The following is a 72,089-nucleotide window of genomic DNA, read 5'->3' on the forward strand; positions in this document are numbered from 1 at the left end:
AACAATCTGGACTGCCATTTTCGCAATCATCAGCCACAACATGCTGATCGTTGATTTGATCATTATTCTGATTTGGGTTACTGCTGCGGCGATTGTGGTACGAGTAAAGGGATCTCTGGCGAGCCATCCTCTTTTTCCTAGCTTCTTTAGTCGCCAATGATCCTAATTTCACCAATCTCTCCCCATTTTTATCAAAAAAAAGATACGGGTTCCCATATAAATTATGGGGTTGAGGAAAAAGGTTACCATTACCAGGGAAAGGACTAAACTGAGACGGTGGAGGCATGGTGAATGGCGCCATTGGAGCCCAGGATCGAGCATGTTCCATGGACGAGTATTCTGCTGAAGCTGGATATGGAATGCCATTTGCTAGTTGATAATTTAAAGGAGCGGCATGAATATAGTTTGTATAAGGATCACCTGCACTATACCCCTCCATAGGCGGAGGAAAAGCTAACGGATGCGCCACCATGGTGGCAGCCCCGGCGAATTGAGGCGGCAACCATGGCATGGTAGGAAAGCAGGTTGTAGGATGAAGATACGCAGGATTGTAGTTCATATTTGAATGAGAGCAAGAGTTTGGAATGAATTCCGGGTTTTGAGCGGTTTCTTGGGAGGGAAATGTAGATTGTCGGGCCCTTTCCCTTGTCCCATTTTTCTGAAGATGAAACTGCTCGACCCACTCGAGAATCAGTTTCAAAAGCTGCTTTTTTCCTTCTTTTGTGCTGCCTAAACGCTTAGAAGCACTTTCAATGGTAGAACGCTTGAGCTTTATGTTCCTCATATCCTCAGCGGAAATGTAATCCTTGTTTTGCTTCAACCACTGGAAAAATATCATAGCAAGCTCGCTATTCCCTTGTATAAAACTGAATCCATCATCATTTTCTTCCTCACTCAGCATTTTTTGGTCCTGCTGCGGCGGCGGTTCCGCTTCCATGGCTGCAGCCTGTTGATCTTCCGTGAATTCTTGAGGGATCTCACTCTGGAATACCGAAGATGGATCCCAAATGTCATTACTGTCTAGTAAATCCATGTAACCCAAGGTTTCCATCACATCAATGCAGTCAACATTGCCCACACCAACATATTCAGGCGGCGGCGTGATCTCCATGGAGGCTGTCGCGGACAAAGCCGAGGGCTCTGCTTTCACCTGATCACCCCCTTTAATCTGCTGAAAATTTCTCTGTCCCGTATCTTCCTCGGAGGTCGGAGAGGAAGATGCATGGGAGGAGGAGGAAGAAGTGGCGCCAATGGGATTCACCCCGGGCGGTGCAGTGGAGGAAGATGACGAGGATGACATGCAAGGGAAATCAGGTAGAGGTGGAAAGTCGCTATAGAAAACGGAAGCTTCATTGACATCAAGAAAATTTTCTTCATCTCTATCAAGCCATAAATCTTTCTCACCAACAGTACTCTCCATCACTACTCCTTGATGGTGATCTTCTTCCATGGCTTCGAAACCACAGCTAGGGTTTGCAATATCCAGATTACCCGCCTCCATTATTTCTATTTTCACGTCAACATTTCCTGCACTTGCATGAAAATCTTGTTCACCAGTAGGATCATACTCATTTTTAAGCATACTAGCCAGCTGCGATTCGGATAAATTTTGAGAGAGAAGATGGACAGGAAAATATACTTGGTACGGATAAGGGAGCTCGGAAGAGTGCTTCTGTAACTGAATAAGGAAACAAGATACAAAGGGCCCGCTTCAAATTAATTCTTCAAGCAACATAAAGCATCTGGGACTCCTCCAAACCAAACATGAACACCCACAGATACTGCAACTAGCTAATATAAAATTAAAGGAAAACGGCCCATTTCACTTAAAATAAAGTTCTACCAGTGATTTTTTTCCTACTGAAGCCCATAAAAACTCAAGAGAAGCTCAATATGATGCTTTTGAAAACATAATTCACGATCGCGATGGGTTTGAGAGAAAGAAAGGGCACTTCCGACGAAGACAAAGGAAATAGACAAGTATGAAGTGAAGAGAAGCAGCACCAAACTTAAACCCGCTGAGACAAAACACCCACCATGATGTTCTGTTCAGTTCTCGGGAGTTTCACACTCCTTTAATTCATTTCTCTCCTTTTCGTTTGTCGTTTGCAGATGAGCTCAAATCGAAATTTGTTTGGTGGAGTTAATTAATGAAAATGGAGTTTGAAATTTTTAGAAAGATAGAGAAGGAGAAAATTCAGAAAACAACAAAGAAATAAAACCTCGTGCCCGCTGCTTTTTTACCGCTCAATCCCCGGAAGCATCCATACGTACCCACCTGAATGGTGAACTCAAGCGGTGCCCCAATCTTTTAAAAACCACAGCAAATTTGTCGATTCTCAAGGTATAAAAGTCCATCACATATTGCTGTATATTTAAAATAATACACACAACAAAAACACATACAAGTATTACGTATATATATATACACACAAACACAAACAAGAAACGTACACTCAGACAGAAATACGTATATATATATACACACAAACACAAACAAGAAACGTACACTCAGACAGAACAGAAGGAGAGCCGTGCGTATAAATAACTACATGTGCTAAATTTGACATGATCAGTATACCAGACATGCAAAGTGTATACACACACATATATATGCACACATACCTGTATGTATAGATAGAGAAGGAGAGAGATTGGACCGATTTTGAGGGCCATGGCTCTTCGCTTGTACCCACCCATTCGTGGCTCCAACGGCGAGGCGGGGTGAGTACTGGTACGTGTCCATTGATTTCTATGTTAAATCCAAAACCCAATCAGCTAGCATGACATTCACAGTTTCGTGCGAGAAAATTCTACTGGTGGTTTGCAAATTTTTGTTGTTAGGCATGGAATTTCTTGACGGGGTCACGCGTTCACGTGAACCAGGAGAGGTGGAGGGACCTGAGTTATGGAATTCAATAACACGTTTGCTGTAAACAATTAACACATGATTTTAGTTACTAAAAAATAGTTGATTTGATTATGTAACAAATAATATTTTATTTTTATTTTTTTTAGTGAACTTAATTCATCCATAAATATCAATCTATTTTTATTTAAAAATCGTATTAAAACACAAAATCCTCTCATCTACAATCACAATAAAAATCGTACCAAAACACAAACACCTCCCATCTACAATCACAAGTACAGAAGTGAAATATAAAATTTAATGTGAGAGTTCTTTGTGAGAATTTTATCCTTGGAAAGAATATTATTAATAGAGAGAAAGTGATTGTTAAAATCAAAGTTTCTGAGTGAAATACTTTATAGTCTCAATTCTCTTGTTTTTTTCTTTGTTATTAATAAATAAGTGATTTTCTGATATGTTTAGAGTGGACGTAACCTAATTTTTGAAGTGAACCACTATAAATATCTGTGTCAATCTTATTCGGACTTGTCCAGGAGCGATACAAAAAAAAGAACTCTGGTCATAGATCATCTGAACGAGATTTAAGGATTCGTGTATCGGTTATCAAGTATGAGCATAAAACTTGATGACGAGGTGATAGTTCTGATTTTGCTTGCTTAATTACTAGAGTCTTGGGAGATACTGAAAGTTTCACTCACGAGCACAACACCAGGAGGAATCGTGAGTATGAACTTCGTCAAAAGTGACATCTTGAATGAAGAAATGAGACGTAGATCTCAAGGAGTCTCTACCTTACAGTCAGTTGTTTTGGCTGCTGAGTCAATGGAGAGAAACAAGATTAAGAAAACACAAATCAGAAGCCAAGAAAAATCAAGTCATCGCGGAGATATGCCAAAGTAAAGTGTTATATATGTAGATAAAATATTAGATATATTTAAAAATATTTTCGGCAACCGAAAGACAAACATGGAACCGATTATGAGCAAACAAACGCCATCGACGAATTCAATATTGTTCACGAGCTAGAGTTGGAGTCCGTGAATTTGGCAAACATATAAAAAAATGATGTCGGCAACCGAAACACAAACATGAAACCAATGATGAGCAAACAAATTCCATTGACGAATTCAATATTGTTCACGAGCTAGAGTAGGAGTCCGTGAATTTGGCAACTCAAGTAACTACTTGGGTGATCGATAGTGGAGCAATATTCAATGTCACATCTTGAAGAGAATCCTTTACACCCTACACACAAGGGGACTTTTGTATGGTCAGGATGAGAAATAACGACTTATCTAGAGTCGTGGGAAAATGAGATATAAGCTTAACTAACGTGGATGTCTCTAAATTAAATTGATCATCAAAGATGTCAAGCGTGTGTCAGATATGCACCTGAGTCTTATACCAGTCGAAAGACTCGATGACAAAAGTTTATGCACAAGCTTCCGAGACGGGGTATGTAAGATTTTAAGAAGATCACTTGTGGTGGCAAAAGGATTAAGGATGTTGAAGCTATATATAGTTCAGGAAAATTATTCTGAAGGTGTGAACTACGCAGGAGAAGAAAACTCAACAGAATTGTGACACTGACGTCTTGGCCACACAAGTGGAAAGAATCTTATACGCCTTGTGAGCAAACAAGTTCTGCCCTATACAAAGCAGATTCATATGAAATAATGCATGAACTGCTTAGCCGGAAAACAAAATAGGATATCATTCAAAAGTTCACCTCTTAGCAGAGCCGATAAAATTCTTGATCCGGTGCACTCAGATCTACGTGGTCCGATGCCATTTTTGATATGATAAGCGAGTAGCTGGGTAATTTTATTGATGATCATTCTCAAAAAATTGTGTATGGAAACTTAAATCCAAGGACCAAGTACCAGAAACATTCAACAATTTCTAAACTTGGTTGAACGAAAAACATGCATGAAACTCAAATGTATTCTCACAGATAATGGAAGAGAATACATTAGAACCTTTGATAAGATATGTAAAAAGAATGGAATCAGACATCAAACGACACCACCAAAGACACCACAACTCAACGGATTAGTTGAGATGATGAATAGAACTTTGGCAGAAAGTGTCAGAGGCATGCTCTCACATACAAAGCTTGCTAAGGAATTTTGGGGTGAGCCTGTGGTTGCTACTGCATATATATTGAATCGCTCACATTGTTTTCCTCTAAATTAAGATGTCCCAAAGCAGGTGTGGCAAGACAAAAAAGTTTCCTATAATCATTTTTGAGTATTTGGTTGTGCTGCTTATGTTCATACACCAAATAAAGAAAGACATAATTTGGATGCCAAACAAATGAGAAGTGTACCATATGCTTCAAAAGTTGGAAGTATGATGTATGTCATGATATGTACTCGGCCAGATTTAGCTCATTATGTAAATGTAGTGAATATATTATTTTCAATACCGGGAAAAGAACATTGGGCTGCAGTAAAATAGATATTTAGATATCTACGAAGCACCTCTAAACATAAATTGAATTTTGGATGATCTAGACTTGAGCTTGTAGCGTACACAGATGCAGACATAGCAGGAGATGTTAACTCACAAAAGTCAACATCATGATACCTGATTACATTTGCAGGGGGATCTAAGTCATGGCAGTCAAAGTTGCAAAAATGTGCAACATTGTCAACCACTGAAGCGGAGTCCAATGCAGCAACTGAGGGATGCGAGGAGTTGTTATGGACGAATGGGTTTTGGAGGAATTAATTTTGTGCAAGATTAATACAAGTTGTTATGTGACAGTCAGAGTTCATTCATCATGGAAAGAATCCTTCAATGCATTCAAGATCGAAGCATATTGATGTTCAGTATCATTGGATACGTCCTGCGTTTGAGAAGTTGTTGTTAAAGCTTGAGAAGATTCATATAGATTAAAACAAATTTGATATGATGACGAATGCATTGTAGAAATGGAAGTTGGGATGCTGCAAAGCTGTTGCAGGTCTGATCAAATTCACAAAATGTGCTTGAGAGGGAGAATCGTCAATATTCAAGCCACTATCACTACAAGAAATTCTGCATACAACAACGTACGTACGACATCAGTTTTTGTGAAAAACCGTTGTCGTATGTTTTTAACAACGGTTTTAGCGAAAACCGTTGTCTTTTTGGGGTCAAAGACAACGGTTTTTATGGTCAATAACAACAGTTCTATAAAATTGTTGTCTTTGAGCATTTGTTTAGGGTCAATGACAACAGTTCATAGAACCGTTGTCTATTAGCGTGTTTTTTTGGACAATCGACAACGGTTTTATTAGTGTGGTTTTTTGACAAACGACAACAATTTTGGATAACGTTGCCATATTTAGCGACGGATTTTCTCAAACCGTCGTTAATTTAAAATTAGCGACGGATTTGTAAACCGTCGCTAATTTTAGCAACGATTTTAAGTAAGACCGTCGCATGTTTAAAATTAGCGACGATTTTACAAAACCCGTCGCTAAATTTAGCGACGGTTTTGTTGCAACTGTCGTTAACTTTAGCGACGATTTAAGGCCAAACTGTCGCAAAATTTAAACATGCGACGGTTTTTCAAATTACCGTTGCCAATAGCGACAGTTTAACCAAAAATCGTCGTAAATCGTCAATAAATTACACCATTTTCGGTCCATTTTCCTCCACAACACTTCACAACATTTAAAATTTTTCTCTCTTACACGATTTTATCACTTCACACAACACTTAAAATTTTTCTCACCACTTCATAACTCTTAAAATTTTTCTCTCTTTCACGATTTTACTACTTCACAACACTTAAAATTTTTCTCTCTTACACGATTTTAGTTTCGATTGACAGTTTCTTTTAGATTTATTAATTTATTAAAATTTTTTTTTTTCAAAACAACTTAGCGATGGAAATCTTGATAATAGACTGTCGCTTGGAAAACCGTCGCAAATTCTACCTACCACAACGGATAAAAATCATTGTCGTTGAACGAATTTTCAAGAACACCCTCAGTTACAACAGTTTTAAAAAGGCTATAAAAAGGCTACGATGTAGTGTATTATGAAATTCAACGGCACACTTTGACCAATAATTAACACATGGTTTGAGTTGGTCAAAATGATTGGTTTTTTTATGTAAATAATAATGTTTTATTTTTTGTTTTCTTTTCTAAACTTCACTTATAAATACCCATCAACTATTTATTTCAAAATCATACTAAAACACAAAATCCTCTCATCTACAATCATAAGTGTAGAAGTGAAATAGATGATTTAGTGTTAGAGTTCTTAAGGAGTGTTTTATCTCGGAAAGAATATGACTAATAGAGATAAAGTGAGTGTTAAAATCAAAGTGTTCTGAGTGAAATATATTATATTCTCAATTCTCTTGTCTTTTTTGTTACAAAAAAATAAGTGATCTGCTTGAGAGGTTTAGAGTGGACGTAATCCAATTTTGGGGTAAACCACTATAAATTTTGGTTTTTATCTTATTCAATTGTTAATACTATTTGTGATATTTTGCTGCGACGTTGTCTCATTTATTTCCTGGATATCTCAACAGTGAGAACAAATGAGCTCCTTCCACTAGCTTTGAATTGCGAGTGGCATCTCATCTGGCTGGTCCTTCAAAACCTAAAAAGATTATGTATTTGAATTTCACTTTATTCCAATCTATTGTCCAAGTTTACATATATAACTCTCAAAGACTTCATATAATCGATATGAGATATCAAATATTCTGTCGCGTTCAGGAATAAAAAACCGGAACCTGAAGTATACAAGATATTATCGGGTGCCCTTTGATAGAACTGTCCAACACATGTGGTTGACATGAGCTCTGATACCATTTAAGATTATGAAATTTGTTCAAACTTCATTTCGAAAACTAATTTAAGTGGATGATTGTCTATATCTATATGAGACATTAACATAAAATAAAAACAAAATGTTTATATATATATATATATATACACTCACGTATCTGTCAATTTAAAATCTGTTTTTTTCCTCAAAAAATTCACTAAATAAAATTATTTCTTCGACCACCACTCTAGCTTTCATCAACAGAATAAATACCAAAGGACAACCCATGATATCCTAGATTGGTCATACAAAAATTATCGTGAAACGTCGCAATTGATTATTGTAAGTGACTGCATTTATGCACCACCGAGCCTCTTGTCATTTTCTTAATTGAATCATTAAGCACAGCAGCTCGACGTCACGTCGCATTTGGCCAAACTTTGGTATCCACCACACAACAAACAATGACTTTATTAGATATGGTATATTATGACACAAACAATTTTACTTATAATTATTTGATTTTTTTAATTATCTGAGCAAGTTTTGCATAAACCATTTTATTTTTTAAAAAAAAATTAAACCAATTGAAATTTTTAATTAATAAATTTTCTGAACCAGTATGTATATATATTTTTAAAAAAATATAATTGTTAAATTTTCTTAACCAGTTTTATACAGTAACAGGTTTATACAAAACTTCCTTCAAAGAAAATACTAATAATAATAAAGAAAATACTAATAATAATATATTGTCAGATTATTGAGTTTTCAACATAATTATTTCAATCAAAATTTAACGCAAGGATACATCGAACAATTACATTCCCGATTCTTGTGCATCAATATCTGAAGTAAGAAATTAAGAATCCGCAAATTATTCACTAAATTTCAAAAAGCATTAAACGTCTAATTTCTATATTCATTTCAAACGACAAAAAAATTATGGAATTAATTATTTAGTTCCTGGTGCTTCGCTCAATTTTTGCGGCTTCTTCTCTGACGGTACCTTTAGCAGATTCGACGGTTGCCTCAGCCTTGGCAGCCACCGTGTCTTTGATTTTTTGGGTGGTGTCTTTCACTGTGCCCCACGCGTCCTGCGCAGTCTGCTTCACTTTCCCGGCTGCGTCTTGCGCGGTTTGCTTCACTTTTCCGGCCGCTTCTTGGGCGGTTTCCGACACTTTCCCAGCGATGTCCTTCGTCTTCTCGGTCGCCTGTTTAGTTTTGTCACCATTTCACTTGTTAGAATCCAAACGTTCTTTTTAAAAATAGATTACATGACATTTTAGGTGGCACTGTTTTGACGTTTTCTATGATAAATATTTTAAAATATTACAAACAATCAACGAATTAGAAAAATATGCACACACACACATATATATATACACACACATATACACACACAAGACCATTTTTTTTTATTACGTTTTGACCGGACCTCGGATACTTGCAATATACTTCATTTCTTTTGTATTTTTAACTTTTACAGATATCTTGTGAAACGATCTCATGAATTTTGAGATATAATGATATGATATATAATTAGAGTGAAAAATAATAATTTTTAATATAAAAATTAATTTTTTTTTGCATATGTTATGTTGAATAAGAGATTTGTCTCACAAAATTGACTCGTGAAACAGTCTCATATGAAGATTTATTCTTTTAACTTTGAATTGTTTTTTACGCTGTATTAATCACGATAAAAACCACTAAAAAAAGTAACGTAAACCTTGCTGTAAATTATTAGAGGAAGTTACATTTTTTTCTTATATATTAGTTATTTTGATAATCGATATACTCGAATTTCAATTTTAATTTGTTATCTTCATTTTTTATAATTTTAATCTTTTTCTGAACACTTACCGTGTCGACGGCGGAGACGGTCTGATTTTTAGCTTGCTGACCACCTTTCTTGGCCGCATCAACACCCTTCTTCGCAGCGTCACGGGCTTGTTTTGCCGCCTCAGCAGCCTCATCGTACGTAGCCATCGCAAACCTACGCCTTCCCTGCAGAATATGTCGTCATGATTTATTACAAATTCATTTCTATACAATTATTAAAATTATTTCTTCTCATGATGTCATATATATTTTGTCATCTTGTTGAAGATTATATATTTAGAATCTAGCTAGATAAACTCAATTCTGAAAATAATAAAGAATCCAACAATATTTGTCCTATACTATTATATAAATTTATTTATTTTAAAAAATAAACGCTCTCACGAATCATTATCTGTGAGATGGGTCAACCTATCGATATTTACAATAAAAAGTAATACTCTTGGCATAAAAAATAATACTTTTCATGGATGATCCAAATAATATACCTGTCTCACAAAATACGACCCGTGAGACTGTCTCACACAAGTTTTTGTCTTTATTATATAACAAAAATTGTTCTTTTCATCTCTATTTAATTGTGAAATTTCAGAGTGTGTCAATTACTTTAATTTTCAGATAATTTTTTTTTCACATCAACATTTTCGACGAAGAAAGATTAAATTATCAAAGATCGAGATATGTACGCTCAAAACTCGAATTCAATAACTTAGAAAACCAAAATCTGAAAGAAGATGTAAGTGTTACAAAAGAACTCGAAACTAACGGATGAATATTTTACCTGGAGATTAAGTTTAGGAGACTTGGCAACAAACATCCCAGTGCGTACATGGAGCTTTGAAAGGGTGGAGGTAACAATCATGCTCGCCATTTTTGCTATTTTCGTTAATTTTATTTGAATTTGAATCTGAATTTTACTTTAGAAAATGTGAGAGTGAGGCCATGTATTTATAGTCGGGATTAAAAGTGAAATACTTAGTCTAATTTTACGAGTATATGGCGGAACGTGGCGATTTCTTCGTAGTATGTATGAATTAATTACTGGTTGAAAGAACTCAGCAGCGTTGCTGATTCTTCGGTGTGTGACCCAATCTCTGTGGTTGGGCTTTTCTCTACTTTCCGAGTTTCATGAGGGATGCTGTCTGCCCCCATTTTCAATTATTTATCTGATTATTAATATAAACTTGAAATCCTCTTTATAAAACACTAGTCATCCTGACTAAATTCATCGAGTCATTATGAATTTTTATGGTTAAATCTTTATATACAGGCAAATCAGTTTGAAAAATAAAATATCTACTCCGTTTTTTTGGTAAAATTGAAAAAAATAATAATATTCAAATGAGGATAACAAATAATTATGTCATTGCATTCGATATATTGATTTTGGAGTAGGTCTTTTGTGAGACAGTCTCATGAATCTTTATCTCTGAGACGGGTCAATCCTACCGATATTCACACAAAAAATAATATTTTTAACATAAAAAATAATATTTTTTCATGGATGACCCAAATAAGAAATCTGTCTCACAAAATACGGTCCGTGAAACCGTCTCACACAAGTTTTTGCCATGATTTTATGGAACTGTGATTAAAAAGAAAATAAAAAACATTTAAAATCATATATTATTTTGTCTCTCAAGATTTATAAAAAATGAAAAAATATTTTTTTTTAAAAAATCTCGTTTATTAGATGAATAAATTATGACTAAAATTTTTAATTACTTATGAGAACATATTAAAATTATTTATACTAATATTTTAATTAAAACACATAATGATAATAATATTAATTCAAGATGACACAGTTCACTGAAATTAATTTTGATTAAAAAATTTAATTATTTTTAAAAAACTTTTAAAAATATATATACTGAAATTCTAATTAATAATAATAATAATAGTTTACAAACCATCAATATACCAAAAATTCAATATGACACCGTTTACTAAAAAGTTCAAAAACGTAATATTATGTAAAAAAAAAAATTATATTTTCGAAATTCTATATATTATTTTAGGAAATGACATATAATACACTATATATTTGGGAAAAAAAGTTCTAATGGTTTTGTTAGAATATTTCTAGTACCATAAGTTTTGATGCTTGACAAATAAACATCACCAAGCTATTTCAGGATTCGACCGCTTTTTAATTGGAAATTCAGGTTTTCGAACTGTTGAACTTTTTCAAGCTATTTAGACAGATTATCAAGAGCTCAAGCAGGTCACGCAAGGAAGTCAGGAGGCAATACTTCTGAACTCTAGCTACAAGAGATCGTCTGTCAATCTGACCGGATCAAAGTTTTTTATGCAATAAAGGTGTTCAAATCTTTAATTCCAACCGTACTTAAAAGGTCACAACTGAGTAAATTCAAAAGATACTACAAGTCAAATCGAAGGTGAGTAACCATGGAAACTTTTTAAACCATGTATATTGAAATCGACGATGTTGTTTTCCTGATTCAGACAGTGGATATTCGGACAATTTATGTTGATGTGACCCGATTTTGATATAAGCTCGTTTAATTTCATCACGATGATTAACAAGATGTCGCCACATCGAAATACGCAATCCAGGATCTCGTCCAAGGGAAGTTTCATCAAATTCAACTCTTTGAGATTTAGAAGGAGGTTAAATCTTCTCAATAAGAATGAATGCATGAGTCTCAGTCCTCTCGGGTGATAAAAGATTATCAACTACTGGCTTAAATAATGATATAACATTGATTCTCCTATTTTTCTCTTGAATTGACATTAAAATAATCTAATATAAACAAAAATATTAAATTGAGATTAGAACCAAAACATTGTGTGCAAAATAGAGACCAAAACAAACTGATATATAATGAAACTACATAGTTTATTGGCTTAATTAAAAATTTAAAACTAAACGTATAATAAAATTTGGTATTGAATGTAATAAAATTAATTAAAAATTCGAAGCAATAGAAATATACAAAGTAAATATCAATAAATTCTTTTCTTCTATATGAACGAACATATACACAGATGTTTAAAGTGCATCAAATAAATCACACTAAAATATCAATAAATCATTTCTTCTATAATGTTTAAATTTCCTCGTACTAAAATGTATCAAAAGAATCACACTATATTTTTTAAACAACTATGATTGAGTTTCAAATAAATTCATTGTCATTATTTTAAACAAATCATACGTCTCACAATAAAAAAAATAAATCATATGCCCACAATTTATATTAACCTAAGACTATATCTCTTTCACTCATTTCATCAAATATTTTCCATGCGCAATAACATGACCTCTAAAAATCGAATCACGGAAATGGAATCACGAAAATCAATCGAAAAATAGCTGAGAAACATAAAAAAATTAGTGTTAAAAATACCTGAACACAATGGTGGAGCACAAGAATCCGCAGGATCTAACCAAAAGAAGAACTCGTTTTTCCAGCAGAAGAGTTAACTGTTAAAACTCTTCAAACTTTTTAAGTTCACTTTCTTAATGGGTTGAGAATATATTTATTATTTTTGTAAATTGATCTACTGAGCTAAATCACATATGAGATCAAAATTAATACATTAAAATAATTAATTTTTTCGGGCCACTCGGACTATAGCCCAGGTGACCTCACCCCACTGGGTAGCGGTGCGGGTGGTGCGCTGCAGAATCCTTGAAGCTATGGCCGGGGTGTTTGGGTTTTAGGAGGTTTATTTGTAATATGGTGTGATTTGTGCGTTATATTTTGCATGGCTTTGTTTGGAGTTTTTTTTTTCTAAATATATTTAAATTAAATTGTTCTGTGAAGCCTTTGCTTGGCTATCAATCTTTTTTCAAAGCCCTTGATTTCGACTTGAGTTATGAACACTTCTGAAACACACACACACACACCCATGTACATATATACATGCATACATATATGATACCCTGGGATATCCCGGGTCATGGATAGGTCCTGGGATTACCCGGGCCATGGAGCATACCCATGGATGGTGCCCGGGCCAGGATGGAATGCTCTCGGGCCGGCAGCATGACAATCTGGATTAACGCCCCGAGTCATAGAACTGCCCGGGACGAGAAGAATACAACTTAGAGAAATCATGAAGTGGACAGTCAGTCAATAGGCCGGGCCATTGGATCACCCAGGACATGACTTCCCCGAGACGTGGAATGCCCGAGCTCTTATATAATTATCCGAGAAACATTATACTCGGCCACCTCGATATGAGGGACGCATTTAATGCCGCCGATAAACAGAATGTATGTAGTCGACCTATCTCTGACATCAATGCAAGTGGTTGGACGTGACTACTATGCGATTTAACATGTCAGAACAATAGGGTATAATCAGCCATCCTACTATAATTAATATTCACACACGAAGAATGACGTCATCATTACATCCTCTACTATAAATACTAGGTTCTTTACTTGCATTTATATTCTATTCAGATATTGAATACTCTCATTTATTGCTCATTTACTTCCACTCTCCACACCAATTTCACAGCCATCACTTGGCTACATTGGTTTTATTGCTTTAGTACCCTGCTGACTTAAGCATCGGAGTGGTCACGCCGGACACCCCTCCGACGCCCATTCACGTGGTTACTTTCTTGTTCGCAGATCTCTCGGATCTCTCAGGGAGGAAGTTCAATCCAGACGTCCAACTCATATTTCCTTTTAATAACTTGATTGCAAATCCGGCTGAGTACCCGACCCGACTCATCCATTTCGTCCGGGTTGCATCATTGGCGCCGTCTGTGGGAAATCTGAGTTCTAAGGCGTTGATATGGCTCCTACTAGAAGAACAAACCAAGACACTTCTCGAGTCCAGGAGGAGAACAATACTCGTCTTTCTGGTGCAGGTGGCCCTGCCCCTAATGGTCCTCAGCCCACCATTCATTTAACTCCCGAGGAGTTAAACAAGATTATAACTGATGCTGTTAAGATGGCCATGGCAAAGAAGGCTACCACTCATCATTCCAGTCATCCCGAGCAGCAACATGAGCAGCCCCAGGAGGAAGAGAGAAGGGAGGAGAAGAGGGAGTCGAGTGCAGGTTCTAAATCTCCCACTGTCGCGGAAGAATTAGAGGAGTTAAGGAAGAAAGTAAAGGTATTGGAGGGACAGGTTGGTTCTAAGGACAATGTTCATGTTGTAAAAGGTTGCCCGTTCTCAGATATCATTGTCCGAGAACCATTACCCGGGCATTTCAAGTCAGCCAAAATCAAGGACTATGACAGGAGTTCTGATCCCGAAGAGCACCTTGCTCGTTTTGAAAACATGGCCATGTTGCATTGTTATGGGGACTAGATTAAGTGCAAAGTGTTCCTAACCACCCTGGTCGACTCTGCACAAAGATGGTTTGAAGGATTGGCGCCACAAAGCATTCATTGCTTTGAAGACTTCCAAAAAGTATTCTTGCATCAATTTAGTAGCAGCAAGAAGTATAAGAAAACTGTTTTCAGCTTGTTCGAAGTGAAGCAAGAACAAGATGAAACTCTGAGGGCATATATCAAAAGATTCAACCGGGTGGCCCTGGATGTGCCAGCCTGTGCACCCGAGACGAAGACTACTGCGTTCATGAAAGGACTGTGGGAAGGGGATTTTTTCTGATCCTTAACTAAGAAACTGCCCGGGAACTTCGAAGATCTCTTATCCCGAGCAGAGAAGTACATCAATATGGAAGATGCGCAGAACCAGAAGAGAGAGGCTTTGAAGAGATCGAGAGGAGACCGGGTTGTGAAGCCCGAGGAGAGAACTCATAAGAAAAGCGGTCCGGGACATTTTTCTCATGTCTCTTTGAGGATCGCCCGGGATCGAGAAATCCAGGAGTGTAGTTCAGATATAGCCTCGCTTCCCAGCCCGGTGGGAAGAGCATTAAGACCCGAGAAGAAAGGGTTCTGTACCCTTCATAAAGAGTGTTCTCACAGTACGCATGAGTGCCGAACTCTAAGGAAGGGGTCTAGCCAGCGTCCCATGCCAGTCTCTCATCCTCCCCGGGATAAGTCTAGACAGCCACCTTGGTTGTCTCGATGTCCCGGATAGGACACTCCTCATAAATCATCAGATATCCCGAGTGGAAGCGGAAGAGCAGAAGGGAGTTCCCGGGAGGAAAGGAATAGACAAACAGAAAAGAAGGACCCTTCCCCGAGCCGGGGAGTAATAAGAATGATTTCGGGAGGGTCCACAGATGGTGATTCCAACCGGGCCCGGAAAGCGAGGAGTAGGAGGGAATGCTTGGAGGTTGATGGAAATAGGAGGGACGAGCCGGTTATTAGCTTTGGCCCAGAAGACCTCAGGGGAGTTAGTCCACCCCACAATGACGCTCTTGTCATCCAGGCCCGAGTGGCTAATTATGACGTGTTGAGGGTATTTGTTGACAATGGCAGTTCTGTCAATGTCATATTCAAAGAAGCATTGGTCCAGAAGGATTTACATGAGTATCAATTAGAGGCGGTTGAGACTGCCTTGTTTGGCTTTGCTGGTCATGCTGTGTACCCCGATGGGGAAATCACCCTGCCCCTGACCCTGGGCACTGGAGACTTGAGGAAGACTGTGATGACTGTTTTTACCGTGGTGGATGCCCCGTCCTCATATAATAACATATTGGGGAGGCCAGCTATGAATGAGATGAGAGCTGTGGCCTCCACTTATCACCAGAAAATTAAATTTCCAGTTCGAGGACAGGTCGGGGAAGTCAAGGGAGATCAACCCTCTTCTCGGAGGTGTTATGGGGAGATCGTCCGGGTAGACCAGAAGAAGGCAAGGAGGGAAGGAAAGGAGAAGGAATGTCTAGAGGAAGAGGCCAAGGAGAGAGAGGTGCATTTTGTCGCTGAAGAAGAGCAGGAAGTGGTGAAAATTGAGCCAGGAAAGCACGTCCGGGTGGCCCGAGAGATCAGCACGTCCACCTGGGTAAATCTCTTGCAATGTTTAAAAACTAACATTAGTGTCTTCGCCTTGTCTCAACAGGAACTAGCCGGGATCTCGCCCCAAGTGGCCGAACATAAATTGAATATCCTCCCAGGATCCCGGCCCGTGAAGCAAAAGAAAAGGCATTTCGGCCCTGAAAAAGATAAAGTAATTGAAGAGCAGGTGGGAGAGTTGCTAAGGGCCGGACATATCAGGGAAGTCCAATTCCCTACCTGGCTATCAAATGTGGTCCTCGTCCCAAAATCCACTGGGAAGTGGAGAATGTGTGTTGATTTCAGGGACCTGAATAAAGCCAGCCCCAAAGACTGCTATCCACTCCCTCGGATCGATCAGCTGGTAGATTCCACTTCTGGATACGAGTTATTAAGCTTTCTGGATGCATATCAGGGGTATCACCAAATCCCCTTAGCTCTGGAAGATCAAGATAAAGCCAGTTTTATTACCTCCGGGGCACCTTCTGCTACGTTGTTATGCCTTTTGGATTGAAGAATGCAGGGGCTACATACCAACGCCTGATGAATCTTGTCTTCAAAAAGCAAATAGGTCGGAATATTGAGGTGTATGTGGATGACATTCTAATCAAGACCTGGGAAGTCTCCCACTTTATTGATGATCTAGCTGAAACTTTCACCACTTTGAAACAGTACGGAATAAAGCTCAACCCGGGCAAATGTGTGTTCGGGGTCAGAAGTGGTAAATTTTTGGGTTTTTTGGTAACTGACAGGGGAATCGAAGTCAACCCCGAAAAAATCAAAGCAATAATGGACATGCCTTCTCCCCAATCTATGCGAGATGTGCAAAAATTAACCGGGAGAATTGCTGCCCTGTCACGCTTCATTTCCCGATCTGCTCACCGAAGTTATCCATTCTTTCAAGTATTGAGAAAAGTGCAAAAATTTGGCTAGGACGACAAATGTGAACAGGCTTTTCAAGACTTAAAGAAAAATCTGGCTGAATTGCCTATTCTGGCCAAGCTCGAGCCCGGGAAAAAATTATGGGTCTACCTCTCCGCCACTGAATTTGCTGTTAGCTCTGTACTTGTGCGGGAAGAAGGAGCCGATCAGAAACCGATATATTATGTCAGTCACGCCCTTCGAGGAGCAGAATTAAAATACAGTGAGTTGGAAAAAATAGCATTGGCCCTGGTAATGACTGCTCGGAAGTTGAGGCCATATTTTATCTCACATCCCATTGTGCTCCTCACTAATTCCCCACTCGGGAGGATCATGACCCATGCCGAGGTCTCCGGAAGAATGGTTAAATGGACTGTGGAATTCGGGGAGTATGACATTGAATACAAACCCCGAGCTGCTATAAAAGCCCAGGCATTGACAGATTTTTTAAAAGAAATGATTCAACCAGTAGAAGAAGAGGTCTGGAGGGTGTTTGTTGATGGTGCATCAAATTTATCAGGATGTGGTGTGGGAGTGGTCCTGATTTCCCCGTCAGAAGAGAGAATCAAGCTGGCTTTGAGAATTGATTCCAGGGTCACCAATAATGAAGCAGAGTATCAGTAGGGATGTAATCGAGTCGATCCGAGCCGAGCTCTTGAATGTTTGAGCTTGGTTCGTTTATAATCGAGCCGAGCTCGAGCTTTATTTAACGAATATATGCATGGTTCACGAGCTTATTCAAGCCTTTATTGTAAGGTCCAAAATTAAGACGACGTAATCCAACTGCATGCGAATCTAGGAAATTATGAAAAATTGAGTAATTAATTGATTTTAGTTGCTAATTAATTATGTGACGTACTTGTTTATATGCTAAATGAGATTTATTTGTCATCATGCATAAAAAATGTATTTTTAGGAATATTCAAGTGACGATCGAGGAACGGGGACCGAGGGCTGAAGAAAACGTAAAATATTTTTATTAAATAATTATTTTTAATTATTTAAAAGATGGTCGATGCTTTTAAGTATTTTTGAAAATAAAGGGTTTTGAAGTAATTTTATACGCCGGGACGAAAATTTTATCGGTGTTGGTTTTTCAACTAAAATACGAACTTTTTGGCAACCCGGCTAATAAATTCACATATTTAATTAATCAAAACTTTGGTTAATATTTTATTAAATCCTAATTTAACTAATGGGCTTGAATTTTGGGGCTTATTAGGCCTAAAGCCTACTTAGTGGTTAGATTAGTATTTAAAGTGCAAAAAAATCACAAAACCCTTCACTTTTGCATCAAAGAACTCACGCCTCCCCACTCCCAAAATTCTGAAAAACCCTCTCCCAACTACAACACACACAGCACTTCACTTTAAGCTTTTTGGAAGAGATAATTCGAAGGGTTCAAAGGAAACAAGTCAAAGGTTTCGACCCGTTCTTCGTCGTCAACGATTATTCGAGCGTATAATACGCAAAGGCACGCCTATATCTTCCTTTTCTCATCCATTACATCATAGTATCGATTTAATTAACATATGCATGAAGAACTTGAAGTTTTTTTTTAGAATTCTCGGATTTCTTATGTACATGCTATGAACTAATGATTTTTATGTGCCAATTCATGCCTTGAATGTGTTTAGGGACTGCCATGATGCCATATGGTGTTTAGGTAAAGTTTTCAAGGAAAAACAAAGCCACACTCACACACCCACAATCGGCAGAAACCTAAAGAAGCAAGGGAACCGAAGTCTGTAGGTTGCTGTCATGGGTTATGGGATCGGGTTCTATGAGGGATAGCTGGACTTGGCCTGGGCTGGGGCCAGGGCTCGGCCAGGGACTGTTAAGGGTCTAGGGAGAGTCCTAGCCAAGCTAGGACTCATGAACGAAGGCAGGGAGGAGTCCATGCACGCAAGGACTCCTACCCGAGAAGTGACACAAAAAGGGTGCAGGCTTCGGGTGGCTTGCAGGGTTTAAGGTGTCGTTCCAGGGCTCGTGGGTTAGGCTAGGGTGACTCATTAGGGTCCTAGGAAGGTGCACAAGGGGTTGGCTTGGGAGCTAGGCTGACGGCTAGGTCACTAAGTGCTCAAAACATAGAGTCCATGCAAGTTGAAAGTCTCGGCCAGCATAGGGTCACTTAGGAGGTTCTCGTTTTTATGGTTTGGGTTAGTGTCTTGGTGAAATAACGGTCCAGTAGGTTAACTTAGGATGTTGGGCAAGTTTTGGACCAACATGGTGCGGGGGTAACTTGAGAAAATCAAAAGTTGGCTCGGGGTCGAAGTTTAGGATGTCAAATATGGTGTTTTAAATAATGAAAAATTGGAAAACGGCTCACGGGGGTCGAGTCGTGGTCCATAAGGGCTAAAATAATATAAAAAGACTAAATTTAGAATTTAGGAATTTTATATTAAAGTTTGGTATTTTTCGGGATTAAAACACCGTTAAAACAATTAAGAAAAGATAATTGAAAACGTCTAACATTTAAGCCAAATAAAATTATGGAAAAATTCACGTAAGCTTAAATAATTATTTGGGACATGTTAGAGTCATGAAATCAAGAAAAAAGTCGAAAAGGTAAAATGTTTAGTCCAGGGGTAAAACGGTCTTTTTACACCGGGAAATTAGTAAAGGTCATGGCAGTGCCCTAAATACTGTTTTTATGATATTATGATTATTTTTAAATGTTTATGAAATGCTTATGATTAAATTATGATTTTAAAATGTCTATTTGATTTTTATGATTTAAGGAAGATATTTAAAAGACATGTTGCATGCTTGGTTTCAAAAATAAAATGTTATGTTATGCATGATTTTTATAAAGTGGTGAGAATATAAATGTTGAAGGAAGTGAAGTGATTGTGACTAATTCGTTAATGATGGCGACGTCGTGAGGGTTATGATCCCAGTGGGAGCCCGACGATCGTGTTTCCATTATTACGAATATGAGGTTATGAGGTTTGAGGTAAGAATGAGAATATCGTGAGGGGAGAAGGCCCCAGAGGGAGCCCATTCATGGGAGAAGGCCCCAGAGGGAGCCCCGACGATCGTATTCCTATTCGATCATGTTAGGCCAGGGCCCAATTGACCGGTGAGAGTGTTGCCGGTGTCCCCGCCACCCAGTACTGAGGTTTCACGTAGATGGATCCATCGTCATGTCATGTCATGTTGAGGAAAGTCACAATTAACGATCTGAATTCATCAAAGGAAAAGGAAAAGGAAAATGTTTATGATCATGTTAAAGGTTTTATGTCATGTTGAGGAAAAAGGAAAAAGATTAAGCTTTATTTATGCATGTCATGAAAATGTTTATGTTTAAAGTTGATGCATCATTATAAAGATATTTTTATTTAAAGTTTTATGCATCATGAAAATGTTTACAAAAATGTTTATGTTTATGCATCTTCATGAAAACGATATTTTAAGTACAAGTATTTTTCACCGTTATATGTTGACTGTATTACGTATTACTCAGTTATAAAGATTATGGTGTGTTGAGTCTTTAGACTCACTAGGTGTGATGGATGCAGGTGGTATTGAGGGAGGACTTGATGAGTGATTTGACTGGGCTGAAGGCGCACACAACCCGAGGACCAGCGCTTCTACTTTTTCCGCATTATGACTTTTGACTCATGCTTTATGATTAAAGATTTTTAAGATTATTTATTTATGCTTTTGAGAGATTTTTGAGAGGTTTAGTATGAGGCTTTACTTTTCAAATTATTGTTTTTAGGTTTGGTAAAATGTTTGACGATTTTATGCTTTAAAATATTTTCCTTTGGATTTTTTAGATAGCAGTTGGATGGTTATTTTTAAAATGATGTCAAGATATTTTATGGTTCGGCCGATGTTAAGTGAGGTTTAAAAAAAAAAATTCTAGTACTTTTAAAGCAATAAAAAGGGCAGGACGTTTCAGTTGGTATCAGAGCAAAGGTCCTGTAAAGGGCAGGACGTTTCAAAATCATATCATAATTCAATTTCGACTTCGAATATAAGTTTCTTGTCGGTTATTCTACTACATATAGGAAATTCAACTTCAAATACATGCTATTCCAGCACTTTGATATTTAGAGCTGCTGGAACTAGAAGAAAATTACCTCAGTCAGAAGCCCTCGACGCGAAGATCACAAATATATAATTTTTTTCGCGTTTAGACAGCGTTTCGAAGTCGATTTGGACGAAAGAAAATGAAGATCTCTCGTTTTTTCGAAGTTGCTAAAAGATAGAATGAAGAAATCGAATAGCAAAATCATTCTTATCCTTCCACCGTTTCGGCGCTCGGGCGGCAGACTTCTCGCGCCCGAGCGCGAGAGGTTCTGCCCCCGAGTCAAATATATACCGCGCTCGAGCGGTCACAAATTACCGCTCGGGCGCGGCATGTTCTGTCCGAGAACACACCATATTCCACACTGGCGCTCGGGCGGTCATTTTCTACCGCCCGGGCGCCACATGTACTGTACCAAATGTTGGTTTTGGTATTATATTGGCGTCCGGCCTCTCCAATCGAGCTCTTACAACGTCAATTCATATTCAATATTCATTTCTCAATTTCATTGTCATAATATACATCAAATGTATAATCACATATCAAATTCATGAATTATCGATAATCATATAGGATTTACGATAATACGATACACGGTCCTTACAAAATCAATGTTGATTCGGGATTGCACAACTCGAGTAGATTTGACTTGAGTTTCCAAAATCACATACTGAATGATTATTGCATTGATACTTGCAATTCTTGATATTGATATGCTTAGTCTATTGATCTATAGGAAAGCATGAGTAGAGTTGGGCAGATCCGCCTAGTCTTTGGCAGAATCGCCATGGCAGAACCGCCAAGTCACTGGACTTTTGGATATATATCGATATACTGAGGAGAAGACCGACTCCTATTGCAGATCTTCGATATAGACAGCCAAAGTCTGGGACTAAGAACGTACCACCATCTAGCTGGGGTAAAGTAGATGGGAGAACGTTGCGTTCTTATTCATATCGGGATCCCTAGATTAGAAATGAGTCGAGTCTGAGATGATGAGTCTAGAGTTTGAGTTACAGTTTTATATCGATTCATGTCTTTCAGATTTGATACATGTCATTGATATCTGTTTCATGCTTTTATATATGTTTTAGATGATTGCATGTTTACATTATTTATACTGGGATGTATTTCTCACCGGACTTATCCGGTTGTTGTCTTGTTTGTATGTGTGCATTACAACAGGTGAGACAGGATCAGGGTCACGAAGAGAATGAGAGATTCAAGATTAGGGTGGAGATCCGGACTTAGAGTAGAGTGATTTTCAGTACTTGATGTAGTGGTTGAACTCTAGTTGCGATAAACATATGTTGTACATGATTTATACTTTATGTTGATATTTATATCAGAGTGATTACTTTACGTTTTCGCATTTGTATTTAAAAAAAAATTTAGACCCAGATTAATTAAATCATCCTAATAATGATTTAGAAGATGGATTAGGTTCGGGTCCCCACATCATCATTGCCCGGGCAGCGTCTCTAACCGACTGGAGTATCGAGCAAATTCCTAGGGAGGAAAATGCGGAAGCTGATACCTTAGCCAAATTGGCTGCTTCCATGTCAGATATAAGCACCCGGGAAGTTCTCTGCTCTACCCGGCTGGTGCTCTCTATTGATGAAGAAATACCCCCGGTCCAGAAAAGCTCATGGATGACTCATATCGTTGAATACATAGTCCATAACAAGCTCCCAGAAGATCGAGTTCAGGCAGCAAAAATAAAAAACAAGCGCCCAGGTTCGTCTTTTTGAATAATGTTTTGTACAGGTGATCATATCAAGGCTCATTACTCAAGTGTTTATCAGAAGATGACATAGAGTATGTCCTCCTGAAAATACACGAAGGATGCTGTGGTGAACACCTCGGTGGGACTGCTCTATCTCGGAAGGTTATATTGGCCGGGTTCTGGTGGCCCCAAATGAATCAAGATGCTGTCCGACTTGTTCAAAAATGTCAAGGTTACCAACACCATTCTAATTTCCACCATCGCCCAGCTGCTAGTATGCAACCAATCTCCGCATCATGCCCTTTTGACCAATGGGGTTTGGATATTGTAGGTCCCTTCCCCATAGCCCGGGCACAGAAAAAGTTCCTTCTTGTGGGTGTGGATTATTTTTTCAAGTGGGTAGAGGCCGAGCCATTAGCCAAGATTACTGAGGATGAAGTCATGAAATTTCTTTGGAAAAACATCGTTTGCAGATATGGCATCCCGAGAAAATTAATTTCAGATAATGGAAGGCAATTCCAGGGAAAGAAAATCATCTCCTGGTGTCAAGAAATGAAGATTCTTCAGTCCTTCACCTCTGTAGCATACCCTCAAGCTAATGGCCAGACTGAGGTGACTAATAGGATCATTGTGCAAGCATTAAAAGCTCGGCTCCATGGAAAGGGTAAAGATTGGGTTGAAGAACTACCGAGTGTATTATGGGCATATCGGACTACACCACGATCGTCTACTCGGGAAACTCCCTACAACCTAGTTTATGGTTCAGAAGCAGTCTTACCTGTGGAGATTGGGCAACCTTCTACCCAGATAGAATCATATCCAAGCAACAATGATCAGTCCCGGGCCATTGAACTTGATTTAGTTGAAGAAAGAAGAGACCGGGCAGCCATTCAAATGGAAGCTTATCGCAGCCGGGTGATGAAATCTTACAACAAGCATGTTCGATCACGAGATTTTCAAGTACGGGACCTGGTCATGAAGAAGGTCAAACCAGTGGGTGATGTAGGGAAATTGGAAGCAAAGTGTGAAGGACCCTTCAAAATAGCTCGAAGAGTCAGATCGGGTGCAGCTTATTATCTCGAAAATTCTCAAGGACATGTTATTAAGAGGCCATGGAATGCTTTTCATTTAAAGAAATATTATATTTAAAAGCACGTATCTTTTGTTTCTTCATCAAATAAAGGAATTGTTCCCAGGAAATGTCTACTAAAGTCCAGGGACCCGTACCCTGGCCCAGGGACCCGCATCCTGGTTACTTACAAAGTCCAAGGACCCGTACCTTGGCCCGGAGACCCGCACCTCGGTCATCTACTAAGTCCAGGGACCCGTAACCTGGCCCAGGGACCCGCACCCTGGTTACCTACAAAGTCCAAGGACCCGTACCTTGGCCCGGGGACCCGCACCCCGGTCATCTACTAAGTCCAGGGACCCGTACCCTGGCCCAGGGACCCGCACCCTAGTTACTTACAAAGTCCAAGGACCCGTACCTTGGCCCGGGGACCCGCACCCCGATCATCTACTAAGTCCAGGGACCCGTATCCTGGCCCAGAGGACCCGCACCCTGATTACTTACAAAGTCCAAGGACCCGTACCTTGGCCCGAGGACCCTCACCTCGGTCATCTACTACGTCCAGGGACCCGTACCCTGGCCTATGGACCCGCACCCTGGTTACCTACAAAGTCCAAGGACCCCTACCCTGACCCAAGGATCTGCACCCCAGGTCTTATATTAAATCTAGAGATTCGAATCTTAACTATTTATTAAAGACAGTTGTTTAATGGATCAAGCCTCACATTTCAAAGTGCTTGATAAAGTTTGATTAAAATCTACAAGGGTATTAAGAGTAGAGGTTCTATGACACTTGGCAAATATTTTAACAGATACCAAAGGCAAGGAAGATAAGGCAAAATATTTACAAGGTGTCAGGAAGTCCAAAAAAAAAAAAAAGACAAAACTAAGGATTTTTCCCGTCTGGATTCTTGTTTATTTCTGCATCATCCGGTAGGGATGCAGCCGCCTTCTCCAGATCTGGGAAGTCCTCCCGGTCGGCTGGGACCAAACCTGCCTCTTCAAACTGCTCCAGGCACTTGTTGAAGCCATGTTCGAAGTATGGAAAAGTTTTATCAGCCACCATCTTCTTAAACTCCGGGGACCTCAAAAAAATTGACATTTGCTCGGCCTGTGCATTCTTTATGAGGGTCACAGAAGCCTGGAAGTCCTCGGCTCGGACCCGGGAGGACTCTGCTTCTTCTTTGGCCGCATACGCCTCTGCTCGGGCCTCAGCTAGTTCTGCCCAGGTCAAGTCCATTTGTTGCTGCCAAACAGCCCTCTCCCGGGCCAGAACGTGCTCATGAAGCTCATTCAAGCGGCCCACCTCATCTTGAAGTTTGGCATGCATCTCACGGGCAGAGGTGGCCTGCGCATTGGCCCCCTTTGCTGCTTGGGCCACTCGCTCGTAGGAATGCATGAGCATCTGCAAGTCCCTGAAAACATAAAAAGGTCAGAAAAGGCAATATAAAAGGAAAAAAACTGTAATTCTATAAACTTACAGAGAAGGTCCGAGTCACTCCTTCGCAGAGCAGCATATTGGGATGAACTTCCTGGAGGTGTGCCACCTCATCAGGGCACAGAAGGCTCCGGATCATTTTGACAAGATCCGAGTTTATTTCATCCCCAAAGATGTTGGGGAGGATCCAGGCCTTCCCCCAGGAAGACCGGCCGAAGAACCAAACCTAAGAGGAGATCGGGCGGTCTCCTCGGCCTCGTCATTCCACCGCCACCGTCTCTGTCTCCGCAGCCGGCTCCGCGACGGCCTTCCTCTTCCTATGGTTAAGAGGAGTCGGGTCCTCCTCAGCAGCATGAGAGGTGATCTCCTCCCGAGCCGTCGTCTCGGGATCAACCCGGCGTTCCTCGGCTTCCCGGGCCTCAGTCGCTGCCCGAGCCTCGGATTCTTCCCGGGCCCTGCGCTCTGTTTGTTCCCGAGCCTCCCGAGCTATTTTCTCCGCCCGGGCTTTCTTCTGCTCGGCTTTCCTTTTGGCAGCACCTCCTGAAGATTTGCCTTAATCATTTCTTCGGCTGCAGCACAAATCAGCATATTAGAGAATTAAAACATACAAAAGGTAAATAGAACAAGGAAAGTAATGTACCAGCCGGCGACCCGGGTCGATCAAACTCATCTATCATCTGGTCCACAAGGTCTTCGGGCCGGGACCCGATCCCATAATGAACCAGATTCCCCCCCCCCCCCCCCCCCCCTGGATCAGCACCGAGGACAGGTAGGATTTCTTTTCCAGGGCATCCTGGGCATGAGTGAAGGAAGGAAGAAGTTTGAAGTTAGAGGGGAGTTCAGGTTGAGGAGGCATTGAGGGTAGAAAGCCTGTGGCACAGGCCGGAAGAGTGGGAAGTTGCAAAAAGAAAAATTTTGTCTTCCACCCCTTCAAAGAAGAAGGGATGTCAGTCAAAAACCGATAATGCATCTGGGCCATGAAAGAAAAATCCCCGTCATTAAATCGGCAGGAGTAAAAATAATGAAAAATGGAAGAGTTGATAGGAATGTTCTTCATACGGAACAAAACAAAAGTGGCTGCCATTATTCCTAAAGGCATTGGGGTGAAGATGATTAATGGAAAGACCATAGAATCGGGCGGTTCTTTCAAAAAAGTGGTGGATGGGGAATCGGAGTCCACTTTTAAGTTGTTCCAGGAAAAAAGTCTGGAAACCAGGGGGAGGAGTGTCAGGGTAATCACTTGGCTCGGGTATTTTTATTTCATAAGTGGAAGGAATGGACTCCAAAGACTACCCGGACGAAGGGTTGAGGTCACAGTAGAAAACCACAAGGGCCCTGTTACCTTGTCCTTCCCCTTGCCCTGGGTGCCGGAGGGTCGAGAAGAAGAAGCTTTGGGTTTTTGGAGGGGTCGAGAGCGGGAAATAGGTATTCCTATAGGGATATGAGCAGATTGCTCGGAAGGAGTCGGGGAATTATCTTCTGACCGACCCCTGGCATTTCTACCAGAAGTAGAGGAGGTGGAGTTTGACATGGTTAAGGAAGTAGAGGAAGGAAGAAGCACTTACAAGGTAAAGACGGTGGAAGAGAACTGGTAGCAAAGATCGCCGGAGTAAGTTTGTGCGACGGGGAGCTCGAAGAAAAAATTTGCAAGAGTTTGGCCGCTTTGTTGATTTTGAAGGTGATTTTGCAAAAAACTATAGGAGTCACTATATATAGAGGAGATAAGTGATCCGCACCGTTGATCTAAAACGAATCGGACGGACAAGATCAGCCTCGGAAATTGAGCGGCATGATTAGGCGGAATATTTGAAAAGATGGGCGCGTAAATAAAAGCGTCATTATCATTCATCTGCTCGGAATACGTACAGATTCTGACAACTTTCCAGTAGGATACGCGTCATTATAACATCGCATTAATTGCCCAGGAAAAGCCAAACAACAAAATACTACAAGCCCGGGTGGTGTGAGAGCCCGACATCTTATCTACAAGCCCGGGTGGTGTGAGAGCCCGGACATCTTATTACAAGCCCGGTGGTGTGAGAGCCCGGCATCTTATCTACAAGCCCGGGTAGTGTGAGAGCCCGACATCTTATCTACAAGACCGGGTGGTGTTGGAGCCCAGCATCTTATCTATAAGCCCGGGAGATACGAGGCCTCGGCACTTTATTTTAAGCTCAGGAGGCATTCGGTCCTGGCATGTCATTTTTACTTATCGGTTATATATTATTCAATTTACACTGATTTGTTTGCAGAAGATTAAAGAAACAACGTAAGTCAATTAAAAATTTTATTAAGAAAATATTCGATGCCATGTTATGACATCCATTATCGAAGATACAGAGTCTTGCCACACAGTTATCCAATCGGTCAATTCATGAATCCGAAGATTGGTAAAGGACTCTGCAGTTAAGATCTTGTCCAGCTGATGACATTCCTTCCACAGCATCGCATGCAGCAGAACTTGATCAGGAGCAAGATCTGTAACTCGATCTACTTCAAACTCTCGCTTATATTTCCTCGCTACTGCTCTTTGTGCACGATTAAAAGCCAAACCATTTTGGTGCGTGTCGTTGAGATCTTGAATCTTGTACCAAGTATACATGACCTTTGCCCAGATGTACTCTTCAATAGTCCTCTTCAGATCCTCCAGATGAGGACGTATTCGCTTGTTACTTGAACGTACGTACTACTGCAAGAAGTGGAATCACTTGAACTCGATATATTGGACTGATATTCACATTTCATTTCTATCGTCTTATTTATAGACATGTAAAATTTAATATCGAGGAAGTCGAAAGGTCTCAAACCAATCAAAACGCCTTCTCATTTACTCAGGAGGGGGGAGCTAATCACAACCGTTGATCTATGAACAAGTGAACGTTCATGATTAATTTTGGAAGTTGAGCCGAACAGATGAAAGGATGTACACGAATGTCAATGTGTCAGACTTATCGAGTTCTCGGAATATGAAACGATTTTCGGTAATATAAATGCTAGAAGCATGCGCCATAATTACACCTCGTGGACTACCGGAGAACCCTAACCGACGAAAAATCTAAGCCCGGGCGATATGAAGCCCCAGTACCTTATTCTAAGCCCGGGCGATATGAAGCCCCGACATCTTATTCTAAGCCCGGGCGATATGAAGCCCCGGCACCTTATTCTAAGCCCGGGTGATATAAAGCCCCGGCATCTTATTCTGAGCCCGGGAGATATGAAGCCCCGGCAACTTATTCTAGGCCCTAGATATAAGAGGTCCCAGTATTTCGGTTTGTCGTTTATTCGTTATTTATCTTCGACTGAAGTCACTCGGTTTTGTCGGTTATTCAATTCAGGATATATATGCATCAACTGATTAAATTTAATCCTCGTAGCAAAGTAAATAACAAAGATATAACTAGATAAGCATTTCATTTATTTAAGAGCATTTTTGCGGAGTACATTGAAATACTCTTCTTCTACAAAAAACATCCACATGGTCATCCATTTTCTTACTTCCCTAGTAGACGCCTTGAGGAAGCTATCAGAGTCGGAGATGGTCGTCAAGATCTTTCTCTCCTTGTAAAGCATCAGCAGGTAGACATAGTCACCATCAAAGAGGTTCACTGTCTCGGCAACGTACATGCGCTCCCGATATTTCTCCAGCTTTGCCACCAGTCGAGGAGTGGTAATTTCTCCACATTCATAGACTTGCAGTTTCTCCCAGTAGCAAGGGATTTTTTGGAAGACTTCATCTTCCATTTCAGCTTTTCGTTTTTCAGAAGCTGCGTGCATGAATTCCTTCGCCATATCAGGAGTCTTCGAATTGCTTGAACCTGCCACTAAAATTTCTCAGATAATAATTTGCTAATGCGATTGAAAAATAGGTGGGTTGCTATATATAGGAGGAAGGGGTGGATCACAGCTGTTGATCTTTGAATGCATGAACGGTCAGGATGGGTATTGGAAGTTGTACCAGGTAGCCGAAAAGACGTGCACAGATATCGAAATATCATAACAATCATCCTCGGGAATGCGAAACTTTTCGGATAATTTTGAAGTTTAGGGCTTACGTCAGCAATGTCCACGTGTCATACTGCAACCGGCCCGGAAAAGACCAAACGACAAGGCGATTCTCCTGACCGGGCACACGAGACCAATCGGGACAGCGAGTGGACTCTAGCCTGACTAATTAAGGAGGGAGTGATGATACCTTGGGATGTCCCGGGTCATGGATAGATAGGTCCTGGGATTACCCGGGCCATGGAGCATATCCATGGATGGTGCCCGGGCCAGGATGGAATGCTCTCGGGCCGACAGCATGACAATCTGGATTAACGCCCCGAGTCATAGAACTGCCCGGGACGAGAAGAATACAACTTAGATAAATCATGAAGTGGGCAGTCAGTCAATAGGCCGGGTCATTGGATCACCCGGGACATGACTTCCCCGAGACGTGGAATGCCCGAGCTCTTATATAATTATCCGAGAAACATTATACTCGGCCACCTCGATATGAGGGACGCATTTAATGCCGCCGATAAACAGAATGTATGTAGTCGACCTATCTCTGACATCAATGCAAGTAGTTGGACGTGACTACTATGCGATTTGACATGTCAGAACAATAGGGTATAATCAGCCACCCTACTATAATTAATATTCACACACGAAGAATGAGGTCATCATTACATCCTCTACTATAAATACCAGGTTCTTTACTTGCATTTATATTCTATTCAGATATTGAACACACATTGAATACTCTCATTTATTGCTAATTTACTTCCACTCTCCACACCAATTTCACAGCTATCACTTGGCTACATTGGTTTTATTGCTTGAGTACCCTTCTGACTTAAGCATCAGAGTGGTCACGCCGGACACCCCTCCGGCGCCCATTCACGTGGTTACTTTCTTGTTCGCAGATCTCTCGGATCTCTTAGGGAGGAAGTTCAATCCAGACGTCCAACTCATATTTCCTTTTAATAACTTGATTGCAAATCCGGCTGAGTACCCGACCCGACTCATCCATTTCGCCCGGGTTGCATATATATATATATATATATATATATATATATATAATTAGAAAATTTCTTATTTGATTATTAAGCAAACTTCAAACCCATTGATAATGCATCAGAAAAGTTCAAAAGATCAAAAAGTACGAGGAAGAGACAAAATCATTCAGAAATTGAAAAATAATTATTGATCCCTTGTAAATTCGAAAGTATAAATATAATTTATGAGAAACTGGAAAAGTAGGAATATGAGTGGAAATAATTGTAGGTAACGATATATGTTAGTCAATTCTCTTAAAATAAAAAAAGTAATTATCTAAACGAATTAATGCTTAAAATAACACGAAATTATATAAATTTTAAATTGAATGCATATATTTTCAAGTTATAAAAAAATAAATATAAAATATTACAAATTGTGTGAAATAAAATTTTTGGAGATCGTTGTTCGGTAAAGTGTTCTTATTCTTAAAGAAATTTAGGGTGCATGATAAATTTTATATCGGTTCCTTTAGTTTTTTTTATAAATATTATATTATTAAATATTTATTATTCAAAATAAAATTTATAAAAATAAATTTAAAATGTATAAAAAAATTGCACTTCTATCAGTTTTTTCATGCTTTTTACAAATTTAATATGATCAAGCAAAGAGTTGAACATTTTTTTCATGCTTTTTCCCTAAGAGAAACCTTTTTCTCACGCTTAGCTTTTCATTTAGAATTTTATGCTTTTTAGAACACTACTCTAATCATAGATAAAATTTTTGGTTTCCAGAAAAATATTTTTTCTTTAAATTTTTAGATATTTGTTTGATATAAATATAATTTCAGTCTTCAATATTATTATAGCATATGATTTTTTCATCTTTAATCACCATGTGTGTATTCAGTCATATTGACTGAACAAACACAATAATTTAATATTTATGTAGATTTCGTTAAAAAAATTTAAAATACAATATTTTATTTAGGCAAAACTGCATTTTTGGTTATGTATTTTTATCTTTTTGAGATTTTAGTATTCTATATTGTCGAATTTCAGTCTTACTCCACTATTTTTATTTTTTGTTTTGACAATTTAATCTTTTTCCCGACGTGACACCAATGCGGCCCTGGTGTGGCTGACTTGTTGTGGCACCCTTACCTGAGTTGCCTATGTTAAACATTTACTGGCATTCGATAACAAAACTTAATTAAATCATAATCAGAATCTTAATCATATGTTGCAGAAAACTGAATATAAACCCATTATCCTTCCGCAAATGAAGTAAAAAAACCTCCAGGTTGCCGGATTCTAATCCAAACTAACCGTTGCTTTGAAAGTCTAACTCGTCCGACCTAAAACCTACCCTGTGGAAATGTGGTGCCCGAGATAAAAACAAGGGCGTGAGCGACAAACCACCCAGTACGTGATGTATCAGTAGACAAACATATATGTGCATCAAAAACCATGAACTGTGGTCAAAGGATCAAATATGAAAATCTTTGATCAGGCTGTGTCCAGGCTCCAGAGCATGCGCACATTGTTCTACTGATCCAGTGGGTGCCTCATATACTCAAATACGATCTTACACCTGGAATGTCTTGGTTTACCGTGCATACTATTCCGTCGATCTAGTTGGTGCCTCATGAGACCAGATCGTTCGAGAAAGAGGGCCGAGCAACCCTACTCAACAAGACCATATGAAAGGATACAATGCTCGACATGATATGCATATGTTGCCTAATTACCATGACATATAAACATGCAGTCAAATGAAAAGTAAAATGCAATACATAAGCATTCATACTTAGTTGGATATCTCAGTCAATACTTACGTATTACTAAACTGGTATAAGGTCTACTGAATGTCTACTCGCTCATCATAGACATTAATACCCAACAAACTATATTATTATCTAAAAATGTTGTATCTAATATCCCCCAAGCATAAATAAGGCCCTCATATCATACCTCCCGTCGACCGCCCTTTGAGGATGGTAGTTTAGAAACTTAGTCCTCGAGTCGTTGCCTACTCTGCGACATTAACACAACTCTTACAGAATTCTAGAATAAATGAAAAAGCCTAGAATGAACTAGATATCGAGAGGAAACATTCAAATTTGTGTGCGAATTCTAAAATCTGGATGACCTATTTATAGGCCGAATTATGAATCTTCGAAATCAAATTTCAGACTTTTCGAACTCTATGTGTCATTTATGGCTTGACACCTCGCCTTTCGGAAACTCTGATTTCCACTTCGGAAGCTCAAGACTCTTACATGTTGAAAAATGACTAAATTACTAAAAATCAGAAGATACATGCGATTAAGAATAAAATTCGATAACATAAAAGACTCAAATCGCAAAAATTAAACACAACCAAAAATGAAATTTACAGTTTTTATTTATTAAATGATACATGTTTCAAATTGATTAAATATTTCTTCCACAATTTTTTTATCTTTACTCCAAATTTTTAGCCAAAAAATTATAGATCAAATTAATGGATTTAGAATCCTTTTTGAATCCAACCAAGCAAAGAATATTTGAAAATTAAATTTTCAAATATATTTCAATAATCAAATGCCTTGACAAAATTCACAGCAACTATAAACAAGCATATATAAGAAAATTAAATTTTAAAATATATTTCAATATTCAAATGCCTTGACAAAATTCACAGCACCTATAAACAAGCTATATATATGCTTCCAATTCTAGCTAGTAAGACAGTATATGGACAAAAAGATTTTGATAACATGGAATTTCAAATCATTAATGCTATTTTACTTATTTGAATGGTTATCAAATCAAGAGATTTGTAAATGTTTGGCTACTATTTTTAGATGTTCTCATGTCATTTTCCAAAATTATTGTACTATACTCCATGGTTGATGGATTTGGTACATCTACAATAATAATTTTATTTCACCAAAACAAGATAAAGAACATATCTTATATTCTCAAAATGTTTTCCAAAATCTCAATATGATATAAAATTTCCAGAATCTCAAATATGACATCACGATGAACTCTTATAACAATTACTTTATATCTACTTTCATTTTACAAAAATAGTTAATTGTTATAAGAGTCTATTCTAAATCATTATAAATTATTATAAACTTTTTTTTATCCATATGAGATAAAGTACATGCACACGATAACATATATTTCTCTGTTTTATGACGTAACGATATCGATTATTAGCAATGTGAGATATAATATATTTTTATTATTATAGATCTCAGATCATGTGATCAAATAATAAAATTATCTTTATATCATCTATTTTAGTTTTTTTTTATATACGAATACAAAGAGCCCAACTTTTTTTTGGCACCTGACCCTTCAAAGTCTAGGACAGCCCTGATAAAAGTATCACAAGACATATGAACCACCATATCAAAAAGAGCCACTGATGGTAACCATGATTTTTTTCCCGACCGTCACACGTCCTGTTGTAAAATTATTAGGACGAGTTAACTGGACCGGAAATGAAAAAGATAGGAAATTATGAAAACCTGGGTTCGATTAATTTCTTTCATTTTATTTCTCCTTGAAACATGTTTAACAGATTAATATAAAGCTCTAGCTTCAGCTAACGGGTCTCAGATTACTTGGCCTTGATCTACTCCCTTATGTAATTTACAGAAGTTAGTTTAGTTTTGTAGCTGATCTCTCCCAAAACTCAACCTGCAAATGCACAAGATTTGATGATAAAATCTTCTATACTTGAAGTTGAGCGCTTTAGAATATCATTTCCTACCAGCAGATGGTTGATTTTCCATGTTGCCTGTTTGTTTGCTGGTGTTAGGTTGTGCCGCTGCTTGATTCTGCATGCATGAATTAATTTGGCCAAACTTAGACCAAGCAAATATGAAGGTTTATGGAAAGTAGATATATCTTCAGAAATTTTGGCACACGACTCTTAAACATGTTTGAATTCATGTCGAAGTATTGGTGTTCCCATCGAGAGTCGATAAAGCTGAAAGAACGACCCAATTTGGTTGGGGTGGTGTTCATAATGAACGCAGATAAGAGATATATATATACATGTTAATCAGTTACAAATTGGCGGGTCATATTATGATGTTTCTCAACAAAAATGAATTGAAACTATAAGTTTAACAGGCTTTTTAACACAGGTTTTTCGGTTAATTCGGTTGTTTAAGGAATAGAATTTACCTGTGGTAGAGGCAACTGCGAAGCCTGTTGAAGACCAGCAGGAAACTGTTGGTATGGATACACAAAGTTGGGCATTCGTGGCTGATTAGGATCGGGGGATACGAGTGAGTTTAGCATAGGATCAGCCATGCTAGAGACAGCCTGAATTCTTGATGAATCAGGTACAGGAAGCACTGGTGGCAGGTGAAATGTTGGAATGTGAAATCCGGCTCCCATATGTGGTGCTGGCGACGCCTGATTCGGCTGCCCGGAACCTGGAAGCTGCATAGATGGATACGGCAGCATTGGCCGGTTCATGCCCATATCCATCCCCATCCCCATCCCCATTCCCATTCCCATTCCCATTGCCGGCATGAATCTTTGCATACCAGGGTACATTACAGGAACCATGCCACATCCCATGGATGACATCATCTGCAAGATTATTTAATGTGAGTCAAATGCAAAGATCAAGAAGAAGAAGAAATATTGAGAGATGTACCTGAACTTGGAGTTGTAGTGATTTCAAGTACTCAATCGCCTCGTCCAACATCGAAGCTTTGTCCGTCTGAAATATCACAGCAAGTAAATATAGAGATAACATAAACTGCAAACCACCAAGATCTTTGGTATCATAGTACCTTGTTGCATCGAGGTATGAGTTGTTGCAAAGCCTTCATCTTTTCATTAATCCTGTCTCGACGCCTCTGCATTCCATGTACCATTTTAATTAAATTTAAACACTATACACAACAACAACAACAATATAAATATTCTATCTTTTTCGCGATTTTGATGTTATATGTCCACAAAATTCACTTTTTATTGTCTTTTTTTTAAAAAAAAAATTAGTCTTTTTCTAGCATAGTATTGATGCAGTAACGTTGATGTGTCGCGACATATTCGGTCTCACATCAGTACTCTCAGGGAAAATTACCAAAAATTACTAAAAATTGAAATGAACCAAAATTGCAAAGACACGAATATCAAACACAGATTGGTGACAATAAGAAATTGAGAACATATTATACGAACCCTTTCAGAAAGATTGTGAACTTCAGCGGCACGAGATCTCTTCGAGGAGGAGGCAGTTAACAGATGCCCTTGTCTTTTGGTTTCATCTTCTTCATAATCATTCTCCTACAACATTGATTCAAACTAATCAATACTGATTGTGTCACAAACTATAATATAAGTTTCCATTGTTATTCTTTGATATAATAAACTTATAAATATTCAGATGCTATCTTTAATTAGACAAAAACTTATGTGAGTCGGTCTCACGGGTAATATTTTGTGATGCAGATCTTTTATTTGGGTCATTCATAAAAACGTATTACTTTTTATACTAAAAGTATTATTTTTTATTGTGAATATCGGTAGGGTTTACCCGTCTCAAAGATAAATATTCGTGAAACCGTCTCACAAGAAACCTACTTTACATATATATAACATATCTTATAAATTTTAGATATATTCCACAATTTTCATACATATTTATGTGAGCATCGATAAGTTGACATTCACACATTAAATAAGATGAAATATAGAAAAATTGAATGTCAATGTAGAATAGGTCTCTTGTGAGACGGTCTCACGAATCTTTATCGATGAGACGGGTCAACCCTACCGATATTCATAATAAAAAGTAATACTCTTAGCATAAAAAGTAATATTTTTTCATGGATGACTCAAATAAGAGATCCGTCTCACAAAATTCGATTCGTGAGATCATCTCACACAAGTTTTTGTCGTCGTCAGTATAATATTTACATAAATATATACGAAACTAATACATTTATATATTATTATTATTATTATATTATTAATCATATAACATTATTTTAATATATATGACATAAATGCATCTCGTACAAAGCCGAATCAAGTCGATTAATGGTCACCAATATTCTTCAATTTATATTTTTCGAAGTGTGGGCCAATAATCATCTGATTGAAAAATTGGTGGTATTTAGCCTATCCACGTGGCAAAACATAGTCCACATATGCCACATGGACAGTGATGGGATGACTACCAGTGCTAACATGTACTTGATGTAACAGTCCACGTAAGAACAGCGGCGCACATTTCCTCCGGTGCACGTTAGAGAGATCCTAGGTCCGACTATACGGTTAAAATTGGTAGTAAAAGAAGAATTAAAAATAAATCCGCCATTAATGATGAATTGCTGACCTCACTCCGACACTCGTTGTCATCGGCTTCTCTGATTTTCCGCTTCCGCTCCCCCGCCGGCGTCCGCTTCCTGGTCTGGCGATGCGGCTTACGGCTGGCGCTGAAACTGGATCCGGAACCGCCGGGAGATGACGACACAGTAAGCTCATATGTACCGGCTGCCAATTTCCCAGCGGACGTACCAGGGGCATTAAGCGCCGCAGCACCACGGTCTGTGTTCGTCTGTGTCCTGAAATCCACCAGAGAAGTCCTAGATTCTCGCCCTACAGCCGGCGTCTCATTTGACTCCACCACCGTGGATTCCCTCGCTACCGTTGCCAACGGTTTCGAAATTGGCTCGATACTCTGCCTGCACGGATGCCTCGAGAAATGGACGAAATTCTGGAAGCGTGGGGAAAATTCCGGCTTCTGAGCTTGGAGTGCAATGGGAGGCGACGGCGCCGGATGAGGTCGGATCTCCGGCACGGAACGAGGTGGAGCAATGGCAGTGACAGGAGCCTGAAAAGGCGGAGGAGGAGGAGGAGGAGCAGCAGAGTCCATTAGATCTGCGTACAAATCCCGATCAAATGAGGAGTCATCGATCGGGTACTGAAGCCAAGATGCCATCTCATCCTCTTGCATAAACAGATGCTGCTCCTCCGCAGTCGATCGGATCCCCCTCACTGTCAAATGCTCCGCTGGAACCTCAATCTCTCCGCCTCTCTTGGTTGATCTCTGCACCACAACTTGGCCATTCCGCCACAGAAGTTCCATGATATCCTCCTCACCTCTACAATCAAAAGAAAAAAACAAACAAAACTTGAGCTCGCAGAAAACAACATAAAGCAAAGTACAAAAACAAGAATCAAGCTTTACGTGGGCAATAATCTTTTGGGTCTTGAAAATCCTGAAGAGTCCAGAATGGAACACTCCTCTTCTAACTCCTGGAAACCTGGAACGTGGTGATTCATCTCACTCTCTTTCTCCCCAGTCTCCCAAAGAAACCACCATGCAACAATTAATAGGATCTCAATGTGAAGTACAGGACAAATGATCGAGTGCTAGTAGATGATTCTAGAGCTTCACACAGAAAACAAGGTGCGGTGTGCTGCTACCATATACGTCTAGGCTTCATGTCTCTGATCGATGCAACTATTGTTTATTTTTCCTTGGTGTGGGGTTTGGTTTGAGCTGCAACTTACATATAAGAGGAAAGTTTGAGATAAGAATGTGAATACCATGTTTGGCTCTTTACCCCCTTGCTTATACAAATATTCCACCCTAGTCCCTACCCACAAACATCTTCTTGTCAAGGACCATGGATTCTCACGTCAACAGGGGTGGAAAAAAATACCGAAATACCGAAATATCGAAAAACCGTACCGAAAAAAATACCGAACTTATCGAAAAAATCGGTATACCGAACATTTCGGTACGGTATCGGTATCGGTATGAAATATATTTTTTTTTGGTATTTCGGTATTTTTATTATTATTTTTATTTTAATTTAAGTTCGGTATACCGAAAAAATGTCGGTCGGTATACCGACATTTTTGTTTCGGTGTCGGTACAGTACTGGTATGAACTTTTTCCATACCGAAAATTTGGTATACCGAATGTGCGGTATACCGAAATTTCGGTATCGGTATGAAAAAATTCCATACCGATATTTTCGGTACGATATACGGTACCGTAGTTCGGTACGGTATACCGTACCGTACCCACCCCTACACGTCAACTACTTCTTATCCGTCGTCGTTTTCAATAATGCTCACTCTATTAACTAATACAAATACTCATCACTATTTGATGTTAGATGAGGTATCATATTTATTCTATCAATTTTTATTTTATATATATGATAGATTATAGATGTAAAATACGTATATAACAAAATATTTGTGTGTATTCACACATCAGCACAAACGTTAACATATATATATATATATCAGCGGGTTTTGACACACTTATGTTTTTTTAAAAAAAGAAGAAAATATTTTTTTTAAAAAAGTAAAATTAAAGTTATCAAAATTTGAAATGATAATGATGTGAGAGAAGATGTACGATGAAAAAAGATTTGTAAAATAATGTCGTGAGTGGATAATGACATTTTTTAAATAAGTGTAGGTTTTTGTGTGACGATTTCACGAATCTTTATCTGTAAGACAAGTCAATCTTACCAATATTAACAAAAAAAATAATATTGTTAGCATAAAAAGTAATATTTTTTTATTGATAACCCAAATAAGATAATTGTCTTACAAAATACGACCCGTGAGACCGTCTCACACAAATTTTTGCTTTTAAATAATTGAAAAGCTTCATCAACATACCTAAAGTCTTCTGATACAAAGAGTAGTTATAAGTTATAACTGTTGGTGTCACATTGACGGACCAAATTGGTCAATATAAGTACCTCAAATTTAATATATGTATATGTATATTAACATAAATATATACACTACTATAACAAGTTCACGTTTTTTTAATCGATTTTGCGAAATATATATTATATAATTTTCTTAGACATAGTTTGGTACACATAACAGGATAAACATTTGATATATAATATAAGAATAAGTTAAGGATAAATAAGATGTAGGATATTATATTTAATGTTTGATATGATTTTAATAAGAGTGATTAAATTTATATATTATATTGTAATGACAAAATTAACCTTATCATAATAAATTTTATAATTTCAAAGTTGTTGCTTGAGTTTATATTTTTTATCTGCTCATGCGCCGATAGTGCTTGCATGATTTATTTATTTTGCCTAATTTTATATATTATATAATATGATAATTGAGCCCTTGATTTTGTGAGTTAAGTCAAATATCAATTTTTTAGGTTAATCGAGTGATTCTAATAATTTTATTGATACTTATAAAAATTATTTATATAATTATCTCGAATTTATTTATATAATTATCACATTATATAATATATGAAAATAACTAAAAATATTTATTTGATTTTAATTTCTACCTACTAGCTTAGATATATAAAAATCATTTATAAATTGAGGGCAATTATGTAATAGCCAAGCCTGGTGAACGGTACGGTTTAAGATTTCGTATGATTTTGACTATTTGTTCAAGTTTAAATATAGTTTAGATGTTAAGAGTTTCGATTTATGATTTATAGTATCGTTGGTTATACTTGATATGTGGTTTTATTGTAGCGTCGTTGCGATTTAATTCATGATAATTCGTATGTTGAGCCAATTGGTATGAGGCCAATTGGAGTGGTTAGATAAGACATAGAGTTGCAACTTTCATGTTGAGAGTGTTGCCGAATTATGAGGAGAAGCGACGTTGCGATTCGATTTTAGTTGCAAAAGAATATTGTTGGCTTCAGGTGACAGTGCACCCGCACTGCAAAAGACACCGCACCCGCGGTCGGCTAGTGCACCCGCGGTGTCAGGGCAGAACCTTCAGCGCACCCGCGGTCGATAATGCAGCGTACCCGCGGTCGTAACTTTGGATTTTCGGAAGTGTTGCAGAATGCCTAGCGCACCCGCGGTGTATTTTGGAGCGCACCCGCGGTGTGTGAATAGTAAAAGCGTGTTTTCGGTTTTAAGTGATATAAGACATGAGTTGGTTCACTTTTTCCCCATTTCTACCCATTCTTCTCGGTTTCTTCAGAGCAAGCGAGCTAGGGTTTCATTTTCTTTCTTTCATTTCTTTGATTCAAGCTTATTGTTGGATTATTGAAGTGAGAACGATGTCATTGTTAGTTCAAGGAGCTAAGGTAAGCTTGTGGCTTTGTTTATTCTTGGTTTTTGGTGTTGGGAGATATTATGGGTTTGTTGATGGTGTTGATTTTATGGGTTTTATGGTATGGGTTTGTGATTATTGAGATATTGATGGTGCAATTCATGGTTTATTGTTGTAGGTTTTCTACCAAGGGATTAGATTCAAGGTTTCCAAGTGTAGTAAGTGGAATTCATTCCCTTGTGCTCACATGATAATATATGTATTGTGTTCCAATGTTTTAACATGTTATTCCCTTCCATTTGATTCATATTATGTATAGATATACCATGTTGTATATGAGAGGCTTTATATGTCTCAATAGTGTAAAAGGGAATACAAAAGAAAAGAGTATGCAAAGTGTTTGGTTTAATGCCCAAAAGAGAGTTCAAATGATTTATTGGATTGATAGATACATAGTCAGAGATTGCATGCAATGAGTTGATCAACGACCATAGGCTTATATCCCAATAGAGTAATCGATTTATATCGATGGGATATAGGTACAGAGACAGAGATACTATTGAAATATCAATCCACCAGAGAAAAGAGAAATATCATCGTTATTGTTATGATATGCTATGATATTTATGTTTCAGAGTTGATGGTATTTAATGATTTCAAAGCCATGTTTTACAGAGTATGATATGTACAGATTGTTATGTAAGAGTTCCACTTGCTGAGTTTTATACTCATTTCAGTTATTCATGTGATGCAGATAAGAGGGACGGGCCAGGACGTTGAATGGAGCCGAGGTCATATGCATAGAAGATGGAAGGAAGAAGATATTTTGCTAGCATTTTGACATGATCAAAAAAATAATATTTTCTATTTTGATAAAACACTTGATTGATCATGTATATGTTTTTGATTATAATGTTGTATGTCAAGAGAGTTTTAAATCCTCCTTCCCTCTAAATAAATTTTAGAAAAATTTCGCTGTTATTTTACGAAATCGATCAGAGGTGTTACATTAAGTGGTATCAGAGCACCGTTCTTCGGACCAATGCATATGACTTCGTCTATTTTCAACAGTCCGGGTATGTCTTCTTCTACATCTATTCATTGTTATGGTTGATATGTATTATGTGAGCACATTGTAGGAGTTATGCCTCCTAAGAGAAAGGCTGCAGAGGGTGAGGATAGTTCTTCATCGAGAGTTGTCGACGAGTTCGGCAAGTTACTGAAAGAGCAAGCCAAGGTTCATAGTGAACAGATTCAACAGTTGCTACGTATGCAAGGTACAGGTCAAGGTAGAGGCCAAGTGGCTCAAGCAGTTGGAACCGATGGGTTATTTACTGCTTTTAAGAGAATGGATCCGCCAGAATTTGCAGGAAGCACTGATCCATTGGTGGCTGTAGAGTGGATCAAAGCACTTGAGGCGATTTTTGATCATCTCAAATATGAAGACAAGGACAGAGTTGGTTTTGCAATATTCATGCTAGTTAAAGCTGCACGTATTTGATGGAATGCCACTAAGGTAAGTGTTGATATTTCGGCATTGAAGTGGCAAGAGTTCACTGATCTTTTCAAGACAAGTACTTCCCAGATGCACTTCGAGCTCGGAAGGTGACTGAGTTTTTAGAGCTTCGGCAAGGAGGTATGAATGTTGATGAGTACATCTTGAAGTTCGAGGAGGGCTGTCTGTTTGCCCCATACATTGCCTCAAATGACAAAGACAAGGGTGCTCATTTCATTAGAGGACTTCGAGCAGAGATCAGGAGGGACATCAATATGTCTAAGGCGGTGACATTTAAAGAGATTGTGGCTAAAGCATTGTTGCGAAGAACTCGGCCGAATAAAACCTTTATCTGATAGATCTTGCAACTGCGTCTTCAACTCTTTCATTTCTGTCGGGGCCATTCTATACGGAGCCTTAGAAATAGGAACCGTCCCGGGGACTAAATCAATCACAAACTCTACATCTCTGTCCGGCGATAAACCCGGAACATCATCCTCAAATACATCAGGGAACTCTCTCACCACATCAATATCATCAATATTCAACTTAACCATTCTATCCATATCAACAATCAAAGCCAAAAACCCATCACAACCTCTAAACAACAACTTCTTAGCCTCAAGACACGAAATAAAAGGAAGGACCAGCGAAGTACCTGCACTGGCGAGCATACCTTCTTTATTTTCATCATCTACAAATTTCACATTCTTGGCAACGCAATCAATCACTGCACGGTAAGTTGATAGCCAATCTATGCCAAGTATAATATCAAATGCAACCATCGGAATAACAATCAAATCGGCATAAACCACTCACTCATCAATTTGAATAGTACACGCATACATAATAGACGTCGGGCAAAACACATCCCCAGAAGGCAATACAACATTAAACTGGAGGGGAAGAACAGAAGGAACTAAACCCAAAGATCTCAAAAATAGTTCAGACATAAAAGAATGAGTAGCACCTGTATCAATCAATGTCGTAGCTACTCTGCCTGAAATTAGAATAGTGCTAGAGATCACAGAAGAATCAGGATTTATACCTTCCTTTGTCATGGTAAAGATGCGACCTTGCACCTTCTCTTTACTCGATCCTCTCGGACAGTACTTGGCGATATGGCCTGCAGTACCACATCGGTAGCATGTGTGAGTACCAAATATGCACTCTCCCCCATGATGCCTACTGCACTTGGGACACAACGGCTTCTCAGGATCAAATGGGACTGTCGGTGCTTTAGAACTCAGCTCTATCTTGCCTTTCCCCTTGTAACTGCCTTGTCCTCTTTGGCTCGAACCTTGACCTCTTTGAGCAATAGCCTGGTGCCTCGCCTGTCTCTCTCTTGGGGAGCTCCGGTTCTTTTTGTTAAAAAGAAAGATGGGTCTTTGCGGCTTTGCATTGATTATAGAGAGATCAACAAAGTGACTATCAAGAATAAATATCCATTGCCGCGAATAGACAATCTTTTTGACCAACTGCAGGGGGCTACAGTGTTTTCGAAGATTGATCTGCGATCAGGCTATTATCAGTTGAAAGTTAGGGAGTCTGATATCCCTAAGACGGCGTTTCGGACCCGGTATGGTCATTACGAATTTCTTGTGATGTCGTTCGGTCTGACTAATGCTCCTTCAGTATTCCTGGATCTTATGAACCGAGTGTTCAAGCCGTATTTGGATAGCTTTGTCATTGTTTTCATCGATGATATATTAATTTATTCCAAGACCAGAGAGCTTCATGCAGAACACCTTAGAGTTGTTTTTCAATTGTTGAGAGAAAATAGGTTGTATGCTAAGTTGAAGAAATGTGAGTTCTGGTTGGACCAGATTTCTTTCTCAGGCCATGTTGTCTCGAAGGATGGTTTAGCTGTTGATCCAGTAAAAATCGAAGCGATACAGAAGTGGCCTATCCCTACCACTGTATCAGAGGTACGCAGTTTTCTTGGTTTGACGGGTTATTATCGTCGTTTTATTTTAGACTTTTCCAAGATTGCCCTGCCGTTAACCAATTTGACGAGGAAGACTGTGAAGTTTGAGTGGTCCAATGAATGCCAAAATGGATTTCAAAAGTTGAAAGATAGGCTTGACGACAGCTCCGGTACTTGCATTGCCCAGTGGTACAGAGGAATTTGTTGTTTATACCGATGCGTCAAAGAAGGGCCTCGGTGCAGTGCTGATGCAACGTGGAAAAGTTATAGCCTATGCTTCTCGTCAGTTGAAGGACTACGAGAAGAATTATCCTACGCATGATCTGGAACTGGCAGCTGTGGTTTTCGCCTTGAAAATCTGGAGACATTACTTATATGGCGAAAAGTGTGAAACTTTCACGGACCACAAGAGTTTAAAGTATTTGTTTTCCCAGAAAGAACTCAATATGCGACAGAGACGGTGGTTAGAGCTTGTCAAAGATTATGATGTGACGATTAGTTATCACCCAGGAAAGGCGAATGTTGTAGCGGATGCATTGAGCCGTAAGTCAAGTTCCTCTTTGAGTTCTATGATTCAGAAGCCGTTGTTGTTAGATTTGCAACGAGAAGAGATAGTTTTGGTATTACCGGGAACTATTGCTCGCTTTTCAGCGTTGATCATTCGGCCTACATTGACGGACAGGATCCGTAGAGAGCAGGCCAATGATGCACAGTTGATAGAGATGAGATCCAGAGCAGAAGAGAGAGGTAATTCAGAGTTTGGTATGAATAGAGATGGTTTAATGACATTCAGAGACCGTATATGTATTCCTACTGGTGATGATATTCGGCGAGTCGTCTTGACAGAGGCATATACCGCACCATACTAGATACATCTAGGTGGTATCAAGATGTATCAGGATCTTCGTAGACTCTATTGGTGGCCAGGTATGAAGAAGGATATTACCATGTTTATTTCTCAGTGCCTAACTTGTCAGCAGGTGAAAATCGAGCACCAAAAACCTGCTGGGACATTGCTATTATTGCCGATTCCTCAATGGAAGTGAGAGCATATTACGATGGACTTCGTGATTGGTCTTCCCAGAACGCAGAAAGGTTATAACTCTAATTGGGTTATTGTTGATCGGTTGACCAAGTCAGTGCATTTTCTTCCAGTCAAGACAACGTATTCCATAAACCAGTATGCCGAAGAGTACATAGCTGAGATTGTTAGACTTCATGGTGTCCCTGTGTCGATTGTGTCTGATCGTGACCCTAGATTTACTTCAGAGTTTTGGAAGAGTTTGCATAGAGCATTGGGTACACGGTTAGCATTCAGTACAGCATATCACCCAAAGAGTGACGGTCAATCAGAGAGAGTTATTCAGATTTTGGAGGATATGCTCAGAGCTTGTACTATAGACTATCCTGGTAGTTGGGATTCCAAATTGCCTCTTGTTGAGTTCACGTACAATAATAGCTACCAGGCGACGATTGGCATGGCACCGTATGAAGCACTTTATGGCAGGAAGTGGAGATCTCCCTTGTATTGGGACGAGATTGGTGAGAGAAAGATGTTGGGTCCAGAGTTGGTCCAACAGACAGCTGATGTTGTTGCTGTTATTCGAGAGAGGATGAAGACAGCACAGTCGAGACAGAAGAGTTATGCTGATGTCAGACGAAGGCCGTTGCAGTTTGAGGTTGGCGACCACGTGTTCTTGAAGATTGCACCTCTTAAAGGTGTGATGCGGTTTGGCAAAAAGGGAAAGTTGAGTTCAAGGTTTATAGGCCCATTTGAGATTTTGGACAGAGTTGGTGATCGAGCTTACAGGTTAGCCCTACCGCTAGATCTTGACAGAGTTCATAAATGTTTTTCATGTCTTCATGCTCAGGAAGTATATTGCGAATTCTTCTCATGTTCTTCGTCACGAGCCATTGGATTTGACGCCGAATTTGACGTACCAAGAGATTCCGGTCCAGATTCTGGATCGCAAAGGTAAAGTGTTGAGAAACAAAGAGATCGGCATTGTTAAAGTCCTTTGGAGGAATCAATTGATTGAAGAAGCCACGTGGGAACCAGAGGATGAGATGAAAGGTAAGTATCCTGAGTTGTTTGCGCAGTGACGTCAATTTCGAGGACAAAATTCCTTTAAGGGGGGAGATTATAATAGCCAAGCTTGATGAACGGTACGTTTTAAGATTTCGTATGATTTTGACTATTTGGTCAAGTTTAAGTATAGTTTAGATGTTAAGAGTTTCGATTTATGATTTATAGTATCGTTGGTTATACTTGATATGTGGTTTTATTGCAGCGTCGTTGCGATTTAATTCATGGTAATTCGTATGTTGAGCCAATTGGTATGAGGCCAATTGGAGTGGTTAGATAAGACATAGAGGTGCAACTTTCATGTTGAGAGTGTTGCCGAATTATGAGGAGAATGATTCGATTTTAGTTGCAAAAGAATAATGTTGGCTTCAGGTGACAGTGCACCCGCACTGCAAAAGACACCGCACCCGCGGTCGGCTAGTGCACCCGCGGTATAAAAGTTAGTGCACCCGCGGTGTCAGGGCAGAACCTTCAGCGCACCCGCGGTCGATAATGCAGCGCACCCGCGGTCGTAACTTTCGATTTTCGGAAGTGTTGCAGAATGCCTAGCGCACCCGCGATGTGTGAAAAGTAAAAGCGTGTTTTCGGTTTTAAGTGATAGAAGACATGAGTTGGTTCACTTTTTCCCCATTTCTACCCATTCGTCTCGGTTTCTTCAGAGCAAGGGAGCTAGGGTTTCATTTTCTTTCTTTCCTTTCTTTGATTCAAGCTTATTGTTGGATTATTGAAGTGAGAACAAGGTCATTGTTGGTTCAAGGAGCTAAGGTAAGCTTGTGGTTTTGTTTATTTTGGTTTTTGGTGTTGGGAGATATTATGGGTTTGTTGATTGTGTTGATTTTATGGGTTTTATAGTATGGGTTTGTGATTATTGAGATATTGATGGTGCAATTCATGGTTTATTGTTATAGGTTTTCTACCAAGGGATTAGATTCAAGGTTTCCAAGTGTAGTAAGTGGAATTCATTCCCTTGTGCTCACATGATAATATAGGTATTGTGTTCCAATGTTTTAACATGTTATTCCCTTCCATTTGATTCATATTATGTATAGATATACCATGTTGTATATGAGAGGCTTTATATGTCTCAATTGTGTAAAAGAGAATACAAAAGAAAATAGTATGCAAAGTGTTTGGTTTAATGCCCAAAAGAGAGTTCAAATGATTTATTGGATTGATAGATACATAGTCAGAGATTGCATGCAATGAGTTGATCAACGACCATAGGCTTATATCCCAACAGAGTAATCGATTTATATCGATGAGATATAGGTACAGAGACAGAGATACTATTGAAATATCAATCCACAAGAGAAAAGAGAAATATCATCGTTATTGTTATGATATGCTATGATATTTATGTTTCGGAGTTGATGGTATTTAATGATTTCAAAGCCTATGTTTTACAGAGTATGATATGTACAGATTGTTATGTAAGAGTTCCACTTGCTGAGTTTTATACTCATTTCAGTTATTCATGTGATGCAGATAAGAGGGACGGGCCAGGACGTTGATTGGAGCCGAAATCATATGCATAGAAGATGGAAGGAAGAAGATATTTTTCTAGCATTTTGACATGATCAAAAAAATAATATTTTGTATTTTGATAAAACACTTGATTGATCATGTATATGTTTTTGATTATAATGTTGTATGTCAAGAGAAGTTTTAAATCCTCCTTCCCTCTAAATAAATTTTAGAAAAATTCCGTTGTTATTTTACGAAATCGGTCAGAGGTGTTACAAATTAAGTCATTTGTAATGTATTTTATCATTAAATTAAAATTATTACACCTAATAGAAGGAACATTTTATCATTCTAAAAAATTATTTATCAAGGGCCTATGATAATATCATGGGCTTTTTAAAAAAGGAATTATCATAGGCTTTTTAAAAAAGTACCAAACCTGAGATAAGGAGTATTATTTATCAATCCTTTCTTTATCTCATGTACGAAGCTGTGCCTTATAGAAATACTTTGTTCCGTTAAAGAGAGACAACGAACGATATGAGGATAAGCTAGCCTGACTTGTTTAATCACATAAATTAACGTAATGACAAACTTGAACTGGCAACTTCAACACGTCACCGGGGGCTGGCACGTGTATGTTGATTTCAAAAGAATCAGAATTTTTTAGGACAGAATCTTTGTTTAATCAACCTTAACTATTGAGTTTATGCTTTAATAGTTCTTTTAAGTTCGTGCTTGAAAACGACAATTAACTATATAAACTTCCTCCAGTTACCTTTATAGAATAAATAAATAAAAAAGTATGTTTTTCAGCATAACATGAATTTGGGTTTTTACAATTAACCTAAATATTCATTTAGCAAATTACTATCGAGCTATTTTTTTTAACTCTTTCTTGGCGACTGATCACGCTAAAGATGCGTTTGGATTGGAGGGAGTATGTGAAAGAATGATTTGAAATGATTTTGTATTGAGATGAATTTGAAATATATCGCAATGACTCAAAAAATAAATAGTTGGAGATTTGGAATTCATCTATCTAACCTAAATAAAGTATAGTTAGAACATGAGCTCACGCACGCATAAGGGGAGTCGAGATGAATCTTAATAATAATAGTTTAAAGATGAAAAAAACTTGTGTGAGATGGTCTCACGAGTCGTATTTTATGATATGAATATCTTATTTGGGTCATTCATGAAAAAGTATTATTTTTTATGCTAAAAGTATTACTTTTTATACTAAGAGTATTATTTTTTTATTGTGAATATCGGTAAGGTTGACTCGTCTCACAGATAAAGATTCGTGAGACCGTCTCACAAAAGACCTATTCTTTAAAGATATATCATTAAAACTAAGATTAATTTCTATTGTAAACGTTCGCATCATGTATTTAGTTTATTTGAAGTTTTCAACATTTTAAATTATAGATGTTGAGATAAAATATAATATAGTAACAGAATATTCTTGTGGAATAATAAAAAGTTAAAATAGAAATATAATTATGTTCTATATTGAAGTTCTATGTTCTCCTTTTCTCATTACGATGGGCTTGGGAGATTCGAAACACATTGAAGGTATATATAGAAACATGAAAATGGGTTAGGGGGTGGCCCGCAATCCATTATTAGGCTCGTCACACCTTTTTCAATCCACTTATTTTAGATAGCGGGTCGATCTGATTAGCTTAATCAATTTTGCATGTAAACTAGATGAGGCGGATTAGCCCGTCATTTTGGTATGTTGAGAAATTTTCAATTCGATACGTCTATTTTACGTGTATATGATGGATCTAACCAATTTTGACAAGTCAAGATATATATGATTCATCTTTTTGCTTATTTTTCCAAAGATTAAGATATTTTACAATCTAAACCCACCAAATTATTATTTTTTCTTTGGCAGAAAGATTCACTTTCAGTTTGTACTGGTCGGATTATGGTAAATACAGAGGTTGATGAATGCATGCGCAGGTTCAGATGTATAGTGATAGTATTCAATGTTCATGCATTAAATCCAATGATATAGACATTGGAAATGACACACGAGTATTCTAATTCAATATTGTCATTGAGTGGCTGTCCCGGTTTTTGTTTTTCTTATCTTGTGATGACCACACAAAAGTATGGTTAATGGGTGTTGGATCAATTTTATTATAGGAGTTTATATATGAATAATTATCTGTTGTTAAAGTGATTGATTAAAGTTTTGCCTATTTAATTTCAATGTATATGATATGTTGTTATTGATTGTGATGTAGATGGTGATGTCTTTGCAAGACATAATTTGATCGCATTTCTCAAGCAATGCCATCTCTTTTCCACAGTTTCAGCAGTCACATTATTCTGCTGAAGACCTGTGCTGAATTATACGCCAGTATATCACTTGGAGTGGGTGATGAAAGATCGGTTAAGTATGGGAAGGTTTTTGTTCGAGACAGGGTCTATGAGTTCAGTTCAATGCTACTGCAATCAACTTGTACTACCATACACCAACGGACAACGAAGATGGACTTCTCCTGACATTCACGATGTCACGTCCACACTCACCGGGGGTCTCATCTCTCAATTTCCGGCTCATCCACAGTGTCTATCGGTTGCAAACCTGACATCTTTTTATTCAGTGCTCCACAAACTGGCAATCCGCAACTGGACACCATCCATAAACTCTACCAAGCGTTTGTTTTGTACTCCTTAGCGACAAATGGATTGTTTAATTTGGGGAAGCTGGTCTTCAAGACCATGCTTCAATATGCTGAAGGAGGTCTTAAAGCATCTAAGCTACCGTTACCCTCTTTGATCTAAAGAATGCTGGTCTCTCAAGGTTTTGATAGGGATATTGATGAGCAACTATCCGACACCAGTGACACATTCAACATTGCTCTGGCTCTGTTTAAAGGTAACCAGAAAATTGATCTTCCTTGATCTGTCTCACACACCTCTCCTGCTACGGGTGACACCCCCCAAGGCACTGAAGCTACTCCCACGCCAGCTGGTGGGCCATGTGATATTTTCCACTACTGTCATCCAGGCCCAAATCGATCATGCTCTAGGCAAATATTGTTTAATACAAGGCTGATATAGCCTATTACGAGAATCTTGTTGCAGACTATAGGCTGCTATTTGAAATAGGTGTCCATTCTGGTCAAAAAGGGGGAGAAAATGCAGATCAAACTCAAAAAACTCTAGCTGACACTGGAGTTGCAGGACCATCAGGGACCAAGGATAGTGAAGATGATGATGTTGATGAAATGGCTGATGTTTTTTATGCTGGGTAAAGAGGAAGATACTGATGAAATGGTTGATAATTTTTATGATATTTTTTGCCTTTTAATGTTTTGCTCTGTTAGTTTCTCTCTGATCTGATTGATAAAAGTTTCCCTTCTCTGATATGTTTTGTTCATTATGTGATAATGAACTTGTGATAATATTTTGCAGGTGTTGACTCGTGTATTGTCAACATAACTAACAACACCTGTGCTAACTTGATTTTGTTTAGGGGAGAAAAATTATCATATTAAGGGCGAGTTAACTGGAGCTTAACTGAGAAATTGAGTTTGCTTTGATTTTGTCCAGAAAGGCAAAATATGAGAGATTGAAAGGAAAAATAATCTTGAATTTCAAGATATAATTTATTCTTTGAAATAATATCTTCCTTAAATTTAATTTTCTTATTGATAAGATTATGTGGAATATTGGTTTTGCCTTTCTAGATATTATATTTATGATAAATATTTTGATGATATGGAATTATTGATTTAAAAAAAATTGCTTCTAATAAAACTCTTGATTTCCTTATCTTGTAAATTCCTTGTGAGATGAGGTGAATTTTAAATAAGAGAAACAAGCCAAGGAAGAGCAGTCAAGATTATGATTTTGACTCTTCGTTTGGAAGTTTTTGTGGCTGCATAAACGCGTGGACTTTACACGTCGTGGTTTTCAGAGACAAAAAATTTTCAAGGTCGTTGCTTGTTTTGAAAAGTGATGTTTCACGTGTTGTCGTAATTGTTGGAGACATCTGCAGACAACACGCGTACAAGTATTGGCTGAAGATCGTGTTTTGTTGTTTCAGGTTTTGGCATCACGTTTTTGCTTTCTTAATTAAGTTTAGTGTTGTTAGTTGTTTTAGAAATCATTTTATTTTCTCAACGTGTTGAGAAAATTGATTTTCATTAAGTTCACTAGTGATTGGTTTTCGAGTAAACTCTTCGTTTTTCTAGTGAATATTTTTGTCCTGAGGCATACTTGTGCAAAATTTAGTCTGGTTCATCTATTTACTTAAAGTTAATTTGTGTTACAAAATTATATATTTTGCTGCATGTTGTCTGAAATATCGTAATATTTCGCACAACACTTAATTCTGATAAAACACAAATTTATTGTCACATACGATTATATTCCTTGTTACTATTAAATAAAATAGGTCTCAAACCTTACAGATTGACTAAAACAAAAATATCATAAGATAATGATAGATATTATCTTTATTATGGTCATCGGATTGCGAGTTATTACGTTCTTTGTTCTCTACTCCCATTATGGAAAATAGATTTGAAGAGAAACATAAATATTCTCTCAAATGAGGAGCGTGTAGATCTAGAAAATCAACAACTCATTCTCAAGGATAAAAATTATGACTTTATATACGCTTCTAATACAGTTAGTATCTTTTTTTTATATGATGTAACATTATAGATTATGAGTTTATATGGTTTTTCCTTAATAAGTGGTATCACATATACAAATGTTAAATAATTGAGATTTTATTTAAAGTTTTTGCATGTTGTTTGGATTCAGATTAGGAAAATAAATTTTTATTTTGGTTTCAAATCTAGAAAAAAATTTGGTTGAATTATTTTTCAAAGATTCAGACTGATAATTTCGAATTACGGTTCAGTTTGTTCAAAAAAAAATCTTCGAAAATTCAAAAATAGGGTCGTCACACAGTTTCTACAGCACATGGCGTTGAAAAGGCAGGACTCCCGCATGGGTCAATGTTTTTCAGGTATCGGGATAACGACGAGCATGCATGGGCGACCATTTAGGACGCGCCCGCACTCCACACTTTATGGGCAGTCGCAAGTGTGCGGGGAGCTCATCCTGGTCGTGTCCGTGGCCCCAAGCTTGTCTAGACAGAGACCAATGCGCGGGGGAACCTCTTTGGGGAAAGCCCGAGCGCCCAGGCCTGTCTTGGACAAGCACAGGTTCTGGGTGCTCCCACACTGGTATTTCTGGAGCAAATAAATTTAAGTATCAAGTTATAAAGTTTAAGTTTTAATATTTTCAATTATTAAAATACTGATAAGGTCATATATATATTAAAATGGATTGAATGATATGAAATATCGTCCAAGTGACATCTTTTATGGAGCTCAATTTATTTTGAAATATAAAAGATTTTGGTGTATGTAACACTACAAGAAATTTCAGAATCAACAACACACATACGACAACGGTTTTAACTAAAACCGTTGTTAAAAGTTTTTTAACAACGATTTTAGTTAAAACCGTTGTCGTAGATCATTTTTTAAGCAAAAGACAACGGTTTTTATAAAATCATTGTTTTTTTGGGGTCAAAGACAACGGTTTTTAGGGTCAATAACAACGGTTCTGTAAAACCGTTGTCTTTGAACGTTTATGACAACGGTTTCATGAACCGTTGTCTATTAGCGTGTTTTTTTGGACAATCGACAATGGTTTTACAAAACCGTTGTCGATTAGGGTGTGTTTAGAATAAAACACAACGTTATTTAGCGACGATTTTCATAAAACCGTCGCTAATTTTAGCGACAGTGTAACCTAAACCGTCGTTAATTTCAAATTAGCGACGGTTTAATTTGAACTGTCGCTACAGTTAGCCACAGTATCATGTACAACCGTCGCTAATTTGAACTTAGCGACGGTTTGGACTACACCATCGCTAATTTTAGCGACGGTTTAAATAAAAACCTTGGCTGATATTTGCGACGGTTGAAAGTTAACCGTCGCAAATTTCAAAAATTCGATCCCGCCCAACTTTCGCTCCATTTTCTTCAACTACTCTCTATAAATACCTGTAAATTCGCTCTATTTTCTTCCACTTCACTTCACAACACTTAAAATTTTTCTCACTTACACGATTTTACAACTTCACATGAACACTTAAAATTTTTATGTCTTACACGATTTTACTACTTCACAACACTTAAAATTTTTATCTCTTACACGATTTTTTTACCACTTCAAAACAATTAAAATTTTTATCTCTTACACGATTTTATCACTTCACGACACTTAAATTTTTTTATCTCTTATACGATTGTACCAATTCACAACACATATTTATTTAATTCATAAATTTTTTTTTATTTTACCTAAAATATTAGCGACGGAACTTGTGTAAACCGTCGCTAAGTAGCGACGGTTTTGCACATGAATACTGTCGCTACATTTAGCGACAGTTTAGATATGCTTTCCGTCGCAAATGATAGTTGCGCCGGTTTCTTAAACCGTCGCAAATATCATTTGCGACGGCTTTGAAAACCGTCGTAAATTGTAGCTACGACAACGGTTATTCATTTGCGACGGTTAAATTGTAGCTACGACAACGGTGAAAAACCGTTGTCTTTGAGCGAACCATTTAACAACACTGGCTTTAACAACAGTTTTAAAAGGGATACGACAACGGTTAAAAACCGTTGTCGTATAGCATTTTTCTTGTAGTGAAAGGAAGTTCGATATTTAATATAATTACATATACGCCTGTGGTAGTAAACACGTGATATTTTTTCAGTTTTACATGTTAATAATAAAGTGGTCTAAAAGAAGATTTTTATTTGACATGTTAATTACTATCAGTATTTGACTTTTGCGCTAGAATATCACTTACAAAATAAATTTTTGTCCAAAATAGAATTTTAATGGAATGTTTGGTACCATGTTCATGGGGTTTACATTATCTGAATTTATTGATTATTTTATATGGATAATTTTTTAGCATGTATATTGTTATTTTTGTTTTCTATTCAAATTTGGCTCAAATGAATATTAGTTCAAAAATAAATTATATTTATATGTTAAATGAATCCACTTCAAAACACGACAAGATGATTTTTTTATAGTTTTCAAAGGCAGGGACTTGGACTTTACGATAAGAGTTGACTTTCCTCCTATTGTTACAGATAAGAGTATCTCTGGTGAAAAGAAGGAGTTTGAAAGGTGAAAGAGATCGAATCACATGCACATGATGATTATGAAGAAAGCCATTTCGGAAAAATTCAGTTGCACAAAATATAGCGATATTGCTATAGCTAAGGAATTCCTTAATGACCTCAACAATAGGTTTGCTAAGAGTGAAAAAGTCTGAAATTGATACACTCTAGGCAAGCCTCGTTTCAATGAGGTACATGGGCAAATGAAACATGTGGAGATGTTTTATATTGCTTGAAGGTTGAATGCACTGAAGCTTGACCTCTCTGAGGATTTGTTGGTGCATATGATTTTGTTATCTCTTCCTCTACAGTCTAATCAGTTTAAGATGAGCTATAATTCGTCAGAAACAGACCTGGTCTTTGAATGAGCTTATCTTACATTGTCTTTAGAAAGTGGAAAGGTCGAAGGAAGAGAAGACAAAAAGTGTTCATTATGTCTCTACCTCGAAATATAAAGGAAAGAAAATGAAGAATAAGGAAGCTACGAATACACAACCTCCAAATAAACAACAGAATAATCCTAGTTATTTTCAAAAATTTTGTTTGTTTCTTCTGTGGCGGTGATGGGCATATGAAAAATAAATGAACCAACTATCATTTTTGGCATGCTAAGAAATGTATGCTTCTGAATATAGTTTGTTATGATGTTAATTTAACTTCAATGCCTAGGCACATGTGATATATATATTCTGGTGAAAAATTCACGTCGGTGTGTCTATGCAATATTGACTGGATTGTCAAAAATCAAGTGATGTTGAAAAATTCATATACGTTGGTGATGACAACAAAGTTGAAATTGAGATAATAGGAAAATTTATATTATTGTTACAGACTAAAATTTATTTGATAGTTGTACCGTTTTTAGTAGTCTCACTCTCTAAAGTCTAACCTATAAAAATGGAACATGCTTATAACTCTTTTATAAGTTGAACATTTGATCATATCAAACTCCTATTGTCATATTCAGCTCTTTCAATTTGACTATCTTAGATGCATTCTTTGGTACTGACCAAATCATTAATTTCATCCCTTGAAATTTATTCCTCAATTTGAAATCAAGTCCTCGCTAGGCATCTTCAAAAATTCAGTCTCAGGAAAGAAGGATTTGCATCGACCGTTCATTTTCTTGAATTTATCAATAAACATGTTTGCGGTATCACCTTATTTTTGCATTATGCAAGATAATTTGATGATGAAAATATTTGATTATGTTCTTAAAAAACTGGGTATGGAATTGATGTTCCATCTCTTGCCAAGTAAAAATAGAGTTATTTGGCAACGAAGCATACAAGGAAAAGACGGTCCCCGTGAGGAAAATAATCAATAAACACAACTTTAAAAATTTTTTGTATTGCTCAATTCACCACACTGAATTTTGAACCTTTCAATATGTTCAACAGTAAACTAGCAATCTTCTACAGCAAATAAACTAAAATCAATAATTTTATTTTATTAATAATTTTCGTACATCTCTATATCTTTTTTCGATTTTTTTCGACTTATCTCTAATTTATATAAAATTTCAAACTATTTTAGCGAATCATATCTTAATAAAATAATATATATTTTATACACAAAAATATCAAATACAATATATATATATATATATATATATATATATATATATATATATATATATGCATGCAAAATCACATGCGAATGGACATTGTATATTTTAATTTTTAGATAGCTATATCACTCTTAATAAAAAAATATGAAAAACATTATTAATTTAAAATAATAAAAATCGTGTTTAGATAATTATTTTAATTATTGCGTAAAAGGAGCACTTTTTTTAATGTAGTTATGGACAACTCAAATATTTTAAACCATGCAATAGCTCAAGCACTACGTTTCGATTGCTCTAACCAGCATGGACAATTATTGTATCAAACAATCTCCCTCCCAATAATTAAACTTCTTCAATCAATGAGAATCGAACCCGTGACCTTGTCTCTGATACAAGTTATAGGACCGAATGCTTGTAGATTTACTAAAAACTATAGCTGGTGGTAACGATGCAACTCAAATCTTTTAAATCGTACAATAGCGCAAATACTACGTTTCGATTGTTCTACACAACATGGATAATTATTACATCCAACAACAAAGACTATTATGTTCACTCATTGAAAATAATGCATTCAAAACTATTAAAAGAAGGGTGGATAACATTTAAACTAATTAGTTTTTATTATGTTTTCTACCACTTGCCTTCAATTTTAATGCATAACTTGATGTTATTGTTTCACTATAATCAATTTCGTGAACCTCTTCCGCAAGAAATCTCTCTCTGAGATATTAAGTTTTAGTTTTGCACTGCCAACATAATTATTATCCACAAGCCGCATTGGTTTTCATCTATTTGTTAGAGACACCAAAAGTATCAAGATGAAAATCTCGTCTTTGAAATTAATTTTAACGGAATAAAATTGATTAAAAATTGTATTAAACTCATTCAGATGTGCAGCCACATAAGCCCCATATTTCATCTTCAAATTAAAAAAAAATTCATAAGAAATATCTTATTATTTGTGGAAGGCTTCTCGTATATATCTGGAAAAACCTTGATCACACCTGAAGTCGATTTCTCGTTTGCAACTTTATCGGCAAAGTTCTTCAACATCGTAAGTCGAATAACCACCAACATCTGTCTATCAATGAGATTCCAATCATTATCTGACATTTTTTTCTTGTTTATCCCTACAAGCGGTAGTTGCAATTTTTTTACCATACATTTAGTCTTCGATTTGCATTCTCCGGAAAGATAAGTCGTTTTCATCGAATTTTCCAATATCATGTATCAAATCTTATTCGATGTGCGGAGTTACGTCCACTTACTACAACTGCAAATTTTCAGTATATTGAAAACCAATAAAACAAAGAGAATTTTACAAGAACATATCATCTCTCAAACTATTTTCTTGTCACTCTCCATTTATCTATCTCGCTCTCTCTATGTATGTGATAATAATACAGTGACGCCTGTCAACATATATAAATAATATAACAGGGATACATTAGGTATATGTAAAATCCATAAAATATCCTTAAATAAATAATTATGTTCCATATATATTAACAATATATGGAAAATTTGATCCCAGTGGATGGGTAGATCAGAAAATCAACATTGATAAGACCCCTTTGGCGAACCATGGGCCATGGATTCTAGCATTGTAGAAGGGTCGAATTTACCCTTGGATACATTGTATAACGTGTTTTATGATACTAATATCATCAAGTTTTAATTGGATTACTCATTTTAATTTACTTCCTCGTCTCTTTAATTTAAAGAAAAAAATTTAAATTTAAAAAGTTTAAAAGAATTTATTATCCATATTAATTAATTTTGAAATACTTAAATAATCAATTTTATTTTCTAAATATGTTGCCATAACATTTAACCAAAGATATATGAAGTGAAACAACACTAACTCCTAATAAATAATAGCAGTTATTGTTATGATTTTTTTATAACCATCATCTAACTAATGACTCCTGATAATAAAAATTATTGTTAATATTATTTATAATTGTCATCTAACTAACGACTGTTGATATAAGTTAGACGTTACGGATTAAATAAGAGATTATAGTACTCTAACGTTCGTTGGACTTGCAAAATAATATATACCGTTGTAGTGTCTCATTAACTAAATTGCAGATTGTTCTCTTCCGAGAACATAGCCTTCCTCTCCCAAGAAATAAATCAAGAGGCTCAGAATATGTGTATACCATAAGCACACTAATTAAAACTCTTAAAGCAGAATGATAAGGTGGGACTGTCAATGAATTGTCTCAGCAGATGTCACAACACGCGTTTCGTTTATATAATTTTTCATTTTACATATAAAATTAAATTTTATAATATTCGATTAGTATAAAATGAGTAACTAATCATAAAATTAAAAGAATTATTGTCTAAAGAAATTGAATCAATTATATAAAAATGACTTCCACATAATTATTAGCATGTAAATATATTAATAAATATATAAGTAGATATCATATTACATAAAATAATTACTAATAAGAAATACTATAATAATATTTGTTTTACAGTAAAGTTTGAAGTATACGGATGGAATGAGTTTTAATCTAAAATTTACGCTATTAATTTAAAACATGCAATTAATATAATTTCGGATTAGAGATGGTTTAGTATCATTTTTTTAGTTATCATTGTCATTTGTCATTATTTAGGGTTTGACTACTGGTCTCCTACTTTCCACTCTAGATTATGTAATAACTCATACATAATCTTGAAATCATAAATTAGTAACAAAAATGAATAAGCATTTAAGAAATTCCTATGTTTTGTAAAATAATGTTGACTGGAATTTGGTCAAACAACCCAATATTTTTTTTATACAGTATGATTTTTTTTTTATAAAACAAAAAAGAAATTGAAAGGAAAGTGGGTTTTATTTTATTTTTTTGGAAGAAAAAAAGAAAGTGGATTATAGAAATTCGTAATCTGTCGAAAGTCAAATAAATAAATGCACTCATTACAAAATTTACAGTGAAGAATACACACTCACCCATATAAATACATCTCTTCAATTTTCTATCCTCTCCACTCTAAATTTTGCATCAATAATTGGGTACTAAATTTATGTACTACCTTTTCCTTCAATTGATTTCACTCCTTTTCATTTTTCACTTTAAAACCATGATTTTTTTTATGATAAGAATTTCGCGACGAATCAATCAGAATATCAGAGAATTCATTATTATTCATATAACTTTTTACACACACACACACACCTATATATATATATATATATATAATTTTAAATGTTTGGAGATTTTGATTTATTGATAATTAATGTACGATTCTTCTTCATGTGTAGAGATTATTGTGATGATGACAATGTGGGATTTTGGTGGCATTTGGGGAAATGAAGGAATAAGCAATTCAATGGCGCCTTCGTTCCATGCAATTGTGCATCAAGAGATTCGTGTATTGGTTGTGGATCATGACACTGACTCACTAATGAACACTGCCAAAATGCTCGAAATGTGCTCATACCGAGGTACACGCCTTTATATATATAATTTTTTTTATATAAAACGGATGAAATTTTAAAAAATAATTGTTCCAATTCAATCTTGGCAAAAGACATATTATTATGAGTAGGTCTCTTGTGAGACGGTCTCACGAATCTTTATTTGTGAGACGGATCAACTCTATTGATATTCACAATAAAAATTAATAATTTTTCTTAGATGACCCAAACAAGATATCTCTCTCACAAAATACGACATGTGATCATACATTTTCACACAAATTTTTGTCAATTATTACAGAGAATTGAGTTAGTGTATTCTATTGAATGTTTTCAAATCACATTTCAACTTCAGGCCGGTTCGAATCCTTCCGTCTCGGAGGGTTTTTATTTTTCATCGCTCATTTTGTTTCTAAATTAGTCGACATGTTTTTCATAAAGAAATTCACACGCTTTCTATAAATTGATAAATACGTGTCTGTATCTTACTATATTTGACGAATCCCCTGATTTGATCCCACGTTGTCCAGATCTTGGTCCTTCGGTGGATTCCCTGGAAGACCCCGTTATAGCAAACTAAATCTGGCATTCATAACATGTCATTTTTAATATATATTTTTTAATGAATTTCCCATATTGCTATAATAATTTATATAAAAAAAGGAAAATGTTTTCATAAATATTCAATAAACGTCGGACATGCATCATCTTATCCATCGAGTAATTTTAATCAGGTTAACTCGTGAATTTGCCTTCGTTGTTTCAGTTACATTTGTTGAACTTGCTTCTGCTGCTATATCAATTATCACTAGCGGGAAGGCCAAATTCGACATAGTGATGGCTAACGTCAACTCGCCAGACCTCCATGGATTCAAGCTTCTCCAACTCGCTGTCAGCATGGATTTACCGGTCATTTGTAAGTGTGTGTGTGTATATATATATATAATGAAAAAAATTGTATTCTTGGTCGTGTATATATATATTTTTTCTGATTTGTTTATATTTTGTTATCAAATTTTAGTTTTAGTCTCATATATTTTGATTTTTGACAATTTTAATATCTTTTTATTTGGAGTGTTGACATTGCACTGCATACGTCGTTGAAGCATCGATGTCACCTTAGCGTCCGTCGAAAAGATAAATAAAAATAAAAATAAATAATAACTGACTAAACTGAAATTTGACAATATTGAAAACTAAAATCGCAAAAAGACAAATACAGACTACCAAAAATACAATTTCCAAAATTTTATAATCACAATGATTCTCAATGTATTGTTTCATTTCGTTTCACTCAAACATTATAATTAATTTTAATTTCCTTTTGATATTTCAAGTAATGTCAGCCGATGATAACGCGTTCATGGCCATGAGAGCTCTGGAAAATGGTGCCTTCCTTTTCATTAAGAAACCTGCAACACTTGAGATCCTGAGGTGCCTGTGGCAATATGTTCTGAAGGATAAAACCCGAATGCTCCGTGAAAAAGAGAGATTTCCAGAAGCAGCAGCCACGGGTAATTATAGCACAAGAGGTATGGAAATCTATAACGGAGAAGACTATAACGGTCATAACTATAACCACGGAGACAACGACGGCGACATGATGAACAATAAAGGTAAACTGGGCAAGAAGAAGTTACTGGGGCACAAGGGTAGTTGGCGCCAGGATGACTATTCGCAGAATCATATGTTTGGGAACAATAAGGTTAGGAGAAAGGTGTGTACGGAGTGGACTCAGGAGCTTCATGCCAAGTTTATGGATGCTGTTAGGCAGCTTGGTGAAGGCAGTAAGTTTCTTATCCTTTTCTTTGGTTTAATTTTTGCCAGTTATTAATCGTTTCGAATCTTCTTCTTTTTATAGATATCGTTTCGAATCTTTATGTATGTGTGTGTGTGTGTGTGTATATAATTGCCATAACACTGCGTGTCATCGATATATTTCAATGCGTAGGGTGCTTTCCTAAGGAGATTCTTGATCTGATGAATACACCTGGTTTGACGAGAATGCAAGTTGCTAGTCATCTGCAGGTTTGTTCCGAGATTATTGTGAATGGCCGTGCACGGTCACATAACATCATTTTCTTAGGTTTTCTTGATCTAACCTTTACTATTTTTCCTCCTAGAAATGCCGGAATGACAACTGGCGAGCACCCGATGAGAGGAAATCCCAACAAAACTCCCCTCAAGCGTCTTCTGATATCATGTCCAACTACAAGCCAAGGCGATTTGGGTCGATGCCCCTGTTGGCTAAGGAACAATCTGAACCAAGATCGGGCTCTGAAACCGAGACCGTGGATAAGGGTGAGAATGGAAAAATGGGACTTCCACCTGCAGCGTACGAGCATCCACCTCAGCCTGGCCAAGCCCGTGGTGGCAGGAGGCATCCATCTGATGACTTCTTCCGCTTTGCCGATATGGATTGCCTGATTCAGAACTTTCCTGGCGTGCCACAAGGATCTGTCATAAATCCTCAGGCTTCAGGGGCAGGCCCGCGTCATTTGAACCAAGTTTACATACAACAGGTCTCAAATGAAAATTAACACTAACTTTAATGACAGAGTGTATCCCAAGAACTTCTCTAAGTTCTAACATTTGATCATTAATTTTATACAGAATTCGGTTGTGCCAAGAATGGATGGGAGCCAATGGAGTTCAGAAGCAACAAACTTTGAGAGCGACGGCTCAGATACCAAAGACAATGAGAATAACTAAAGTGCTGTTTTAAGAATTCAGAAACAATATTTGAATAAAGTATGCAGTGACATTACAGCTTCCATACAAGACTTTGTAATAATGGACAGGCTGATAGTATTTAGTCCTCCGGTTTTCATTTTCTTGAACAAAAAAACTTCAAATTTTATTGAGTAATCATGAAACATTGCTGGAACTTAGATGCAACAATTGTGTTATGAGCTCGGGAAATGGATCGAGTTATGGCACGATGAACTGGTTTAGCTTTAAGAGTGTTATTATCTTTTGATTTTTCTTTTCCTGCCGTGCTTACCTATTTTGAATTGAATATTAGAAGGCACAGGCAACGGACTTGTATACTCTATGAATTTTCTTAAATTTTGCAAATGAATAGGCATAAAATTTATTTCACTTCTTATGCAGTAGTAGCACACGTTTTTTCATAATTCATCTATCGTTCCAAACAAACATGATCTATCTCTTTCTTTCCTGACTTGATTTTCACCTCATTCAGTTTCTTTTTATCTCTTTTTTATTTTTTCTGCTTCATTTGATGAAATTCAGCAATGCTTTCATTGACTCGGATTTCCACGGTTTCCTTGTCATCATCAGATTTGATGTTCGTTCTTCTTTTCCTTACGTGGGACCTGTTTTCTCCGATGATCTTCTTATTTTGTTTATCTAAGCCGTTCATGCTTCGAGTCTTCTCTTTTTTAATTTCTCATGTTTTTTGAAGAGCCACTTAGTTTTTACAAAGCTTCCACCACCATTGACAACACGTCCTGTTTTTATGAATATAAACTTTGCTACTCCTTGTTAACTTTCCCTATTTTATTTCATTGATTTTCCATGATAATTTCAACATTTTTAATTTCTCTTATCCTCTCTTTCTTTCCTTAACAATGGTGAAGAAAGATAACATCTAGATTTAGAGTGTGTTGATGAAATTGATCAAATAACAAAATTAGCAACTCCAAAAAATATTGAAGAAATATCCTACGAGAACTGTTGTTATTCCCTCAAGAAATTCTCATCTTATTGTATGATTGTCAATCGCAGGAAATTTCAAAAATGAACGAAATCAAATTCTGATAAACTTATATGGTTCAAGTAATTAAATTAGTGTTTATTGAGATTGCGAACTTTCACTTTGAATATTTGTTTGGTCTAAGAAGTCCAATTGGTGTATTATTCCGTTTCCAAATATTTTTATTTTTGTTATATATTTTTATTATTTTAAGTTAAAAAAAATTAAATTATTAGTTAAATATTATTTTGGCAAATTGAATAATCATTTTTAGACACAACTCAAATTTAAGTTTATTTGAAATTAAATTTTATGCATAATTTTAAACAAAATTGAAATTTTTTTTCCAAACTAGATGTTAAGTCACTTTTTTCTTCTAGTTATAGCCATATTCTAATTTGTATATTTTCTTGCTACTCAAAATATTGTAAAACAAATTTCCAAATAAACCACCAAGAAAATCACTAATCTACAAAATTATGTTGAGAGTCAAGTCTAAAAAAACAATTATTTTGAATAATAATTTTGATAAAGAAAGTAATTAAGATGCCCTATAAGTCTATTAACCCCAAAAATATAGTGATAGGATCGGTTGAATTAAAACATCCGCTCTTTTCTGTGTATTAATCACATTTAATTTGATCAACCATGGCTTAGAGCCACTTTTTTTTCTCCTCCTTTTAGACCAAATCATTAAGTTTTTACTCACATTTCACTTAATCTAGCTTAATTTCAGCTTAATCTCTTTTTTATAACTGATTTAACTCGCTCCATATTATATCATGCATATAGCTCATAATGCAACACATCAAGTTCTTTGACACAATTTATTGCTTTAACGATGATCAACAATTCTGGAAAACAGCACTACGAATATGAATTTCAAAAATATTTCATGGAGGGCTGCACCTTCCACATGAATCAAGATTTGAGCGCAACCATCAAACATGGCCGGTTCCAAATACCAACTGAGAAAACAAGAATTCAAGAACACTCGAAGAGCAATTTCGTGTCCACAGAGGGAACAAAAATGGAGAAATTATATCACATCATGAGTCAAATATTCCTGTTTCCCAGAAAATTATTTTTACTAGGAGCATGGAAGTAAAGCACGGCAAACAAGTATTCCACACAACAGAGATGATAATGAAAAATATCCATTTCCATGTGTTCCATTTTATTTTAAAGGCACATTTGAAGATTACTCAAAGATGTCTGTACATTATGTCAACTAAAACCAGTAAACGAAATCAGACCCAATGCAGTACCCACCCTAAAAGAGAGAAATATCAAATAAATTGTGATAAGTCCAGCTCCAAGCATCCTGTTAGGACGCATGCCATTCCTTGGCAACACGACGAGTGCCCAAACAAGTCCTGACATGAGAAAGCTAAGGGTATAATACAAACTTATATCTCGTGGGATATTTAACCAACCAGGTTCTGCATACCAAGCGCCAAGAAACATCGAGATGCCCAATCCGATAAGCACATTGAACATAGGACCAGCATAGCATCCTGACATGGCAATCTGCACGCTATCCCCTCCATTCATCGACAATGCAACGTTTGAAACCAAATCACCCATCGAGTTCCCCCAAGCCAATACAGTCGAACCAAGGATGGCAGGATTGATACCAAAAATGACACCTAATCCTACTAGCAGAGCAACGAGCTCATTTGCAATCAAGTAAAACCAGACAATGCTCATGAAAAACCCTCCTAAAACCCAAGGTAGTAAAAATTTCTGGGGTGGATGATCTAATCTTGTGTGGTTATGTGCAAGAATACTAAGTGTGCATCCAACAGCAACACCCAAAAGATCGCCGATTATTCTACTTTGAGAACTCACATTGTCTTGTGTACTCCATATACATGAGAGAAGAATTGGTGCCAACAAAGCACTGCCAACAGCATAAAACTTTGACCATGTCTCTTCCTCCACTAAAGGAATTGTGAGTCGTCTTGGAACTGTTAAAGGCAACTCCAGCAGGGCACATAGTTTTGAACAAGAGAATGATCGGTGTTCTATTCCCGAGTCTTCGTCATTCCAACCCCACAAAGATTTGTCGGCATCAGGAATCTTCAAAACTTGGTTTGAATAGATCGCAACATTAGAGGCCCACATCCACTGCGGGAGGGATGAATGAGACTGAGCTTCATCACTGTTGGTTTCAAGATCAAGCAACGGGCTAAACATGGATTCATCATCTTGAGTTCCCTGAGAAAATACACTTCCTCTTACAGGAAGCAAAGGGGTGACAGCATCCAATTTCAATCTCTGAGCCTGTTCCCTCAGAACCTCATTAGCGGCAACGACAAAGGCATAGACAACATAAATAGATAAGAAAGCGATGGCGGTTCCGACACTCACTGTACCAACAACCAATATCAACAAAAGGGCCATAATTGAAACCATAAAGAATATAATGTCTCTTATAAAACATTTCTTATCGATCTGAAAACCATGATCGGCAATACAAAGGGAAACAACCCCAACAACAATGCAAGTTACAAAGACAGCTCCTCCAAGAACACTATTAAGGCCCACGTCTCCAGCATCAGTCCCTACAAAAGCAGCGATACTTGCAAACACATCAGGAGCTCCATTTCCTAGAGGCAGCAGAGTAACCCCAGCAACAGTTGGAGAAAACTTCAATAAATTCGAAAGCTTTTCTAATGAAGGACAGAAGTAATCAGCTGCAGTATTTCCTAAAAGATAGAACAAAGCAGCAAGCCAAACACACAACACGAGATATGTCCACGCACTCTCGCCACAATCACAATAATAAAACTTCATGTAATCTAAGAACCCTCCTGACTTGCACTGAGGGTGAGCTTTCAAGAACTCGCAACTATTATTATAGCCCTTGTGATCCACTAATCCAGCGCAGAGTTCAAGTTTCTTTACATCTAGATAATCCGAATCAGACCCATTTAGATTAACTGAAGAATCAATACTTAATTCTACCATTTCCCTTCGAATCACTGAGACCCTACCCAACCCAAAAGAAAATACACCTCTTGACATAATCTCACCATTGTAGAACATAAAAATTAAACCTAGGGTACATAATGCGTTGAAAACCCCTCGAATTCGAGAGCTTTTTCTGCTGTAAAATCCAATCGATCGCCTCATTTCCCTGAATTCACGACTCCAATTTGTACACAAATATCATTAACGTGGATACATAATTTACAAAGTGAAAGACCCTGGCTTCAATTCATCAGCTAAGAAAACAAACCCCCTGGTCTTTAAAAACAATAATCATACTAAACCATAGAGAATTGAACTTATCTCAGTTTCGAAAATCCAAAAATAAATCAGGGTTTAAAAATTGTGGAATAAAAGGTGGGGAAATTAATTGCGTCGGGATTCGGAACGATGAACAACCACCCAACAATTTTCCAGAGACTTTTCTCATTAATTTGCTTTTAACAGTATAAGTCTCCATTTTCATATGGTAAATTACATTCGTACCCCGAAAACACTAATAAACTCGAGTTTTACATTTGAAATTATTCGTTTAAAAAACGCGTCACTTGACAATAATCAAAATTCTAATAAATAAATAAATTGTAAGCCACACCAATAAAGCAAGTCTCATTTATACATGTGTTTGGGCTATTTTACGTTCGCAAATCGAAATATTGTGCAAACAATTTGAAAAAAATAGCTTAATATCTGATTTTATTTATTAATACAATTGGAGAAGTGATAAGCTTTTTGTTTTTTTTTTCTTTTTGTTTAAAGACAAAAACGTATATGAGACGGTCTCACGGGTCGTATTTTGTGAGACGAATATCTTATTTGGATCATTCATATATGAAAAAGTATTACTTTTTATTGTGAATATCGGTAGTATTTGATTATGATGATAAATGAGAAAATTATGTACCAAAGTGTAGGATCAACAAGATATAGATGTATGTCTCTTTCCTAATTGGATAATTAAGAATTCGAATGTTGATATAATATTCCAAGTACTGGAATTGTGACTTTCTATTTTTTTCCTGCATGTACTTAATAATATGGAAGAGTTGGTAAATAGATATTTTGGTTATGCTGTTTCTGAGTCAAATTTTATTTTTTGAGATTGTTACAATCTTATCTCACACAAAAAAGTATAGAGCAAAAACAGGTCCCCCAAAGTGCAATCCAGCCAACTTTAAAGCATCCTAAATGATTGGAATGATCAATGAGAAACTTCATCATGCATTTCTTCGTCTCCCAATGAGCAAGTTCACAAGAAGATTAAGGTTCAAGAACAACACATGAAGTTGGGATTATTGACCAGTTTTGTAGATCTCTTATGAAGCAGCCCTCGTTAAAAAACTCTGCTCTTTTTTTTTTTTTTTTGCAAGAAACATGATTTACATCTCTTTTCAAATTTTATCTTTGCCCAAATTTGGGTTTTGATTCTAGTTTTTAAAAATATATCAGATGAATTATTTTGATTCTAGTTATTTTTAAATCTAGATATTTTGTTCAATTTTGTGTTTATGATACCAAATAGATCATTCAAACAACCAAAACATCACAGATATAATAAAGAATGAATTATAAGATTCAAAATGTTTGCAACTTCTCGAACTGTCTCTGGCAAAAAATGGTTGAGTAGTTTTTTTCACATTCTGAGTGATCCTTGTAGATCTGATAATATCTTGAAGAAAGAGCTGGTGAGCGATGTATGATATATATAAGAATTGTGCTCAGAAGTTTTTAAGTATGCAAACCTTCTTTTTAAATTTGTCGCTTCAATTATATCTATATGTATGAAATTCTTGTTTGCATTCTCTATATATAGTACTAAATTCTTTTTTTCCGCTCAACGGCTCTTTGTGTTGTAATCCGACAATATGGACACATCATTGTTACGTGCTGCAACTTTCATTAAATGATCTTTAATGTTTTTTCACGTTTTTTGCTTTTAAAAGTCCTCTTTGTACAAAAGCAGTTAAACGACAGACCGATGAAATGTCTTACGTCAAATGAGAGTTGATAGGATATGTGCAATATTTCTACTTTAAGATGTCGATGTTAGAATTTTTCTCAAAATCATGTTTCTACGTATATATAAACAAGATATATAATATGCGGAAGCTTAATCAAGAATTACCTCCGGCCATTGAAAATTTTTTATTTCTTTGCTTTTTCTTCGATCGATGCCTTCTAAGCACTCCACCATCTCGATAGATGGTGTATATTTCTTATGAGGTGTGTGTACTTAGGGACCTCAATCGTCTCTATTTATAGGCATCTCATACTATCAACGAGAAAAATCGGGAGTCTGAATATCAAAAGAAGAAACGTGTACGCATCTCAATTTTCTAAAGTTGAGGTTGCGTACGCAAGTTTCGTCAAAATATGTAGGCAATGGTCGTCGTCAATTCCTACACGATATTTCTTTTAACATGTGTCATATTTCTTACATTCTCCCACTTGACACATATATCTCATTTACCATAGGAGAAAATAAAATACATGAATCATGGCGATAGGTCATCTAAAAAACGATTATTATCTTCCATGTATGACAATGTATTATATCTCTCAAATAACTTAATGAATAACCATATGTTTATTCGAGGTCCAACTTTATTGATATTTCTCAAATCAATAAATGTGTGCACAACAAATATGAGAAAATATCACATCATAGTTTCATTAACTTTGTTCTTACAACAAAATTACATAAAAGAACCAAGTCCCATTCTTTCTGTATGATCCTTAAATTTTAATGGTGGCATGTCTTTAGTCAAAGGATCTGCAATCATCAATTCAGTGCTAATGTGCTCGATAAGTAACTTTTTATCTTTAACACGTTCTCGTATGGCTAAATACTTTATGTCGATGTGCTTGCTTCGACTACCACTTTTGTTATTTTTAGCCATAAAAACAGCAGCTGAATTGTCACAATATATTCTTAATGGCCTAGATATAGAATCCATAATTCTAAGCCCTGAAATGAAACTCTACAACCATACACCATGTGAAGTTGCCTCAAAACAAGCTACGAACTCAGCTTCCATAGTGGAAGTAGCAGTCAATGTCTACTTTGCACTTCTCCAAGATACAGCTCCACCAGCTAGCATAAAAATATATCCGGAAGTGGATTTTCATGAATCAATGCAGCCAGCATAGTCTGAATCAGAGTAGCCAATTACTTCCAAATTCTCAGTTCGTCTGAACATACGCATATAATCTTTGGTCCCTTGAAGGTACCTCATGACTTTCTTTGCAGCTTTCCAGTGATCTAAACCTGGATTACTCTGATATCTTCCCAACATCCCAACAACAAATGCAATGTCAGGTCTAGTGCAAACCTGAGCATACATCAAGCTTCCAACAGCATAAGCATAAGGAATGTTTTTCATTTGTTCCCGTTCTAGATCATTCTTTGGGCATTGGCTCAAATTGAATTTATCGCCTTTCACAACGGGAGCTATACTTGGTGAACAATCTTTCATCCGATATCTCTCTAAAACTTTGTTGATATAGGTTTCTTGAGACAGACCTAGAATACCTCTAATTCGGTCTTTTTGTATCTTAATGTCAATGACATAAGATGCATCGTCCATATCCTTCATATCAAAGTTTTTCGAGAGAAATTGTTTCACCTCATATAACAAACCATTATCATTGGTTGCAAGAAATATATCATCCACATATAGAATAAGGAAACAAATCTTGCTCCCACTGACCTTCTGGTATATACATTGATCCATGAGGTTCTCAACGAATCCGAATGAAGAGATAACATCATGAAATTTTAAATACCATTGACGGGAAGCTTGTTTCAATCCATATATAGATGTCTTAAGCTTACAAACCAATTGCTCACCATTACTAGAGAAGAATCCTTCAAGTTGTTTCATATAAAACTCTTCCTCTAGTTCTCCATTGAGAAAAGCTATTTTCACATCCATTTGTTGTAAATCTAAGTCAAAATATGCAACTAATGCTAGAATGATACGAAGAAAATCTTTCTTAGATACAGGAGAAAAAGTCCCCTTATAATCGATTCCTTCCTGCTGAGTGAATCTTTTAGCAACGAGTCTTGCTTTATACATTTCAATGTTGCCTAATGAGTCTTTCTTTGTTTTGAAGACCCATTTACATCCAATGGCTTTTACACCATTAGGCAACTGAACAAGATCCCAGACTCCATTAAATGCCATAGAATTCATCTCTTCTTTCATAGCATTAAACCATAGTTTTGACTCATTACAACTCATGGCTTGTTAAAACGTTTCAGGATCATTTTCGGCTCCGATGTTAAAGTCCGATTCTTGTAAATACACAACATAATCACTAGATATTGCTGATCTTCTTATTCTAGTATATCTCTTAAGGTTATTTGGTTGATCAACAATTTGTTGTTGTTCTTCATTAACAACTTGATCTACTGGATTTTCATCAGCGATTTGTAGAACTTCAGTAATCGGTTGCCTAACACCCATTTGATCTTGAGGGGTGTGAATAACGACTAATCTGTCAATTGAATAAGAGGGTTGTGCATTAATGTGATCATTCTCAAAAATTATGTTATGATCACTCCCACTAATCAAGTCGTTTTCAAGAAATTTTGCATTTCTTGATTCCACAATTCTAGTGTTTTGAGATGGACAATAGAATTTGTACCATTTGGATTTTTCGGCATACCCAATGAAATATCCACTTATGGTTCTTGGATCCAGTTTATTTTCATGTGGGTTGTAAACTCTTATTTCAGAAGGACAACCCCAAATGCGTATATGTTGCAAACTCGGTTTCCAACCTTTTAATAACTCAAATGGCGTTTTTGGGACAGCCTTAGTTGGAACTCGATTTAATATATACACAGCTGTCTTAAGAGCTTCAGTCCACAAGGATTTAGGAAGTTTGGAGCTACTAAACATGCTCCTTACCATGTCCAATAATGTTCGGTTTCTCCTCTCAGCTACGCCATTCTGGTCAGGAGAACCAGGCATAGTATATTGGACAACAATCCCATGTTCTTGGAGAAACTTCGCAAACGGACCAGGTGCTTGTCCATTCTCAGTGTATCTACCGTAATATTCTTCACCTCTATCAGTTCTCACGATCTTAATATGTTTTCCACATTGCTTTTCCACCTCAGCCTTAAAAACCTTAAAGGCTTCAAGTGCTTCGTTTTTATTATGAAGCATGTAGATATACATGTATCGTGAGTAATCATCAATGAAAGAGATGAAGTATTTCGAACTTTGCATGTCCATATCTGGATAACAAATATCTGAATGTATGATTTCTAATATTTTCGTACTTCTCTTGGGACCCTTTTTAGACTTATTGGTCTGCTTTCCCTTAATGCAGTCCACACAAGTCTCAAAATCAGTAAAATCTAAAGTACTAAGTACTCCATCATTCACTAATCTTTTAATCCTCTCTATGGAGATATGTCCCAATCTTCTGTGCCACAATCTAGAGGAATCTTCATTTATAACACATCTTTAATACCTCCTTTAATATGCATAGTGGTTATATTATTTTGTAAAGAAATAGAAAAAAGACCATCAATCATTGTATCATTTTCAATAAGATTTGATTTTAT

The 72,089-nt window shown here is 36.9% G+C and overlaps 6 protein-coding genes across 9 annotated transcripts in view; 2 read left to right on the forward strand and 4 right to left on the reverse strand.

The window, feature by feature from the left end:
• The window catches only part of LOC142553665 (B3 domain-containing transcription factor ABI3-like), a 3,317-nt gene extending 1,190 nt beyond the window's left edge, over positions 1 to 2,127 (reverse strand). The window contains exon 1 of the mRNA XM_075664091.1: positions 1 to 2,127. This exon is cut by the window's left edge and continues 122 nt beyond it. Within this exon, the coding sequence (XP_075520206.1) occupies positions 1 to 1,582 (1,582 nt within the window). The 5' untranslated portion in view covers positions 1,583 to 2,127.
• Positions 2,128 to 8,408: 6,281 nt separating this feature from the next.
• Positions 8,409 to 10,452, reverse strand: LOC142554512 (uncharacterized). Of its 2 annotated transcripts, none has more exons than XM_075665182.1 (3): positions 10,275 to 10,452; positions 9,515 to 9,658; positions 8,409 to 8,862 (listed from the first exon to the last, which is right to left on the reverse strand). In XM_075665182.1, the coding sequence occupies exons 1-3, from the start codon at positions 10,362 to 10,364 to the stop codon at positions 8,608 to 8,610; spliced, it is 489 nt and encodes a 162-aa protein (XP_075521297.1). In that variant the 5' UTR covers positions 10,365 to 10,452; the 3' UTR covers positions 8,409 to 8,607. The 2 variants fall into 2 exon arrangements, with proteins under 2 accessions (XP_075521297.1, XP_075521296.1); XM_075665181.1 differs by having other exon boundaries at positions 9,509 to 9,658.
• Positions 10,453 to 15,651: 5,199 nt separating this feature from the next.
• Positions 15,652 to 16,899, forward strand: LOC142554557 (uncharacterized). The gene has a single exon (XM_075665218.1). The coding sequence runs from the start codon at positions 15,652 to 15,654 to the stop codon at positions 16,897 to 16,899; it is 1,248 nt and encodes a 415-aa protein (XP_075521333.1).
• A 17,190-nt stretch (positions 16,900 to 34,089) lies between these two features.
• Positions 34,090 to 38,221, reverse strand: LOC142553667 (transcription factor PIF1-like). 3 transcript variants are annotated; one of them, XM_075664094.1, is made up of 8 exons: positions 37,777 to 38,219; positions 36,922 to 37,690; positions 35,763 to 35,867; positions 35,369 to 35,434; positions 35,230 to 35,295; positions 34,749 to 35,162; positions 34,330 to 34,396; positions 34,090 to 34,256 (listed from the first exon to the last, which is right to left on the reverse strand). In XM_075664094.1, exons 1-8 carry the CDS (start codon positions 37,869 to 37,871, stop codon positions 34,252 to 34,254), a joined length of 1,587 nt encoding a protein of 528 aa, XP_075520209.1. In that variant the 5' UTR covers positions 37,872 to 38,219; the 3' UTR covers positions 34,090 to 34,251. The 3 variants fall into 3 exon arrangements, with proteins under 3 accessions (XP_075520209.1, XP_075520208.1, XP_075520210.1); XM_075664093.1 differs by having other exon boundaries at positions 34,090 to 34,396; XM_075664095.1 differs by lacking the exons at positions 34,090 to 34,256; positions 34,330 to 34,396 and adding an exon at positions 34,426 to 34,548 and having other exon boundaries at positions 37,777 to 38,221.
• Positions 38,222 to 61,152: 22,931 nt separating this feature from the next.
• LOC142554513 (uncharacterized) lies at positions 61,153 to 62,721 on the forward strand. The gene is made up of 4 exons (XM_075665183.1): positions 61,153 to 61,583; positions 61,748 to 61,824; positions 61,920 to 62,318; positions 62,410 to 62,721. Exons 1-4 carry the CDS (start codon positions 61,160 to 61,162, stop codon positions 62,506 to 62,508), a joined length of 999 nt encoding a protein of 332 aa, XP_075521298.1. The 5' UTR covers positions 61,153 to 61,159; the 3' UTR covers positions 62,509 to 62,721.
• A 1,815-nt stretch (positions 62,722 to 64,536) lies between these two features.
• Positions 64,537 to 66,945, reverse strand: LOC142553668 (cation/calcium exchanger 4-like). Its single transcript, XM_075664096.1, has one exon. The coding sequence runs from the start codon at positions 66,650 to 66,652 to the stop codon at positions 64,742 to 64,744; it is 1,911 nt and encodes a 636-aa protein (XP_075520211.1). The 5' UTR covers positions 66,653 to 66,945; the 3' UTR covers positions 64,537 to 64,741.
• Between the last annotated feature and the right edge of the window lie 5,144 nt (positions 66,946 to 72,089).

Source organism: Primulina tabacum, chromosome 8 (genome assembly GCF_025594145.1).
Source record: "Primulina tabacum isolate GXHZ01 chromosome 8, ASM2559414v2, whole genome shotgun sequence".
In the NCBI taxonomy this organism is placed as follows: Eukaryota; Viridiplantae; Streptophyta; class Magnoliopsida; order Lamiales; family Gesneriaceae; genus Primulina; species Primulina tabacum.

Coding starts and splice junctions, on each gene's coding strand:
- LOC142554512 (XM_075665181.1), bottom strand. CDS start 10,364: ATGGCGAGCATGATTGTTACCTCCACCCTTTCAAAGCTCCATGTACGC. Junction 9,659..10,274: donor CTCCTAAACTTAATCTCCAG/GTAAAATATTCA, acceptor CATATTCTGCAG/GGAAGGCGTAGGTTTGCGAT. Junction 8,863..9,508: donor CCGCCGTCGACACGGTAAGT/GTTCAGAAAAAG, acceptor AAAACTAAACAG/GCGACCGAGAAGACGAAGGA.
- LOC142554557 (XM_075665218.1), top strand. CDS start 15,652: ATGATTTCGGGAGGGTCCACAGATGGTGATTCCAACCGGGCCCGGAAA.
- LOC142553667 (XM_075664093.1), bottom strand. CDS start 37,871: ATGAATCACCACGTTCCAGGTTTCCAGGAGTTAGAAGAGGAGTGTTCC. Junction 35,296..35,368: donor TCATACCTCGATGCAACAAG/GTACTATGATAC, acceptor GTGATATTTCAG/ACGGACAAAGCTTCGATGTT. Junction 35,163..35,229: donor CACTACAACTCCAAGTTCAG/GTACATCTCTCA, acceptor ATAATCTTGCAG/ATGATGTCATCCATGGGATG.
- LOC142554513 (XM_075665183.1), top strand. CDS start 61,160: ATGGCCATGAGAGCTCTGGAAAATGGTGCCTTCCTTTTCATTAAGAAA. Junction 61,584..61,747: donor TAGGCAGCTTGGTGAAGGCA/GTAAGTTTCTTA, acceptor TTCAATGCGTAG/GGTGCTTTCCTAAGGAGATT. Junction 61,825..61,919: donor AAGTTGCTAGTCATCTGCAG/GTTTGTTCCGAG, acceptor TTTTCCTCCTAG/AAATGCCGGAATGACAACTG.
- LOC142553668 (XM_075664096.1), bottom strand. CDS start 66,652: ATGAGGCGATCGATTGGATTTTACAGCAGAAAAAGCTCTCGAATTCGA.